Source organism: Ochlerotatus camptorhynchus, unplaced genomic scaffold, assembly GCF_037179485.1.
Source record: "Ochlerotatus camptorhynchus isolate MF236.1 unplaced genomic scaffold, CSIRO-AGI_Acam_v1.1 ptg000130l, whole genome shotgun sequence".
Lineage (NCBI taxonomy): Eukaryota > Metazoa > Arthropoda > Insecta > Diptera > Culicidae > Ochlerotatus > Ochlerotatus camptorhynchus.
In genome coordinates, this window is record NW_027040620.1 from 2,780,378 (window position 1) to 2,839,535 (window position 59,158).

Consider the following 59,158-nt stretch of genomic DNA (forward strand, 5'->3'; position numbering starts at 1 on the left):
CATGTAAGACAAGATGAAAAATGCAGCAAATTTGTGTTGGTTTATGAAGGACGTTTCAACGACACGCGCATCGCGAAGATGAGCTTGTGCTAAACTAGGACGTATAGAAAAGGGCGCTCTGATCACTGATCACCGCCCAATAGATGTATTCTTCGAAAACGTAGAGAGCGCTTTCTCAGAGTTGTCGAGAGGAACTTTCGATCGACAGCGAGAGGAACGAATATGCGGTGTAAAGATCACGATCGGCGACAGTCAGTGTGCGTGTTGATCTGCTAGCGTGAGGTTCGTCGCGTTTCTTATTTCTGTATTGAATCCAGTACTCACGAGTTGCATTAGAATAGTTTTGCCTAAAGAATGCTCACCTGTAGTAAATAGAGTATGGCATCAATATAGCCATGATGTGTTTGTATCTGAGTAACGATAGCTATTAAAAAAGCCCAGTTCACATGCTATGCTTAATTAGCGTATATGGTAATCTTTGTAATTTAATACGGTGTGCGGTTAGCCGACAGATTAATTAACCAGCAGTAGTGGAGAAATTTGCAAATTATTCCAGCAAACATTGTGTTTGTATATTGGTGATAGTCACCAAATAATCATATCAACGACGGTTTCATCGAAAGTGATGTCACCCAGAAGCACTGGAAGCTGAACAAATAAGTCACCGGAACCAGTTTTGAATTAAAAAAAAAAACACCATTGAAGGTCAACAGCTTGCAGAAGAAAATTGATAACAGCCAGGAGACGACTAACAATAATGAAATCCAAAACCACCAGCGAAGTTGCAAAGCTATTGGCGTTGGCGTTCACATTCATCGGAATAAGCTCAACCCGAGCGCAATACCTGCAGTCCCCATGCCCCGACGTATTCACATACCAAGTCGATTCCAACACCAACCAAATATTTGGATATGTCGAAATCAGCAACATTCAAGTCGGCCAAGTTGCGAAACTAAACATCGATCTATCAATCGCGACGCAATTGGCACAGGTGAGCGCTCTATATTGTAATTTTATATCCCATTAGGTTTAGTAAATCGGAAACACAACAACTTAATAAAATCAAATAAGTTGAAAATGCTGCCACAGGGAGCTTTCTCTAAAATTTAATGTTAAGTATACGCTCAAATCTATTGAAATAATAAAACACCAACAACACGGTACAAGCCGACGATTGATACAGAGAAGAAAAAATCCCCGCAGAAGCAGATTAACCACTTTTGACAGAGGGCCTGTTCATAAACTACGTAGACAGTTTTTTGGGATTCTTCATCCCCCCCCCTCCCCCTGCGTAGACAATTGTCCATACAAAAAAATTAAAATTTGTATGGGCCGTGGATAATTGTCAACCCCCGCCCCCCCTAAAACTGTCTACGTAGTTTATGGACAGCCCCAGACTGTATTGTGTAAATACAAAATCAATCTTGCGATTGCGGCGCGTTATATTTCACGACCATAAATGAGGAAAACCATGTTAAAACGTAATTCATCGTAGAGGTTTTCGCGTTCGAATGATTAAAAATTCGTTTAAGCTATGGACGGTTTCCCATGCGACTATGGAATGCGCATCAGCTTATCAAAAACGTAACAGAGCATGTTGGCTCGACAGCAAATGCACACACAAAAAGTGGCAAGCGGCAAAAATGTCGTGACATTTCTGAACTTTTGCTGCCAGCGACGGAAAATTTTCGCACAAAGAACGCGCAACACAGGTTAATGTCATGTAGAATTTTGCTGATTTCTGGGAAATTACTGTGTGTATTTGACGTTTATTACGTAGAATCCAAAAGATAAGAATGAATACTAACCACTGATAAGCATACATGTTAAAATTGTGTGCAAATAATTTGGTTGTTAATTTACGGTTACACGCAAGCGTTATTTTTTTATATTCTTCATCTCTGGCTTTGTTTGAAATGTACCCAATACACGACCATCGGACTTTGATTTTGAAAAAAAATATGTAGGGCAAATGGGGGTAAAATTCCCATGACAGGAAAAATGCATCTCTTGAACTTTAAATGTACTATTGAAAAACAATGTTGGCAGAAAACCATTCAAGAAAAGTTATTCCTTGAAACAGCTGGTTTCTCTACCAAACACTACCAAAATTAATGATTTGTTGTGAGGAACATCCTTCATCATGCAATCACTGGTATGTTTAATAGAAACATAGCAGTTATTTTCAACATTATCATTTGCTACTCTTATGGCGGTAAGCTCCAACTCGGATTAACTTTTAATACCGTCCCAGTTTGGATGATCTGCAAAGTGTTTGATTAGAGTTGTGTTCATTAACTCCGATGTCTATATAAAAGAGGCCTGACATTATTGATCGGGATTTAATCCGAGGATAATACTGTTTGGAGCTTACCATCATAAGTGGTACATAATCTGCCCCACGAATTGTAGTGTTAGCCTTTGAAATTCAACAAAGGAAGAACATAGATTAAATACAAACTACCTTGGTAACCTATACCTAGGTGATGTTTAGCAACACTGCCAATGTAATCAAGATAGGCGCTGCTTGATTCGCTTGGCTCAAAACTAGCCAGTCTGCTCCTGTCTAGCTGAATTTGTGTGAAACTTCTGACGATGATGATGGTCCCAGCTATTACCCCTACAAAGGTTTGAGCTGGACGATTTATCTTTGAGATAATTAAATATGACATTTCAACCAGGCTAGCAAACAAAATCGAACTGGTTTCAGTTACAGATATAAATTCCAGCGATATAAATATGGAAAAGCTCAGGCGTCCACCTCCTAATTCGCCTTTTTGTCCACCTAAAATATTCATAAGTATTACAAGCAATCAAGAGTGAATGAACAATCAACAAAGCATCCTATTACACTAGCAACCCCGCAATCTGATGCTATCATAATTTTCAGCAATGTCAGGAATGCTCACGAACCCCCAACATTTGCCAGAAAACTTACTACTAACTCAAGGTATCAAATTTTAAAAATCCACCATCACCATCGTGGCGAACAGAAATAGTTTTTGCAGTGCTACAATAATTATTGAAAAAGTCGTTATGACAGCTATCGATATAAAATAATCCGTTAGAGATAACTTCGTCAAGATACATAATTTGTCATTAAAAAAATCACTGGATAACTGTTCAAACGATAGTTCCAACGTGTGAAATGCAGTGTCTTTTTAATTGAACGTTTGATATGTCTAGGCATCGAATTGAAAACATTTATTCCTTTATAATATAATGAATGTTGTGAAGCACAAGTCAAGAAATGTGGTGTTCTTATTTCAACCGCGTTTCTAGTATTATACCTATCTATGATAGTCACTACCTCTTTCAATTCGATCACACAAATATCGAGGCAGAAAACCGTTGACTACTTTAAAAATAAACACCATAGTCAAATATACAATTCTTTACTTCACCGACAACCATTGTAAGGCGTCTAGCATCACAGTTGAGGAAATGAATCTATTACATCTCAAAATCAAACGCATTATTTTACTCTGCAAGCGCTGTAATCTCGATATTTGTGTTGCATTGGACAGAAATAAAATGGAAGGGCAAAAGTCTAGATGAGGAGAGATGATTGATTTGTATAGCTGTATTTTACTGGCAATAGTTAAATCGTTTTTCAGTCGACATAGAATTCCATACTGCTTGGCATTTTTCTTGATGACATTGTCAATGTGAGAGTTGAACTTAAGTGTGTCATCAATAATCACGCCAAGATATTTAATCTCCCGAACACGATCAATAGTCTCATCATCAATTACAACAGAGACGTTCTCATTTACTCTATTCCGCGAAACTACCATAAATTTAGTTTTACTTGTATTCAATTTCAACAGCTTATACTTCAACCATATACTTAGAGAACGCAAATCTTCATTCAAGTGTAAAACGGCATCATCTAAATCCTTAGCTGCAATGAATAACACAGTATCATCTGCAAAAAGATTAATGTCGCAAAATCGTAAAACACGTCGCAAGTCATTAATATACATAATAAATAACAGGGGCCCTAATACAGTTCCCTGGGGCACTCCAAGGTTATTCCTCACGGGACTGGAAACAGAATCATTAAAAACAGTCCGTTGAGTTCTGTCAGACAAATAGCTTTCAAACCATTTGTATGCAGTACTCGTAATTCCAAAGCGCTTGATTGATCTCAACAATAAGGGGCTAGAACTTGTTTTAAAAGCGCGTTTAGGATCCAAAAAAACAGCAACAATCGTATCTTTACACTCCAAGTTATTTTTCCACTTCACTAATATCAAATTCAACGCGGTTTCACAAGAATGACCTTCCCGATATCCCGATTGTTCTGGTATCAATAAACTATAACTATTTAAATACTCAAACAGCTGGCCTTTAACAACAAGTTCTAAAATTTTCTCTAATGTGTGCAACATGTTGATGGGACGAAACTCTTCGGCTTTAATCGTTCCAGCCACTTTTTGAATAGGGACCACTAAGGATTTCTTCCAAATTTGTGGCACATGTCCAGTTTGTAATGATTCATTAATAAGGTCCAGCAAGATGTGGCCAATGACATGAAAGCAATCTTGAATAACTCTAGCATTAACATTATCTACTCCAGCCGATTTTCCTAATGAAAAACAAATAACTCTAAGTTCATCTAATGTAATTGGGTGAAAAACTTCAAATCTACAACTACTATTAACTGGCTGTTTTATTTCGCCAGGTTCATCGACCAATCTGTTACATCTGTTACAAACAAGCTAATCGTAAAATCACTTTCTGTCAAAATTTTACCTCTTTCCCCCACTTGTCAGTTCACCTTTTATTGAATATGCACTTGGAAATTGCACTTTTAACTTTAGCAACATCTTTCAATCTTCTATCGGAGGTGTTAGCGATCATGATTTGATCTGCTTCGATTACAGAGGTACCTCATCAACCTCCAGCCTGGACAAGAGAATATCACAAGATAAACACCGATAGTTTTATAGCCGACTTGCAAAGGTACATTCTTGATGCTATTTATTACCACAACTCAGTTGATGGAAAATTACAAACTTTAAACGATATGCTTTATTCTGTCATTGATGATCATGCTCCGTTGAATATGAAAACTACTGTTGATCCTGGTGCTCCATGGATTAATCCATACATCCAAAATATCTTCCAAAAGCGATCTGACGCTCGTGATAAATGGAAAACAGATACATCCAGTGAAGCCTAATGGAATGCTTTTACAAGGTTGCGAAATAGGTCAAACCGCGTAGTGAAACAATCAAAGTTCACTTAGTTCTCTCGTCTCCTTAGGCCTTCTCTTTTTTCCAATAAACTTTGGGAGAATATAAAACGTTTGGGACTTTCAAAACTCAAATTAGAGCAGGTGGTGGTGACGTGTGTAACATCACTGCTGAATCATTGAATCAGTCCTTCATGTCAAATCAAGTGCCTGTTACTTTTGATGAACGATTTATAGCTGGTAGGTCCTCGTCAACTTCTTTTTCATTTAGGAATGTAACGAATGAAGAAGTCCTGACTGAAGTTAATTCCACTCCAGTGATTCTATCGGCTTTGACCAGTTACCACTCAGCGTTTTGAAAAAAAAACTCTTGTTGTCATTCTTTGTACCATCACGAACTTATACAATCACATTAAAACAACTTCAACATTTCCACAGCACGCGTTGTACCTGTTGGCAAAATTGATAACCCAATGAACAACAAGGTCTACACACCGATTAGCATCCTAACTGCTATTTTCAAGATTTTTGAAAGTCTTCTGACTAAACAACTAAACGATTATCTGATTCATAATACGTTACTATGACCTTTGCAGTCTGGATATCCTAAACATTATAGTACTACAACAGCTTTGATTAAAATTGAAAACGATATAAAAATTGCACTTGACAAACGTAATCGAACAGTTCTAGTTCTTTTGGATTTTAGTAAAGCTTTCGATTCTATCAATCATAAATTGTTCTTCTTTCCTTTATTTAACGTCGGTATCTGTTCCGCAATCTAGTGCCAATCACCGACGGACATCGATTGCCATTCATTGACGGCAATCGAAAGTGGACGTCCCGTTTTCGATACTTTTTTTAGATAAATATGTGGATGGAAGATTTATAAAAAAAATATTAAGTGTTTTCACGTGTGAAATGCTTTAAATATATATTTTCATTTTCCGTCATATACATGATGAAACTTCTGTTGATGTGTTTCATGGGAGACGAAACTATCAAAGTCGAGCACTTTCACTCGTCCGCTTCACCAAAGCTTGAAAGAAAGACCGATGAAGCGACGGGAGGAAGAGAGACAAGCGATTGAAAATTTTGTTTGTAGACGCCGACTGAGATTCTAGAATACTGCGAAGCTGTTCGATTTCAACAGAAAAAGAAAGCTAGCAGTCTCTACGTTGCATCGATTTTGTCGGTTGAAGCTGATTTTGTGACGCCCTGATCGAAACAATTATTTTTTTTCGTCATACCACACTTTTGTATTCGTCGAATATTATCCAATCTTAAAACAAAAAAATATATATCAAACGTTCAGGAAAAGTATCAAATACAAAATTATTGAAGCATCGATTAATTTTCGGCAAAATGAAAATTAAGATGTGTTACTGTTTATCAAATCCAACCAGGGTGTTAACTCATTTTGTTAAAGAAAATTCCCTTGAGTTCCAGGTTTTCCCAGGACTTCAACGGAAAATTTCCAGGTTTTTAAAGAAACATTTAATTGCTAAAAATATTCTATTTTGGGTAAAACAATAATGCAATTGCCACAAATGTTTTTACTTATTTTCCATGGATCTGAAAGCTAATGTAGCGTTAATGGTATCGGTAACACTTGAATTTCCTATATCGTCAGTGGAGATTTGACGTCGGAAGTCTCAACAAAGACTCATGAATTTCAGTTTAGCGGAGGCGCGACAATAACTTAGTTTAATATTTGTTTAAATAATGTAAAGATATATACTTCAAATTATAAGCAAAATCAAGAATTTTCTTCATTGCTGTGAGGGAACATCGATGACTTCTACCGATTTTAAACTTATACTATTTTTTTAATCTTGGACCCAATGAAATCATACATGGATAAATTTTCAAGAAGATGGAACAAAAATAAATATTCCAGTCTACGGACATAGAATAAATTCAAAGAACTCCCAGATTAAATTAAGGACATTGTTTTTTTCGTATTGGGTATATTCATCACATAATGGTCGCATACTTTGATCCATTGTGATATATTTCCTGTTTTTATATTGCTTTATCAGTATGTCGTATCACTATTTTGTTAAGCTACCGACATAGACTGACCAAAAGCATTTTCCCCATTTCGAATGAAATATTCTTCTTGACTAGAACCTGCATTCCAAATATCAAAGGGTTCTGCCAGCCCCTTATCCAGAAAAATACGCCTTTTTATTGAAAATTGCTGTATAAGAGCATAGCAGGTGTTCAAATTCTTCCTGTTCTATACCACAGAATTGACACATATCCTCTTGAAGGTTTCCTATTAACTTCAAGCGTTATTTACATGGACAATGTCCTTGTTATCAAACCAGTATAGACACTGAGATCTTTCTTTGATAATTCAAGAATTCTGCTAGTCATTGAAATGTTCGGAATTATGAACCGCTTCGACTGCCTAGTTGGTCTCCACTTTCATTTTTTTCCCATTTCATGATCTCCATTTTAAGGGAAAAAACAGAAATTCCACAGAATGGTTCTGGTCCTATGAATTGTTGAGATGATCCTAGCCTTGATAATGTGTCGGCTTTTTCATTCCCTTCAATTCCACAGTGACCAGGAACCCAAAATAGGTTCACCTGGTTTCAACAGGCCAATTTCTGAAGTGACATTGCACATTCCCATACGAGTTTTGAATTGCATGTTGCTGATTTTAAAGCATTGTCAATGCTACTTGACTATCAGACATAATGCAGATATTCGAAAGTTGCTAATTTCTGCGCAAGTATATTACAGAATTGCTTGTATTTCTGCATGGAACACGGTTGGCCAGTAACCCATAGATATTGAGATATCTATCCCTGGACCGGTTAATCCTGCTTCCACACGATTGTACAATCTTGAACTGTCTGTATGAAAAACAGTTGAACCTGGACGGATGTTTGGTCCCCCACTTGAACTTTGAGAAAATGTTTAGTTGTTGCTATGGAAATTCTTGAGACAATTCTAAAAAAAATCTGTATTTAGTTCGAAGTTGATTCAATCGCAGAAAGCTTTTCTAGCACAGAAGGAAAACAAAATTATGAGACTGAAGACTTTTCAATTTAATATCTCATTCTTAGAATAGTTCTTTTGATTCTGGATTAAGAAAAATCTTCAAGATTAGAAGAGGTTTTTTTTTATTTCCAGGACTTCTGGAACAAACGAAGCATTGCTGATTCAAAACTGACTAAAAGATGAACTAGCCTATGGCTAAAAATCTCTCAAATAAAGGATAAAAAAAAAATATTCAAAACTAATAAAAATGTGCACACTTAGATTATTTGACAGAAGTCAGTATTTTTTACTGGGGTTTTGAATAGCTGAAAAATTCGGTAAAAATTCAAAAGACCGTTATCCGTTATCAATTAAATTGACAAATTTGATTTTCTATCGATAAATAGAGTTCACATAACGAAGGTTGTGTTCCGTTTCTTAAATTTTCACTTAAATTTGACACTCCGAAAATAAATCGAACATCCCTCTGTTGTTGATCGTTTGATTTTCGCGAAGGTGTTTGTCAAAATTGATTACTTGTCTGTCAGAAATAAGTCTGGTGAAAAAGCAGGTATGTTTGAAAATATTCCATCTATCAAATTTAATGAAAATTCCCCAAATAGGGCACAGCCTAAGTCTGTAAAAGTTAGGAACAAGTGATTTTTCTCAGATTTTTTAACTTTTACCGAACAGTTCCGCAATTCAAAAACCCAGTAAAACCTTTGAATTAGTTTATGCGAAATGCCATGTTTTGAAATGTTTAATATTGAGAAATTAAAATAAATCAAGTGTCTGTAACTACAAATATTTTAAAATTTCTGGCACATTAAAAATCTCTAATGGGTTATGCTTGAACAAGTTTTCAAAACTTTTATTTTTGTCAATTTTTGACTTTGCAACATTTGCGATAGCTTAAACGCAGTAACACAAATTATCGACTCCTATAACTAGATTTGTTTAAACTAGCTTACTAGAAAAAATCAAGCCTCTATTTCAATACATGTTCACCTAAAATATTGAAAGGACATATAAGTATCACAAGGACAAACAAAATACATTGGATTATATGTTGTGGTAAATAATGGCCAGCATTTCTGTTAAAAATTAAAGTATGCAAAATTCAGTAAAGAATTAATTTTCGTTTATTTAAATAATGATTATTCGCTTTATGTACAATGTATAACTTCATCTGGATATGTATTTCTAATAAATGTAGTTTTCTAATTAATTTTGTTTGGACTAGAATCTAGAATGAAAAGAACCTTAAAAAACACAATTCAAGCCTAAGAATTTATGACTCCAGAATTCTTATGTTCAAACTAACAAGGAAGATAAAGTTCTTCTTCTTCTTCTTAGCATTTCAAGCTTATTGCATATCGCATATTAGCTTATTGCGTGCTCTCAACTTAGTGTTCTAGATGCACTTCCACAGTTACTAATTGAGAGCTTTCGATGCCTGTACCATTGGTATAATTGTGTGGCAAGTCCAATCATACTTCTATGCCCAGAAAGAAATTCGAGAAATTTTCCAACCCGATAAATTCCTAGACCGGACCGGGAATTGAACCAAGCCACCTCCAGCATGGTCTTGCTTTGTAGCTGCGCCTTTACCGACTGAGCTAAGGGAGACGCCATACATAAAGTTGTTTATATTATAAACTATTTCAAAATTAATGACAGGTTCCCTGGTGTATTTCAATATAATCTATTCTAAAAAAAATGCTTCATAAAGTAATTTTAAAATTCCCGTTTTTTCAGGTAAAATAAAATTTCCTGAAGATTCCAGGTATTCCTGGTTTTTTTTTTATGTAGTAGACACCCTGTAAACGGGAAATATGGATACGCTAATAAACAAATACCATTAACGAACTGTATCCCGGATGGGTAAACTATCCCACAAATGGTTTGGACGATTACCCGAACACGTCGTTAAGCTCTCTTTTATGGTTATTTTTATTAGGCTAGGGCAATCAATTTAGAAGTCATCTAAATATAGAAGAAAAATTTCTTTTGGTTTAAAAATCCGCTCGAAAAAGAAAAGGAGAGTGTGGGTTGTGCTTAGTAGGCCCAAAATTAGATCTAACCCTTATTCACTAAGGTGCCTTTGACTCTCTACACTCAAATTAAGCGTCAGATATACTTTAAATTCAAGTATGATTTTTGACATTATCTGTAGAGTCTGTTAACTGTGTAGCAAACTAATACCCATTTTTTCATATTTAATATCTCTCAACAAAATCTCTACTTGATGATTTCCTTGACCTTGACCGTTATGTGCTCGACAGGGTACCGGGGTGCCCAGTAGACTGCTACAACATTTGAACTTATCGCTCCACAATGCTCAAACGGTTCCAAATTGGGTCCTGATTAGCCTCCCAAAATTTTATCTCATTTAGTAAGAAACTGACTTGGCACAAACTTTTTCATTTTATATGGAAATTACTATGGACAACCAATGTTTTTGTTCATATTTATCGAACAATTCACCATATCAGTCTGCTTTAAAAAAATTATAGCTGCGCTTTTAGAATATTTTCTCAACTGCAATTTTGTTGTAGACCAGTTTTCGATCAACTGTAAGGAACAAAAGTTATTAATGCTTAGCTACTGATGTCTTATGATTATGCTCAATCAACTGTTCGGCACGCAAAATTAGTGTTTCTGCCGCGTAGAATAGAGCACAACAATCATGGCTACTATGTCACACTGCAGAATACAGTGTTGCCTATAAAACAGCTGCTGGATCATGCCATAAGATTATAAATCTCTTAAACAATTAATAAGTATTTAATTTGACGTTTGCCTGAAAACGATCTTACCAAAAAGTTGTACCTGAGAAAATTTCTCATAATAATAACTGTAGAACTTTTTAACAGTGTAATATGGAAAACGGCTAGAAGACTTTGAAGGACAAATTTGGTTTTCCCATAGTAATTTCCATATAAACTTCAAATGGTTTGTGCCAAGTAAGTTTCTTACCAAATAAGCTCAAATTTTGGAAAGGCTACTCAGGACCTGATTTGGAACCGTTTGAGCACTGTGGAGCGAAAATTTCAAAATTTCACGGTGTAGAAAAAAGCAAAAAATAATGTCGAGCACATAAAGGTTTTATAACGCTAGTTTACAACATATTTGAACTTTGTACGTTGATGGTCATTTCCCATGTAAAATCGTGCGCTGAATCCAAAAATGTAGTCCAAAAAGATCTCAGTAGGATAGTTTTCGAAACATAGTTAAAAAATTAAATTTCTTTTTAAAAAAATGTGTTTACTAAAATACAACTATCTCCGACTGTAATGAAGCTATATTATATATTTAAACGCCAAATTATATATGATAAAATTTGCTTTCGATCGTTTAGAACCTTTTTTTAGTGAGATTAATGGTACGACTACTACAAACATTTTTATTTACACTGCTTAAATTAATTTTTTCATAGAAAAATGCAAAATATAAAAAAAAAATAAACAAACTATTACTTAACAACAATAACACTATTATCACTGACAATTGATGTTCAGGAGATTGAAAGAAAATTTTGTCACCTTCAATTTGGCGTTAAAAAAATTGATATAATCTTATTAAATCGGAGATATTTGTATTTTAGTAAACACACTTTTTAAGTGAATTTTCATTTTTAGCTGCATCTCAAAAACTATCCTACTGAGATTTTTTTTTTGACAACGTTTTTGGATTCAGCGCACTATTTATAAGAATCATTGGTCAAAGATTCAAGTTAATTTCTTTTCCTTTTTTTTGTAAACTATTTTAATATATCGAGTTCATTTATATAGAGACGTATACCCCTCTTAAAAAAAAAAAAAAAACTCATCCAAACACGTTTAAAAACCATTATATGCAGTGATTATTTTATCACACAATAATTACATCTTTCCTAAAGTACCGATGTAACAATTCCATTCTCCACACTCATCCCTCTTCCACAGAACAATGTCGGATCCATCACGTTAGTCAAAACCCGCGAAGCGACATTCACTGACATCCTTCATGGTAATCCGGCGCAGTATCGGGTTAACTTCCCGCTTCAAAACGTTCTGCCGACGGTGCTCAATATTGCTCTTAATGGACAAACCATCTGTACGGGCTACCGTGCTCAAGGACGCATCATAACCACCATCAATCTCGAGCATACATTGTACACCGAGCTGAAACCGAATGGAATCCGAAACAACAATGGTTTCCAAAACCAGCCGCCTATCGACACTAATCAGCTGTTCTATCAACAATCCCATCCAGTAGTACGTCCAAAGCCTCAACCACAGCCTAGGCCCACAAACCCACCGCAGATTTCGTATCAGCCCCAAACGCCTCGCCCCAATCGCGAACGTACCACTATATCACCGCCAGTTTCCTCTGCTAGCTTGTAAGTACATATGGAAGGTATACCAGATTGTAATATCTGGTACAGTTCCGCTAATCATTGTTCAATTTTCCAAAACACACATTTGTAACACATCAACTATTCCGTTTCAGCACCTGCGGCAAGCCGTCCAGTTCCTCCTTGAACCGTCTCTCCTTCAATGGTGAACGTGTGGACAAAGGTCAATTCCCGTGGATAGTGCCTCTGTTCGATCGTGATCAGACTCGTGAACCAACCTACATATGCGGCAGTACGGTCATCTCCAAAAGGCATTTGATTACCGCGGCCCACTGCATCTACGAATTTGATGACTTTATCAAAGCGGAACGGCTGCTCGCCATACCGGGAATGTACAACATTGATAACTTTGCAGACGAGAATGCCAAGTTTGCCTACATCGAATCGGTCCATCCACACGGGGATTACGATTATGAAGATGACCTGAACGATGCGGATATAGTAATACTAAATCTGAAGGAGGTGTTGACCTTCTCTGAATATATCATTCCTATTTGCTTGTGGAAGGACGCCAATGATCTGGAGCGAGTTGTCGATCAGGAAGGCGTCGTAGCTGGTTGGGGTGTGACAGAAAATGGATCAACCTCGATTCCGACGTACATTAAAGCGATAATCGTATCCCGGAAATCGTGTCGAGATAATGTTGAAAGGATGCTTCCACAAAATACACGGGTGTTCTGCGGTGATGGTCGAGGCTCAGCCCCTTGCAATGGTGATTCGGGTAGCGGGTTCGTTCTGAAACGCGGCAACCAGTACTACCTGCGAGGTATTGTTTCCAAGGGTCAGCAAGATCGCACAACCCTGATATGTGACGTCAACAAATTTGCAATATACACCGACGTTGCGCCGTTCCGGTTCTGGATCAGAGAAACCATGGGCTTGTGAAGAAAGCAAAAGCGAAACACCAACCATCGAAAAGACTTTTTTTTGTTGAAGTGGCGAGAATCAGCAACTGAACCAAGAAGTCAACAGAAATAGGCATAATCTGTGTTTTGATCGGATTCTGATGCCATTTGCTGTGATTATTACAAACCAATCTGATTAATTATATTTAAATAGAAATAATTACCCTATGGCGTAAATGTCATATGTTTTCCGTATCCTACCCTGCTTTTGAACGAGTAATAAAACCGCTACAGGCAACTACGCTTCCAGTATTGCAGATCACCGATCACATATCAAAATACCATAGAATAGAATTTCTGTACAACAGCCTCCTGTAGGAGGGACGGTCACCCACACCACAGCTTGCAAACACACTGCTTCTACTTCTCCCTGACATTGACGCTTTTTTTTTCGAGCTTATGTATGCCTGCTCTCAACTTAGTGTTGTTTTAAGCAGCTATTAGGGGAAACGCTCCTATAGTTGCGGTACGTTAGAAGCGTTAGGTTCCTATAGTTGTGCATGGAAACTCAATACACAACTATAGGAACCTAACGCTTCTAACGTACCGCAACTATAGGAGCATTTATCCTAATTGAGAGCCAGTCCATGCATGGATTTATATATTTTTGATGCTCAAAGAAATCTTGAAAATTTCCAACTCTAACCATGCCTTAGCTGACATTCTGAGAGTCCAAGCACATCGCTATAGACGGAGAATATCCTGTTCAGGGGTCATGAGGGATGGCGATAAGGAAGAACTTATATGAATGATGAAAAAGCGATGAATAATGAATTCCAAGAATCAACAAATCACTTTCTAGTTTTCCTATCTTTTGATGGGATGCGGTTCATTACACTATGCGCCACGACTTTCTAGGACAGGACAAGTTAACCGTATTTGACGTTTTATGGTCTCTAGAAGTCTAGAATAAATGTTTGGCCTAACAAGATACGTTTTTTAGAAACCGCTCGCTTTATGAGGCTGTATCGCCCTATAGGCATGTGTGTGAGACCGTCAACGAGCTTGCAATATGGGCGTGGGGTGAAACATAAGGAAAGCATTTTCAAATGTTTTAGACAAATATTCCTCTAGTCATTTTCTACAAATGGCCCATGCACAACAGTAATGACCAATATCGTAAATAATATAGTACCTTAAAAACGTGACGTGCATACCACCACATAACATAATATGGAACTTCATGCAAAAAGCTGACTCAAATCTGACCCCTTTTTGGTTTTGCCTCAAAGGTATAACTGGCATAGTTGGACATCGATCTGTCAAAATAAAATTTTCATGATATCGACACTGAGCATTCATAAAGACCAATGTCGAAAACATAAATAATGGCTTCTTTGATAAATGTCTCGTAGGTCAAAGTCAATCCATGTAAGCCACTAATTTCATCGGATATGAGGACTCTTTCTCTACACAATCATGGTGTTGGTTTTCTTGAAGGAGTTTTCATTTTCGAGAAATTCAAACAAAAAGATATTGTTTACGTTTGCAGCATTGGCCCTTACGAAAGTAAGCATTGGCGTTGACGGCGACTCTGCAACTCGTTAATCCTGGTAAAATCCCATAAGCATCTGACAATCTGTGCATGAAATCTATAGCGGACTTTGTTTTATCTCTTCATTCCTCCAACAAACCGCCGTTTATTCACGCAAAGATTGACATAATTGTCGTGACTGAACCGAGGATTTTACCATAGGAGTAAAGAGTTACAGCGTGACCGAAGAGGCGAATTGTCAATAGACACGTTGATGCGCAATGAGATGGTGTTCGTCCGCTGTTCAAATGCTTGGCGGAGTTTGACGTGTGGGCATTCTTTTTTCGACTACACTCAAAAAAATCCACACGTTTGATCGAACTGTTTAAACACTTGATTTTTTAAATGCACAATCACATTTACTTTATTTCACCTTATTTCAATGTGTTATACACGTTAATTTCTAGTGTTTCAAACTTTGAAAAGTTGAAAATCTTTCACTATCTATTCAAGTGTATTGCACATTGAATCACACTACTGTTAAAAACAGATGGATTTAAAGTGTTTTGCATTTCAATACGATGCGAATTGCTTGCTTAGAAAGGTAAACATCGAAAACAAGAGTTGTGACTTTATCCTATCAAACCGTCTCATATATGAGAACAACCGTGGCACAGTGAGATCGAACGAAGACTCCGACAGCAGCACACCCCAACAGTCCATGATCGAATCCCAAATCAGACCCATTAAAAAGATATGTGAAAGCTCTGGCCTCTGAAATTTGTTTATATATTTGTCGATTCATTTTTAGAGTCGGTAAAGTAGAAGTCGATAAAGTAGAACATTGTAGAATATTGAACTATGAAGTGCAAAGCTATTGATATCACCATATGAGGCACATAGAATCCAAGTGTGTCACAATTCAAATCCATAGTGTTCAGGCATGGTTCATAGCATAAGATTCACACATGAAATGGATGTGTTTCACAATAAGCGCAAAATTAAGTGTGAGACACATGATGGTGACGCGTGCAATTTTTTGAGTGTAGCTCGACAAGGGGCTTTTCAAAGGATTTTTTAACTAGTATGTTCAAGTCGGTCAGAAGCCAATCAAGAGCGTTGTTATTCCGTGATATTGCCTATTTACAGATGCATTATTTCTACATCTTATTGGTTTGCATTCGATTCATGACAGAAATTATGTTAATTGAAAGTAATTTATTGCAAACAATTCGAAGATTTGAGGATTACGTTTAATAGGTGTAAAATTATCATTTTGTCTGTCTTATGTTGAAATATTCTTAACTGTGCTTTTAGTGAGTTAACTTATGATTACATCACGAAATATCGAGTTGATGCATATTAACGATTATTTTCGTTAGTAAATAGTGCTTAACTTTGATACAGTTAGCTAGGAGTCCCACCCTGAGACCTTAGGCATAGTGGTCGAAAAAAAGTATGTAATGAATGTGTGTAGCTCCTCTTTTGCCTTTTCAATCAACAAGGATCAACCTTACCATGTTTTTTGTTAAAAAGTAATTGGAGTAGTTCTTTGTGTTGGGATTTTTGAGGAAATTTTCAATTGACGGCAAGCTAAAACATAGAGAAATCTTGGGTATCGATAAGCACTCGATTTCATTTATCGTTCTGCTTTCAAAATTCTTGCTAATGGAACGATGCAAAGTCAACTCAAAACACTGAATATTTTTCAAATGGTACTTCTGACTCTTGTTCCAAATGTTGCTGCTTCTCTCTGGACTTCAAAATGTAAGCACTTAATTCCAAATTTACGCGGTCATGTTTTTCCTCCTAATGAAAGCAATGTTTGATGCAATTGGTTCCAAAAAATAGAAAGTGTCCAAAGAAGGAAATGTTACATACATGTTTCTTCTAAGTTTACCACAGTTTTGCTGTGTGAATCAAGGTGATGAATATGTTAAAGTTAGCTATATCATTTTATAAAAAAGCACATAAATGGTTAAGGAAATCGTAAGACATGAGTTCAGGAGTGCTAGGAACACATAGAATTATAAACCACGGTAGAATCATTCAAAAGATTTGACAAGCCCCTTGATCCCCTTCTCATTTTACAGCTGGTATAATCAATTTGACAGATCGATGTCCTTCTATACCACTTGAAATCACTGAAAAGGGGTCGATTTTTTATGATCGAGTTCCACATATGTTATGTGATACCACGCTCGGTAATGGCGGCTTGACCGGATTTTAAAATGCATCGTCCACTGTAGTTTGTGACACTAACTGGCCCAATCTTTAGATCTTTAGGTCAAAATTAGGGCAATTTCCCCTAGCTTTTATAAACTGACGTTGAAGCGCCAAAATAGCCATAAAACAACTAACATAAAAATCAAAAAGACGCCATGAAATGCCCGAAACATAAAAACACTAAAATAAAGTTTAACAACTCCCAATATAAGGTGGATTTAACACTGAAATGTCAAGGTTATATTATGCAAATAAATATGTTTAGCTCGAATGATACTTGATATTTATCAAGAATGAAAAAAAAAATAGGATGTATAACTAAAATGGAAATCCAATCTCACCTAAATGATGTCATGCATGACGAGAAATAACCTGTTAAATAAATAGATGTATATAATGTTATGTATTTTTGTTGCTTGCTCTGCTTCATCAGCTTCATTTTAATTTGGATGAGTAATGAAATATAATTCAAATATATAAATAATCCAGTTAATATTGATTAAGTTGATCTGTAGTAGTCTGTAGAAGGTTAATTATTTTAATTTTTGTATTTTTTTTATCAATCTACGAAGAGCTGAAATAACATGAATAATTGATATCGATGAATCGAATGTTTCAAGTATGTTCTGGTTTTTTGAATCGATGGATTATTCTTATTTTACTTTAAGTTCAACATTGGTTAGACCATGATGAAATATGCTGTTGAAGTGATTAATAAAATGGTTTAAAATAAAATAAAATAGAACATAATCATCTAAAATGTAGAACAATACAATGAAAAGAATAAAATTCAATATGTGCCTCCCTTAGATCAGCCGGTAAGGGCACAGCTATCAAGCAACAGTCAGTGAAATCAACGCCTAGCTTATTCCACAAACATTAAAGCAATATAACGAAGTAGCTGGAGTCGAAATTTGGTGTTAATTCCCCATGAAGCATCCCATTTGTACTCTCTCACCTTGCATTAATTTACAGTTTTCTTTCGCTTGCAATCTTCTGCTACTCTGCTATAATAGTAGGTAAAAAACCTGAAAGAATTTATGAACTGAACCAATATGCGTCAGGGTACCTCATCTTACTGCATTCGTCTTGCACTATTTATGTACTATTAATGAAATAATAAAGTTGCAATATTTTCTATAAAGCAGAAAAATAAGGAATTTGAAATCATGCAAAATAATATAACACGATGCAATACAATATAATATAATAGAATATGAAATGTATTGTAGAATATATAGTGAACTGAAACATACGTGTAATCTAAGAAAAGCAAACAATATACATATAAAAATGTTTAAATCAACCTTGGTTTTGTGGATGTATTAATTGCTGCACAGGTCCGCAGGTGTCACCTATTTGAGCCAAACTTGGCCAAAACGTTTATTTTGGCATTCTGAACAAACACCTTTTTTGATTTTGCTATTGTACCGGATTGATATATAGAGAGTTCGGGTCCGAAGTGCACACAAGCGTATGAGTTCGTCGTGTTGGCTTGTAGGTAGAACGAACATTGGAATCTGTCGGACGGGCAGTCGAGATACAGACGCGAGTGTGATCGGTTCGCCACGTACGACGGTACAGCTATGAAGTGCCTAGATCCCTCTCGGCTACAACCCTGGATTTTCAAGATTTTTAAAAATATCATCTTTCAGAAGAGATTACACCACAACCAAATAAGCTATTCGCGATCTTAGAACGTCAATTTGAAGGGTTTTTTTTATGTAGATTCTTATAGATGTACCCACATTTTTTTTTGTTACAGTAATTACAGTGAACAGTGGCAGGTATCCAAATTGTCAAAAAATGGCCTTTTTTCACCATGGGTGGGATTTTTTATTTCTTAATATTTTGGGCTCAAATTTTCACCACACTTTGGAAAACTCTTCTGCTTGATGTGGTTCCAAGGGCAAATGATTTGAACAAATTTTTTTTGAGATATGACCAAATGAGTGAGTGGTAGTTTTGAGCTTTTCACACCGATCCACAATAATATTTTTATGTCTGAAACCGGTTACATCGACCACAACTTTTTTTAAATTCTGTACCCACTTGAGCTGGAATGACCCATATATAATAATGAAATTTATACATTGATATTGAAGGGATCATCGAGTTAGGGAGATACAATGATAAATTAAACTATTCTCATTTTGCTTAAAATTCAATCAATTCGACATTAAACTCAGTTTAATCATACCGAATAATTAAAAAACTAATTATCTGTTGCTAAAACATATTCATTCGATATCAAACCCAGTTTAATCATGGTTGATTAAATTGAAGGTTATCTTGTTGGAATGAATTTTAAGCATTATTTGTTCTATTTAATTAAATTTAATACTGAAAAAATAATTTTTATCACATAAATTGGCTGGAGTCAAAGTGAGGATAACAAACTTCGCACTAGAAAACTGATATTACGCATGTGTGCGTGTTATAAACGTCAGAAAGCTCAATAGGAGTAAAGAGCTACTGGGTCTCCGTCAACGCCAATTTCAAGCACCATAAGGCTGTCCATGAGACAGTTGCGATCAGCTGACTTTTTTGTTTACCAAGAACAGTAGAACTGGCAGTTTATTCTCATAAAAATTTCTGCTTTTTTATGTTTATATTCAGCACCATTAACACCAGATCACTCACACACTCTAGATTTCTAGCTGTCAGTTCCACTGAGAAACGCCCAACAAACAATTCAGAGCCACAAATAAACATATGTATTGAATAAATGCTGTATTACAGTGTACAATGCTGAATAAAACGAGTAGTCAAATTATGTGCTGAAAAAAGCTCATTGAGATCGATAGATGCACATTTATTCCACTGTTTGCTCTGATCTGAATAATTTTCTTATTAAAAGCTGTATAAACGTTGACTGTCTTCCCAATTCCACACCAGAAGTTTGATCTAATAACAAACTGAATAAGTCTAATTTGCACATGCATTGACGCTTTAATTCGACTGTTTTCAATTGATTTAATAACATACTTTATTAGACGTTTAATAAATGTTTTCTAGCTCCATTTTTAGCTTTAATTGCATTGCTTGAGAATATTGCTGAATAAAGGTGGATACAGTCAGCATAATAGCTCTTATACCACTATGCGTCCATGTTTGAATCGCATGCCTTGTAAATGCTTTATAAACGATGTATTAGATTCATTATTGCACAACACTGGTTCAGTCTAACAACAAGACGAAATCAGTAGAGTAGTGGTTACCGTTTCCGCTTTCCAAGTAGAAGGTCGTGAGTTCAATCCCAAGTTCAACCCTTTTTTTTATTTGTGTTCTACGTCTAATTAATTTAAATAGTAATCATCGATCATATGACTCACGAAAATGAAAGCATTTATCTAGTTTAAAAATAATCGAGCATCCTTTCCTTGGAATTGGAGAGGTGAAGAGGTAACATTGGTCTCATGTAAAACAACGATGAATGAATTAATCATTCCCACAGGGCCTTGAAGGAGCTAGACTTGCGATCAGGAGTGCTGATAGGTATTCACTTTCAAGCAAGCTTTTATTGATTATTGAGCTGTCCTTATGATGAATTCTAGGATAGCTCAGATGACTAGGCAAGCGGCTGGTGAGCGGAAGGTCCATGGTTCGAATCCCATCTAACGACATGTACAGTCGGAATTCGCAGGTTGGGCTTTTTAATACTTGGGCTGCTTTTTAGTTGGGCCTCCGCTAGTTGGGCGGTGACCCAATTAAAAAGCAACTGGATGTCAAAATCTCTTGTCATATTGAAGTTGACAACCAGACGTCAATTCTTTCTAGGGGTGAGCAAATGCATTTTACATTGCGTATTGTGTTTAATGAACGTTTATTTGAAATTCATACAAAAATAATAAAAATTGCACACATTACAGGTTTCGCTTTTGCCACTCAGCTTCAATCAGCTTAGTTCTCAAGGATTTGAGTCGCGTAACCTCCAAAACATCGTTTTCTACGTACTGAATGACCTTGTCAAGTGATTGCAGTACATTAGCGAAATCCTGCTTTGTTGTCGGTTCCTCATCGACTGTCATTAGCCCAGATCCGCCAATGATAGTGTTGTTTGTTTCCGCTTGGATCCCGATCCATACTTCATTGTAGAATGCTGAAGATGAGAGCATTTATTTACATATTTAACATAACAATAAGTTCAACTTATTACATGCCTGTTTTGAATACGATGTATGTAGTATTACGCAGAGTATCACGCTTCCAATGAACAAGTACCATTAATTCCGCTTTTCGTAAAATTTACACAACCACAACAAACAATGCGTGCACCCCTCAAGAAATTTCACCCTTCTGTCAGTTGGCCCAACTAACGAATCGAATTCGTTAGTTGGGCCGAGGTGATGGCCCAACCAGCAAATTTCGACTGTATATGTATGTAGTTCATTTACTAATATATGTGTGGTACGTGCCACGTCAGAAATAATGAAAATAATCACTACTAAAAGAATAACTAACACCTATCCCTGTGCCCCCCCCCCCCCCCTCTTGTTTTCGGGTTAATTTTCCAGTTTCTTCAATAGACGATTGTTTGTTGGGCGTCTCTTGGATTACCTTATTATCACTGTGTCGCAGATGTAAATACTAGATTCAAACAAACTCACACACTGTTACTAAATGAATTGTAAAATATTAACGAATCCAACTTAAACTAATGCGCGCCTGGTGACAGGAATAAGCACTATCCGACGGTGATCAGCTAGTGAAAGCCCTTGGAAATTTCATTATTTTTTATGGAAATTTGTTAAATTACAGTGCTAGTTCGTGTAAATATGCTATTAAAATGAATGAATCTTGTACAAAACCTAAAAAACTATTGTGATATGTGTCTATCCTAAAATAAAAATTACTAGTTTTCAAATAAAATTGAAAAAACGTGCTAAGGTTATGGACATGGTTATGTTAACCGCCATACCACATCGATTAAGGTTGATATGGAGACGCCCTAATAAAAATGTTATGGTTAATTTGCTTAACGACGTGTTCAAGGTATCATCCAAACCATTTGTAAAATAGTTCAATGATTTGGGTTATCGTTCGTTTATGGTATTTTTTATTAGGGCGTGAAAAACCAAATTAAATAAAAATAGTAAAATGTATTCCAATGCAGGCACCCGATTCTGGTTGTTGGTTTAATACGGTAGGATTGTATTCGGATACGATTTGCAACCATCGATCGAAGCATGCAGGGATTTAGTTGGTTTTATCATGTTTGTTCTACGATTTTTTTTTTCAATGCTATTTCAATAATTTAGCACTTAAATATCTAATTCTACTTACCAGAGAGATTCTATTTATACCAGAGAAGAAAGGGTTTCCGTTCGGCTATATTCCTTCAGCTATAGGAAAGATTCAGGTTCAGCTGTGGGAAAAATGATGTTCCTGCGGATGGAACAATATATTGTTTTGATTGCTTCAACATGTAAAATTGTTCTAACAACCCACCTCAAACAGCAAAACTAATTGATTTAATTCAATCTCCGATGGGATGATCCTGTAGGATTGCATTCTCAGTTTGAATCCTATAAAAATATTGTTATTATTATTTGTTGATGTTTTGCTGGGAGCAACCTATTTTTAATTTTGAAGAAATCTCAATAATTTTGCATTTATAAAAAATTAGGATTTACTTACCATGCTTACCGGCGCTACTTTTCTTTTTTTTTTTTTTTTTGTATATTAATTTATTTGATAAGGCTCAACCGAATTAACTTAACAGAGCCGAGGATTCATGGTCACTATACAATACATCTTAAAGCTATAGTCAAAAGGTACACAATAAACACTTTATCTTCCGCTATCCAAAAAGCCTCCTCCATCAGAACTGGAGCCGCTTCCAGTAGTTTCATTGTATGGCAAATTGTTGTACGCCAACGAGGGTCAGAGCGCGTCCATTGCAGCAATGGACGCAAAACGTGGTCAGCACTCACACACTCATCACGAAACGGTTGCTTTCCAAAGTCGACGACGCATCGACCGAAAGAACTGCTGATGAAGAACAATGAGGAGGACCACACAATGGTTGCTGCCGAGAAAACAGACGATCGCGTAGCACACATTGAGAGTGGCCTGCTTTTGTCGACAGCCGAGTGAACACTGGCGCTACTTTTCTGTTCGTATTTGCTTTCTGTTATTGAATAAAGCAATTACAATAACACGTAAAACATAGTTTTCTTATCACAAACTTGAAAATATATGCAGTTTGACAGATGATCTCAAGTTCATCACCGCTACGATTACAGCGCCGCGGTGGCCGGCATAAACTTGGATTTGTCAATACTGTTCGAAATAATTTGAAAATTAAAACTATCCAAAACCAGCATTCTGGAGCCGAGGGATGCTGACCCGCACCTAAATAAACAACGTTTCCATACTACATGCATATAAAATTCACAACATTAAAATATAACATGCTGAAAAGGTATTGAAAATAATTCAATTTTTTCAAATCTGATACTTAGCTGATTTCCTTTCGATTCCTTCACCAGTCCAAAAACTCCGAGCAGGCAACGATTCCACATTGCTCCAAGATAAATAAGTGGAGAGAGGTCATTCGTTTTCATAAAAAAAACCACTCCTATGGACGATCATGGAGTTGGTGTCATCCCGAACCGACCCGGGAGGATGGTATTGGTGCCGACCTGGGTACTGCGGAGTCCACCGATTTTGTTTTGCAAGCCGATGAAAAATTACTTGAAAATTTTCTCAAGTGTAAAATTGTTTTTGCTATTCCTCAGTTGGATCCCGCCTAAATCGCTGAGCCAGGAGTGCTCGAGCCCCCATGACTCTAATAAAGTTTGATTCATACCTGTTTCACCAACGTATGTTTTATTGAAATTGAAAACCCGACCGAGTCATAAAAACTGTGCTGTTTCATATGCTTTCGTCGCGTGGCTCGTTGGTTTCTACTGTTGAGCTTACAAATAAAAATAGGGGAAATGATGGCTTCGGCATGACAGACTATTTTCGGCAACCCAAATTGAAACACTATTTTCACTGGATTTTCTTACGAAAACACTTCGCTGAATGCATGCAAACGATTTTTTATGCTTTCAGCTTCAATTTGACTATATTTTTACCACTGAGAAAAAGCAATCTAGCAGGGTTTTCTTGAAATGAAACACACGCACTACAAATTGTAGCTGATTTCGAGTTGCCGATAATAGAACAGCAGATTTACATGCAGTTCAAATGGAACGGTTGCCGAAGAAAAACTGGTTGCCGACAATACTCGCTCTCACTAGAGGTGATTGGAGCTTTGTAAAAGCGTTTCAAAACAGTTTTTGACAATTCTTTCGACTGAAATTGTTAGAGCAGCTGGCAGCAAAAGATTGTAAACAAACCAATACTGCATATGTGTGCGTTCTATAGAGAAAAGGGCTATAGAAAGAAGGTCGCTGCTTAGGTTGCCGAGAATACGTAAATTCCCCTATGTTACGAAAGAGAATTTCTAATTTCTAAGAGGCAATGAAACAGAAGAGTAACTACTTTTGTAGCTTCTGAATGTTTGGCTCCCGTTTGACAGCTTACGCTGGCTCCCAGTTGACAAGCACATTGGTTGAGTCCGCAGTACTCAGGTGCCGACTAGCCGTCAACGATGGTCGCGCACAAAAAGAAACATCAACAGGCAAACGACAGCGAAGACGCTATACAAGTTTCCCAGTAAAATTCAACACTTTCCATTGCACCGTTAGTAGCACTTCACTTTCACACTGTTTCCGACCGGATTCGATTCCATTTGATATGGATTTTTCACGTTTAATCGGACCGTCCGCAAACACGCACCGGTTTTCTTCTCCGCCACTCACAAACTGGCAGTTGAAAAACATTTTTAGTAAATTATGATTGATTTATAATCAGATGGATCTCACCAAATTCTGCCTCCGAAAAAGCACCGTTTTGTTCACTCGCGGTAATCGAAAAAATCTTCCGCGTTGTTTTTACAATCGAACACAACATTTTAAATCACATGCAAAGTTTTTCATTAGCACAGAATTTTTGCCTAAGGCTGGGTTTAGACTAGGCAAGTCAAATAATCAACTCAGTTGAATTCAATTGGCTTGAAAAGTTGAGCCTGGTTCAAGTGAGTTGATCAAGTCAGTTGAATGGTATGGTTTACACGTTCAATTCGCGTTCAAGTCAGTTGAATTCAATTGACTTGATCAATTGATTTGCCCTGTCTAAACCCAGCTTAACACCTCATTGGCGTGCATCTTCCGGAAGGCAGAACGCCAGCACCAAGAACCGAAAAAAGGTAGGTACCCGGTAAAACTCTTCTTGCGAGGGAGGTAAAGCACCAAAAACAAGCGAAAGGAAAAACCGAACAGCTATTCGAAACAAATTCTTGTCCCAGAGCTTTCACGTTAATTACAATATCACTAAAAAACGTCTTAAAGCGTGATAGATCTTAATTTACACTTATCCACACGCGAAATCTAATATTTTTTTGACTTGGTACAATTAAAATATATCCAGAACACAGATAAAATCAGCGATATTGTCAGAAAAGTCGTTTTTATTTGCTGAATCGGTAGATAAAAGATGTACCATGCATTTATTGCAAGGGATTTCAAGCTAATATGTTTTGACTGTGAGATATTCGCGATCAATTGCAAAATTTAGCAAAATTGTGCACCCCATTTTATGTTTTTTTCCAGCGTCCTGAAGAAAGCGCTACCTTAAAACGCCAACAAAATACCATAAACATACACAAAACACTGATGACATCTGAAATTATGGAGATTAATCTACATTGAAAAATATTCAAATAGGCTATCACATTTAATAGATATATTTCGCAATTTGGCTTCCCCTAGAGGATTCTCCTATTTTTCCTGGAAATTTTCTCCAGGGAGTTAATTTTATCTGTCTTCTGGAGGAAGTTTCATTCGAAAATGTCTTCTAACTGGATTTTTTTTCTCTTCTTTCGGAAAACTCATCGGAAACTCTTGTAGCAATCGATGGAAGATTCTTTTTTTCCAATAGTTTTTTGAAAACTACTTTTCGGCGTTGACGAATTTTTCCTAAAGTTTCTTGGAAATTTCTCCAGGAAGTTATTCCCCATTTCCCCCGTAAGTTTCTTTGAGACGTCTTTCTAGCTTCCACCGAAATTTTTTTATAACTTCTTCTGGTAGATTATCCTGATTTCACCCGGAAGGTTATATCGTCTTCTCCCAGAAGATTCTTCGCTCTTTCCCTGAAATTCTCTTTCAATTTGCTTCAGAAGGTTCATCCGACGTCTCCCAGAAACCATTCTGCTTTCTCCCGGACGGTTCCTCCGATTTCCTACCGGAAAACTCTTCTGATTTGCTTCCGAACTATCCCAGGATGTTTCTTCCACCCTTTCAAGGAAGTTTCTTCAAATTTCCACCCGATGTCCTTAACGATTTCTTCAGGAAGTATCTTCTGATTTCCTCTGTAGATTTTTTTTCGACTTTTACTTGATGTTTCTTGTGAAATTCTTCTGGCTTTCCAAGAAAATGTCTTCCAAAAATCCATGCAATATTTCAGACCTCTACCGGAAGTGGAATCTAAAAGTACCTAGTAAAATCCCACAGCTTGACAGCTCGCTCCCATGCAAATGCCTAAGGAGGGACGCTATTATGGTGATTTTTGCAAATGTAACCGCACTTGTTTGAAATAGTTCCATTGCCCAAAATTGAAGAAAATTTTGGATGTCGGTTCCATTTGTAATGCAGATTACGAATATGCATTTACCTCAATACCCCTAAAGAACCGAATTGAGGCACGTCGAAAAAGTTCCCGATTTTGGCACGGTTTCGTTTTTGGCAACATACTAGATGAAGCAATTGTGCTGCCAACGATCAGATCTCACTGTAATGTTCAAAACCTGTTTGGCAAAAAAAAAGCAAAAATTAGGTGTTTTGCAGGTGAAGGTCAGCGGTGTGGAATATGTCCTACCCTACACACAACTGGTTTTGTGAAAAGTGTGAATCCCCGAAATTCGAAATATAAACCTAGCTAGTAAGGGGTAGCAGTAGATGCTTTTCGAGAAGATTCCAAAAAAATTCAATCGTCTGCTGAACTTGGTATGGACACGTCATCGGTATAGTTTATGGTGTGTATGGTATAGCATGGTATGTTGTGGATGACAATCCTCTAGGAAATCGTCAATCTAACGGAATCGGAGAATAAAATTGTTAATATCGAGGACAGTGATATGACAATCTATGGCCGTAGATTCGGCCTTCAAATTCCGTGGTGCACCGGACTAGAAATTTCCGGGACTTCGATGGTCAGAAAATAGTATTGTGCTTGCTTGTCCAAAATATAGGAATTCTGTCAAAAGTGTACTGAATAGATGACAGGCGCAAAGCTTTCTTCGTACAAGGAAATTTTCGATGCATGACCGTGAAACTAACAAGTTCTAACTTACCCTTAATCCAATGATCAAGAATAAAGTGTTGTACACGCAATTATGTTCTTACGTGATTTGTTTTTATTGCATAATTTTTTTTAGTGAAACTTGTTTTAAAAAATCAGAAAAAATATATGATGGCATTGAAATGTCTGTATCCTACAGGAGGTCAAAATCGAAAAAAAAATCCTGTAAAAACAGAATTGAGTGTACCCCATCAACCATTTCGATGACAGTAGTAAATGTGTCATTAATGAATATATTCACATGCTTAAAATTGTTGTCCTTGCTAAAATATCAATGTTGTAAGGTAGGGATTGTTTTTTTTTGACCCATTGTCACCCCCACCACGGTTCGTCTGTTTGGCTGTGTCTAGGACCTTCATTATTAACAAAGAATCATTAAAGAATTCCAGCATGCGAGCTCAGTCAAGCTCATCAAATCCATCGATGAAACCTACAAGGACATTGCCAATGGTAGACCGGTACAGTATTGGGTGATTTTCCCGGTAGCAAAATCCTCTTCCGTTAGTGGTTTCTGTAATACATAATCGTCAAACGGTTTGTACCGGTCAACACGCTCAGAGTCTATCCAGAACGACGACAAGCTTGCAACACGCAATGTCTCATTGTCATTCAGCTATCAACCAGGTGTTGTGAATGATTTTCGTTACTCGTCATACCAGGATTCATACAGGTCCGACCAGCTTTCGGCCGTATTATTCAAAACACATGTTCCGGTCACAACGAGTACAACTAAAACTTCAACTCAGAGATCAATAACTCCACCGAGATTCACAGCAAGCCCAAAACCCATAGGCTTTAACGAGTAAGTATAAACTGAATTCGTGAACCACATGAAATTCAACCATTGCATTTTTCCTATTGCAGCATATGCGGAGAACAACTCACCTGCTTTCTCTAAGGGTATTTTACAGCTGTCAAACCCCCTGCATTGTGTTTTAATCCAACATGTCTTCGATTTTGACGTTCTCGTACCATTAATGTGCTTCAGTAATAGCCCCCTGGTTTTCTCAAACAACGGACCCAGCAACACACATGTTCTAAACCAGTTCATATAACCCCAGACAACCAGAGTGCACGTATATTCAAAGTTGTTTTCATGATATACAAACATATATACAAACAAACAATTCGTATAGAATGCAAATAAATGGATAAAACGTACAAAAGTGGAGGCCATATACGTGCATATTTAAATTTAATTTTAAACGAGTTGATTTTGCATCATTTACGATTTAATCTGTACCCAACAAACAATTCAAAGTCACAAATAAGCATACACATTGAATACACTTGTACAATGCTGAATAAAACAGGATGTCGAATTATGTGCTGAAAAAGCTCATTCAGGTCGATAGATGCGCCTTTATTCCGCCGTTTGCTCTGATATGATTAATTTCTTTATTAAAAGCTTTATAAACGTTGACTGTCTTCCTTATTCAGAACCAGAAGTTTGATCTAATAACAAACTGAATAAGTGTAATTTGCACATACATTGTCGCTTTTATTCGACTGTTTTCAATTGATTGAATAAAATGCTTTATTAAACGTCTTATAAATGTTGTCTAGCTCCATCATTAGATTTCATTGCATTGCTTTACAATATTGATGTATAAAGATGAATACACTCAGCAAAATAGCTCTTATACCACCCAACAAACAATTCAAAGTCACAAATAAGCATATATATATTGAATAAATGCTGTATAACAGTGTACAATGCTGAATAAAAAGAGTTGCCGAATTATGTGCTGAAAAAGCTCATTAAGATCGTTAGATGCACATTTATTCCACTGTTTGCTCTGATCTGATTAATTTACTTATTAAAATCTGTAATAGTGTTAAATGTCTTCCCAATTCAACGCCAGAAGTTCGATCTAATAACAAACTGAATAAGTGTAATTTGTACATACATTGACACTTTAATTCGCCTTTTTTCAATTGATTTAATAACATGCTTTATTAGACGTCTAATAAATGTTCTCCAGCTCCTTTATTAGATTTCATGGCATTACTTTACAATATTGCTGAATAAAGGTGAATACAGTCAGCATAATAGCTCTTATACCACTATGCGTCCATGTTGTAATGACATGATTTGTAAATGTTTTATAAACGACGTATTAGATTCATTATTCGGCAACACTGATTCAGTCTTACAACAAGGCGAAATCAGTAGAGTAGTGGTTACCGTTTCCGCTTTCCAATTAGAAGGTCGTGAGTTCAATCCCAAGCTCAATCCTTTTTTTTTATTTGTGTAGAACAAAATTAATTTAAATAGTAATCATCGATCACATGACTCACGATAATGAATGCATTGATCTAGTTTAAAATATAACCGAGCATCCTTTCTTTCGACTTGAAGATGTGAAGAGGCAACATTGATCTCATTTAAAACAACGATGAATGAATTAATCATTCCCACAGGGCCTTGAAGGAGCTAGAGTTGCGATCGGGAGTGATGATAGGTATTTACTTTCATGCAAGCTTTTATAGATTATTGAGTTGCCCATATGATGAATTCTAGGATAGCTCAGATGACGAGGCAAGCGGCTGGTGATCGAAAGGTACATGGTTCGAATCCCCATACAACGACACGTATAAGTATTTAATAAATTTTCTAATATCTGTGTGGTGCGAGCCACGTTAGAAATAATGAAATACAATACCCTTGAAACACACCCTTCCCTGTCCCCTCCGCCCTTCTTATTTTCGGGTTAATTTTCCCACAGTTGAATAATGGTCTAATAAATGTATAATAATGTCTAATTAAACGTTACTTCACATGAGAATCAAGCGTATACAGAGCATCACTGTTTTAAGGAAGCAGTGATGTCTAATAAACGCTGAATAATCAAAAAATTTATCGTATAAGCTCTGTTACAACTCACATAAGTCGAATAAAAGCTTCTCAACATACCTTATACAACACCAGTAGTTCAATGTTGTGGTTGAATAAATTATCCAGATTTGTGTGAACAAAGCCTGAACAGAAGTTATTATTAAAAATAGTACAAGTACTATCAAGCAGCATGCAGTTGAATAAAATGGCCAAGAAGTCGTTTCTTCAATAGACGATTGTTTGTTGGGTAATAATATATTCATTTTAAAAGTCTTACGATGTAATCCGATTTAATTTGTGATACAGTATGACGGAAAAATGATTCATCGCATAAAAGTCGGAAATTTGCATTCTATACGATTTAACTTAAACATAATGCGAGGTATGCCATTCTTATATGCGATTTTGACTCAAACTGTAGCAATTTACGATACTGTCTGTACATTTTTATACGACTTCTGGTTGTCTGGGACCTTTGTATGCCTGATTTTGATTGTATAGTAGTTTACACAACATAATTCTTTGAATTTGTGTTACGTGTGGAAATGAGACAAACCCGACGCGGCTGTCGTTAAAAGGTAAATGACAGGGTGGCAAGTGAATTTCCATTTTGAAATTCCTGGTTTTTTCCTGGTTTTCCTGGTCAATGATTTAAAAATGTCCTGGTTTTAAAACTCATGTATTTAAAAAACAATTTTTAATAATAAAAAAATAAAGTGAATCCTTGTACCATCGTTCTTCGAGCAATGCAAAATTTCACAAACCAAAATAGGTAGGGTAAATGTTGGCTTCGGCACCCATTGACTGTTTTCGGCAACCAAAATTTAAACGTTAATTTCACTATGTTTTCCCATCAACGCACTTCCCTGAATGTGTCCAAACGATTGTTTAGCCTTTCAGCTTCAATCTGATTATATTTGAACGATCGAGCAATCCAGTAATGCTACATTTTTCTTCAAATAAAGCATACGCACTACAAAATGGGGTTGATTTCGAGTTGCCGATAATAGAACAGCTGGTTAACACGCAGTTCTAATGGGAAGGTTGCCGAAGAAAAAGAGGCTGCCGACAATAGTCACACTCACCTGAGAAGTTTGGAGCGTTGTAAAAACGCTTTCAAAACGTTTTGAAAAATTCTGTCGATTGGAATGGATAGAAAAGCAAGCAGCAGATGAATGTAAACAAACATACACATCATATATGTGCGTGACGCTGAGAAAATGCTAGTAGAAGTGCAGACGCTGCTTAGATTGACGAGCATACGTAAATTCCCTTATTAAGGTTCTTGTGAATGTCCGTGAAATCTTTATCTGATTGTTTGCTGTCAAGAAGCTAGTAGGGAGCCGCACTACTTCGTCGTATCATATCGCCTATTTCCGTTCTATGTGCTAAAACTATAATAGCAAAGCGTTTTCACTCATGTTTTTGCAAAACCATCTTTGCTTACAAGATTAATTGCGATTAACACTGAAACATTAGCGATAACCCGTAAAATGAACGATTTTAGGGGTGTATGACGAAGAAAAACGGGGATACGACGGACTAGCGCGGAGCCCTATCTTATGTCTGAAATTTAAAGATCTTCTTCTTCTTATTCGCCTTTCAAGCTTATTGCTTAGTGCATATTAGCTTATTGCGTGCTCTCAACATAGTGTTCTAAAATGCACTTCCACAGTCATTAATTGAGAGCTTTCGATGCCAATACCAATGCATAAATTTGTATATTGTGTGGCAAGCACAATGATAGTCTATGCCCAGGGAAGTCGAGAGAATTTCCAACCCTAAAAATTCCCTCGACCGGACCGGGAATCGAACCCGCCGCCTCCGGCTTGGTAATACCGTGCCTTTATTGACTAGGTTATGAGATCTATAAGCCCCTAAATCTTGAGATTTCTGTTTTTGAAACTGCGATTTTTTGAAACTTTATTATTGAGATTTTTAGCCAACGGGCTAGTTTATCTCAATGTGAAATTGCGAAGTGTGATATGAATGAGGACTCTTTAAAGGCAGCCCTAAGTTTGCACCTTTAGTATTGATAAAACGATCCATAAAATATTGAAAAACGTTCCATTAAAAACATCCAAATGATCCATAAAACATCGGAGAAAATCCCTAAAAAAGTGTGGATGATCCATAAAAAATATCAATATTATCAATATTTTATGTGAAATTTAGCAACACAATTGTAAAAATGTACCACTAATTTTCTAAATAATGAGCATTGGAATTGTACGAATAACCCATAAACATATTGCAATTGATCCATAAAACATTCAGCAATGAACCTTAAACTAAAGAAAGTGATCTATAAAAAATCAAGTTTGCACACTTAAAAATATAGGCATGATCCATAAATTAGACGTATATTATTCATGTTTAGGACACTATTTTTAAAAATTTTGATCCATAAACCTTGAAAAATTGCTCCACTGCTTATCTACTTAAATTTACTGTCCTGCCCGTGTATTTAAGGTAGATGTGCGAAGCGACGGGCAAGCGTCTAGAATTAGCTTCCAAAAGAAGATTCTATAATAATATTCTTAAGACGTTTCCTATGGAAGCTTCATTTAGAAACTTTTTAAGAAGCTTATTCTAGACGCTCGCCCATCGTTCTGCTCTTCTGACAAAAAAAAACACGGGCAGAACAGTAGCTACGCAGTAATGTAGCAATTTTCCAAGGTTTATTGATCAAAATAAAAAAACATATGTATATAGACCGAGATATAGACTATAATTGGAACACACCGAAATAAGCACGTCTACCAACAACTGGAACACCTACCCTAGGTATGATCCATAAAATTAACATTTTTTTTTTCATTTTTTCTTAAGAAAATTATTATAGAAGCTTCTTTTGGAAGCTAATTCTAGACGCTTGACCATCGCTCCGCACATCTACCTAAAAACACGGCAGGACAGTAAATCTAAGTAGTTAAGCAGTAATGGAGCAATTTTTCATGGTTTATGGATCAAAATTTGTAATACAGTGTCCAAAACGTGAATAATATACGTCTAATTTATGGATCATGGCTGTTCGGAATATCGGGGTAACCCTGTACCGTCAAGTCCAGTGACAACCCTGTGGGGGATTCAGAGAGCTACGGTAACGGTCGCTGTCAGAAATGACAGACGTCAGGTTTGGTTCAACGGAACTGTGAGCTCACAGTTCCGTTTAACCAAACCTTAGATAGGTCAGAGTACGAACGAGAAAAAAAGAGGAAAGGAAGATACAATTCCAAACCATTTAAAAAACGTTTTACAGCTAAATTATTTTAATTGCCTAAATTTGTTAATATACCTATCGTTTAATTAAATTGTAGTTATTTGTAGTGAACTAGCTACCAACAATCAATACGAAACTAACGATTTCAAATTGGCTCACTACTTGACTTGCCTATTGGTCCCAAGCAAATCGATTAACGTACCCCATTCTAGTCAAAATTCTAGTACTACACAATGTTTGTTTTGATTCGCTATGAAAGTTTGACAGGTAAAATGAGGGGTTCGTGGATTTTCTCGTGTTTTATATGGGTGCATCGATAAGCTTGGGACCGAAGATAGTACCAGAGCTTAGCCAAAAAGTTGAGCACATTTCTTCGGGACCTTCTGGTCTTAAAGTTACCTCTATGTAGCTACTGAAGTAGGTTAGTTGGAGGTGGAATTCGTGCAAATATTGAATTTAATACCCCTATATTTGCTTAATCTAGATACTACAATTTGATCCTAAAATCTGGTAACCTACAATTTGTTTCTAAACGCTATATACATGATTTACCCTATGTAACTAGTAAGTAGCTCATTCTACATCGTTTGCGTGCTTAACTAAAATAATAATTGAATCCCTAAATGCTAAATCTAGCCAAATCTTTGTTGAAAGAGTGACGGAAGATAACTCTCGGAAAATCTCCCGCTCAGCCTCCTATCGCTTTTCATGGAGGAGTTTCTCTCCCTCCAGCGCTTTCTTACTTGCGCTTTTCTTCTGCAGCAGCTGGTCTAGGGATTCTTCCAGGCTGACCACATTGGTACTTCCTTTTCCAGATTCGGTTGCGGCATCACTCCTCACTCTATTATTTCTGCTAGGTGGTTTATTTGAGACAGACTTCTTGGTTCCTTTTGCCACCTTATAAGCATTAAGATTGGTTTTGATTTTATATTAGTTTAATAAAACCTATTTCAGCTTCAAACTGTCCAAAACGAGACTGCTCTGAGGAAGTTGCTTTCATTAATACGAACATGGCTATATTTTTAAGTGCGCAAACATGATTTTCTATGGATCACTTTCTTTAGTTTAAGGTTCACTGCTGAATGTATTATGGATCAATTGCAATATGTTTATGGGTAATTCGTACAATTTCAATGCTCATTCCTTAGAAATTTAGCGGTACATTTTTACAATTGTGTTGCTAAATTTTACATTAAATATGGATCATATTGATATTTTTTATGGATCATTCACACTTTTTTAAGGATTTTCTCCGAAGTTTTATGGAACATTTGGATGTTTTTTATGGAACGTTTTCCAATATTTTATGGATCATTTATTGGTTTTTATGTTCAAAAGTATGTTTGCCCTCTTTAAAAAAACCTTTGCTTCTAACAAATTTGCGGATTTCCAGTTGGTTTAAATTTTCCACCAATTGTCAACGATTAAGGATCTTATTTTTATAGTTTTTATAAACAACGCTGGTTTGATAACTCTTATTATTAAAAAGACTGACTGCTGAAGTTCATAGAAACTCCCTAAAGTTCATAGAACTTCCCTGAAGCGTTACGGTCTTTACTCAAGGGTTCATTGAAGTTTGTATTGCCTGAATTTCATGGGACTTCCTCGAAGTTCGAAGGACTTTTTTTAAGATCTTAGGACGTCCCTAAAGTTCGGAGGTTGTTACGTTACGGGCCGCGGTTACCAAAAAAAGGTAAATGCTGTTCCAAATTATTAACGTCCTTTATTCGTCCGAAGTGTAGAGGATCGTTTTAAATTCCTGCATAAACAGATTCAGATTTAGGACTAGTTTTAGGTTAAGTTTTCATCCTCGATAGGCACATGTGTTAGTGGTCGTGCGTTAAGGATTCCTTTAACCTCAAGTAGTGCATTCCGAAGTTCTTCGTCAGTTGGACGAGGAGAGGGCGTGATTTCTAACAAGGCTCGCTTAACGGATTGAATCAGTCGTTCCTAGCTTCCACCCATGTGGGGAGCGGCAGGAGGGTTAAAACGCCAGGAAGTGTTCGAAGATACAAATTCTTGGGCCATTTTGTTTTGGTCAATCGCTAGCAATGCTTGTTTCAGCTCACGCTCAGCGCCAATAAAATTTGTTCCCCTGTCACTGTAGAATACAGCTGGCGTTCCACGCCGTGCAATGAAATTGCGAGTGCCATTATATTATTATTATTTAGCTTTATTTAGGAGGCTTTCAGCCTTGGGCTGGTTCGCCTAGTGCCATTATACAAGAATTTGTGGTTAAAGAGCTAGCTAATTCAATATGAACCGCGCGAGTAGTGAGACATGTTAAAAGAACCCCCCATCTTTTCTCGACCCTTCTCCCGATAGCTACTTCTTTTGGCCCGAAGTAGTCAACACCGGTGTGAGTAAACGGACGGACGAATGCTGCTTATCTGCTTCGGGGTAAATCCGCCATCGCTGGAGGGCGTGGTCGAGCATCGCGCAACTTGCAACGTTGGTAGTCTGATCTGATCTTTGCATACACCCTATGTAGTTTACTGATACAGAACCTTTGTCAGAGTTCGTTAATGACTGATTCATGGTTCTGATGATGGTATCTCTCGTGATAGCTTTTGACGATGAGTTGTGTAACCGGGTGGTCACTCGGAAGAATAATCGGGTTGATGGCGTCTGCCGGGAAATATTCGCACGCTCCTGTTCTTCCCTTCATACGCAGTAATCCATGCTCGTCGATGAAAGGGTTCAGCTTGTAGAGAGGACTTCGTTTTGGTAGCACTGCATAGTTCTCTTTTCGTGTCAAGACCGTACGTTCTTCGTGGAACCTGTCTTGCTGTGCTGTGCAATGTTGAAAATGTTCAGCATGGCGGTACTCTTCACTCGTAATGCCTCCACTGTTCCAAGTATACTTAGTTGGACGAGCGTTCTTGAGAAACCGGAATATATATGCCCTCACTTGAACCAAACATCTTCAACTTCGGAAGTTATTCGCTGGGATCACTTCTGCTTCAGTTTCGAAGTGTACGTGAATGGTAGCGGGCAACTCTTCTCCAGGCTCCTCTAATTTGGCGGGTATTTCAGGCCAGTGCTGTTCCTTTTGCCAGAGGAATTCAGGACCATTGAACCATCTGCTGTCACCAGTTAACGGTGGATAACGCTGCCACTTCGTGCCTTCGTCAGCCACATTCCACTTCGTTGGTACCCACCTCCAGTCTGAGACGTTGGTCAAGTCCAGAATTTCGCTGACTCTAGCGACAACGAATTGACTGTATCGACGATGATCAGCACGAATCCAAGAAAGCGCGTTCCTAGAGTCTGAACAAAAAACACTCCGAGACACCCTGATGGATAATCCTTGAACGATAGAATGTGCTAATATGGCACCGATGAGCGCGGCCTGCAGTTCCGTCCTTGGGATTGTGAGGTACTTGAGCAGAGCTACACGAGTTTTTGCGCTGACAAGCGAGCATTCGATTATCCCTTTTTCAGCAAATCGGAGATATGCTACTGCTGCATGCTGTTTTCACTAGCGTCTAGAAAGATATGCAGCTGTATTTACGTTTGACTACCAGCTGACGTTAGACGTCTGTAGCATCGCGGTATCTTCAGGTTCTCAATCTCCGGAAGAAGTTTCAACCATGTCTGCCACTTTTCAAAACACTGTTGATTCACTGTATCATCCCAACCTACGCCAAATCTCCTGCAATAGCACTTTAAGGTAAAACAGGTAGTGTGCTATGAAGCCCAATGGATCGTAGATGGTCATCATGGTGCGTAAAACTTCACGCTTCGTGGGTATACGATTGCCCTCCAGCAGGTCTCTTCCTAATCTTTCCCAGTTTACCTTGTAGGTAAAGCAAACGATAAGTCGAGACTTTGCTCCGCACCAGAAACCCCACGAAGCGCCGAAAGAAAACAGCCGAATTGGACATCCAATTACGGATCTCGAACCCGCCTTGATTATGGACGAACCAGACGGATTTAGCTAGTTCGATAGCCTCCCGCTCTGTCTCCGTACTGCACAGCATGTTATCTACGTACGTACATCGTACGATCGCTCTCGTGGCCGTCGGGTACTGTTCGCTGAAGCGTTCTGCATTTAGATTTTTCACGAACTGCGCACTTGTTGGGGAACAGCATGCTCCGAACGTCATCACATGGACTATGTAGGTACTGAGCTTGTTCTCATCGTCCCGTTGGAAATATCGCTGACTATGTTGGTCCTCTTTCCGTATACCGACTTGCTGGAACATTTCACGTAAGTCTCCCGCCACGGCGAAATGGAATTCACGAAATTGGAGAAGGACGGATACCAACGGCGTTAGTAGATCGGGTCGGGCGAGTAGAGCAGAATTAAGCGATACTCCGTTTGTCCTCGCAGCAGCGTCCCATACCAGCCTCACCTTTCCCGGTTTGTTGGAATTCGTGACTGGGAACACTGGCAAGTACCAGACACGTTCGTGGTCTTCCTCCGGTTCTTCGACAGTCAGCTTACGTACATAGCCTTTCGATGCGTATTCCGCCAATTTGTCCTTTACTACCCGCGAAAGATTTGGGTCCTTTTCCATACGTTTTTCTAGATTGTAGAACCGCTTCAAAGCCATAGACTTGTTGTCTGGCATCCGTACAGGTGCCGGGGGCGATCGACGTCGAGGGGTCTAGCGACAGAGGTTTTTGAAATTCATAGGAATTTCTTAAATATTGAACTTCTCGAAGATCTGAGAACTTCCCTTAATTTAGAAGAGCTTCCCTGAAGTTCAAAAGGCTTTAAATGTCGAAGGGTTTTCCAAAAGTTTGTAGGTCTTCCCTTAATTTCTTGGAAATTCCCTGAAGTTTGGAGAGCTCCCATGAAATTCGTAGGACTGCCTGTAGTTCAATCGACTTCTCAGAAGTTCTAGAAACTTTTTTGAGCTTGGAGAACTATGTTAAGTTCAGAGGACTTCCCAAGAGTATTGAAGACTTCTCTGAAGCTCGGAAAAAATCCATAAGTGTCATAGGATTATCCTTAAGTTTTAAACAATGCCTAAATGTCGTAGAAGTTACATAGTAACTTCTAGTAAATCTGTAGAAAATTCTGTAAAATTCGTAGTTATTCCCCAAAGATTAAAGGACTTCCCTGAAGTTCGTAAGACTTCTCTGAAGGTTCGGAGAGATTTCCTGACCGTCGTAGGTCATCACAGTAGTTCACAGGATTTTCCTGAAACTTGTAAGACTTTCCCGAATTTTGTAGAACTTGCATGAAGTTCGAAGGCCTTATCAAAAGTTTTTAGAAATAGAACTTTTTATTGAACATGTTGAACAGGTACTTCAAAGTAGTTACGCGTCGGCACTGCTTAAGTCTGCTATCATTTAAGCACAAATCATACATGCAATCGATTCGAGAAAAAAATTAAATTGAAAATAAATACAAAATATATGTACGAATGGCATTGTTAGTTTGTGTGGGTGTGTTTTGATTCTCGAGAAATGTGCGTTTAAAGCCATTGTTTACGTTTGGTTGTTCCGCCTATTTCAATTGTTGGTCTAGAATTCTCAGGGTAAATTTTGTTCATCAATGTTTAGTTGTGTGAAAGATTTAGCTTGAACAAAATGGTTAGTTTTGACCTGATTATAAAAAGAAACTTTAACATACATAAAATTTAAAACCTATTTAAATTATACAAACAAGATTATTTTCCTGGTGGACTTATGAAGTTCCTGGTTTTTTTCCCGGTTTTTCCTGGTGAAAATAAATTCCCGAATTTTTCCCGGTTTTCCTGGTTTTCCTGGTTTTCCTGGTTCACTTGCCACCCTGTAAATGCTATGGCGAGATGGACCGTGAGCAGTCTTAACCGGCCAAACTTCAACACAAAGGAAAAAAAAAGGTAAATGCTCCAAACAAATTTGATTGCAAAGATTCCAAACTCAGAAGAAAATGTTGTGTATTTGCTGATTTTTCTATGCGTTGCTTCCACCTTCGCTCAAGCGCAACGCTACTGTACCTGTCGCTTGTATTGTGATGATTTACCACTACGGGGCAAGACGTTAACCCATAGCAGAAGTAGTTTGTATATGATATTTTTGAGTTTCTAAGAATTACATTATTTAGTCTATCAAAACAAAATACCCGCATCAGGCTGACCAATTAATTAAACTTGTAACAAATGTAACTATTAATAGGTTTATTGATTATTGCAATTTCTTATTACAAGGAGAGGATTTTTTTTTTTCGGTAGGCACATTTTCATCAGTTTCTTGATAGTTATTGAAACTTTCTAAATAATGTTTGGAACGTTGTATCTTTATATCGTTTTTTTTTTTTAAGGCGAACCAGCCTCAGTCTGAAAGCCTCCTAAATAAAGACAAATCAATCACTGGCGTGCACAGGGTGGGGCAAGGTGGGGCAATTGCCCCCCCCCCCCTTTTATAAATAAGATTTTTATTTTCACATTTACAAAATTAAAATATAAAAAAACTTGATTTCTTGATAACTTGATTTGAAGGTAAAATAACTTCATTTCATAATATAAGGGCACTGAAAACCTTTCATTGCGTCAATTCCTTTGAGATGGTGCCTGAAAATTGCTGGTGCATGAAGGGACAAACTTCAATGAAATTTTTTGCATACAAAAAATTTCTGGTGTAATTTTTTTTTCATGGTGGTTCATGGAGGGTTAAAAGAAGAGGGTAAATTTAAGGTTGAAAAATTCACCTTCGTGGTGGTAAATCGAAGAAAAAGTGTTTTTTGAATATTTCTGGTGTAAAAATATCATCAAGGTGGTGCATGGAGGGATTAATCAAAATGAATAACTCTGGTGGAAAAATTGAATCACGCTAAACATTTGGAGGTGCACATTTAACTGGAAATTTCTGGTGGAAAGTTCGCAACACTGTGGTGAATGTAGAAGCAAGGTTTATTCATTTTTCTGGTGCATAATTTGCATCGTTCTGATGAATGCAAGCTTCATTGAAAATTTATGGTGGAAAATGTGCACTATTCTGGTGAATGAAGAGGCAAAGCCAGAAAATTGCACCACAAAGGTGCATGGTGAAACAAACTTTACTGACAATTTTTGGTGCACCTTTCTGGTGAATGGAGGACCATGCTTTATTGAAAAATTTGCATCGCTCTGATAAATTAAATGAACAGAAAATTTCTGGTGGAAAGCTTGCACTGGTCTGGTAAATGAAGGTACAAGCTTTATTCAAAATTAAGCTTTATTGAAAATTTCTGGTGAAAATCTGCACCGTTCTGGTGAACGGATGGGCAAGCTTTTCGGAAAATTTTTGGTCTTAAATTTGCATCATTCAACAAATTTTAATAATAATTTCTGGTGTAAAATTTGCACCATTCTGATGATTGGAGGGAAGCTGCTTTACTGAAAATTTGTAATGAAAAATCCTAAAATAAGAGTTAGCTTTATTTGGTGGAAAACCATTCTGATGATAGGAGAAGCCAGATATATTAAAAATGGAAAAAGGAAATCTGAACGAATCAGAAGATTGGAGAAGCAATTTTTATTGAACAATATCTGAGTGTGCCCGGGATTCAATATTAGCTTGAGTTTATGCACCAATTAAAAAAACATGCTATATTTTACGTAGCCCTCCCCCCCCCCCTCTTATCTATATATAGGGCTACCTATGACCTCCACATGCCAGATTTAGTTCCATTTGCTTGATTAGTTCTCGAGTTATGCAGAAATTTCTGTTTCATTTGTATGGGAGCCCACCTTTACAGAGGGGGAGGGGTCTCGAACCATCATAAGAACCTTTCCCTGCCCCAATAACCCCTGCATACAAATTTTCACGCCGATCGGCTCAGTAGTTTCCGAGTCTATAAGGGTCAGACAGACAGAAATTCATTTTTATATACCTACATAGATTAACGGTGGAAAATTTACACCATTCTGGTCAATTGAAATTTTCTGGTCTAAAATTACCTGGGGGCAAGTTTGTATTGAAAATTTCTGGTGTAAGATTTGCAACAATCTGCTGCATAGAGGGGCAAGCTGAATTGAAAATTCCTGATGTAAAAATTGCACAGTTCTGGTGAATGTAGGGGCAAGCTTTATTGAACATATCTGGTAGAAAAACTACAACGTTTTGGTGAATGGACGGACAACTTAAACTTGACTTCCGAGAAGAAATTCAAGGGTATTGAATTCTGAGGATTGTTCCAAAAGAAAAGATTTCTGGAGATGATTCCATTATTATTCTGCGAATATTTTCTATTGAATCCTGCAGATAGTTCCAAGATAATTTCGAAAAGAATACCAAGAAAATCAAATTTTGAGTGAAATTCCAACGGAATTTTAAGCAAAATGTCAAGCGAATTCCGAGGATAATTTCTAGCTCATTCCGGGAAAATTTCTGAGAAAAAATCATGAAGATTTAAGTATCATTCCAGTGGACTTCTGAAATGAATTTCAAAAGAGCTTTAAGGAGAGTTCTAAAAAAAATCCGAGAAGAACCTCTAGGAAATTGAATTCTTAGGGCAGTTCCAAAATATTTCTGGGGAGAATTCAAAGAAAATTCTGCGGATAATTTCTAGTGCATCCTGCAGATAGTTTCAAGATAATTTCGAAAAGAATTCAGAGAAAATCAAATTTTGTTGTCTTACTAAGAATTTGTCTAAGAATCTTCTCTGAAAATTTAAAATCATTTGTTACCGTGGTTAAAAAGTTACAGCTGTTTATGTGCGTTGCAATAAATTCGGGATCTTTAAAACATGTTGAATGTTCTGCATCAGTTCTTGACACCCCGAATGACGGTCCTTTGGGACAGGGTTGACATGCTCAATCCTTCGCATAAGTCGTAATTCCGTTAACAATCCTGTACTCGCTTGTCAAAATAGTTTTTTGCGCTTTTGTTCCAATCGTTACATATTTTTTAATCCTTTTTAATGATCTTGGAATTTAGGTCAAAATTTGAAAATAAAAAATTAGAACTACAATTTGACCAAGTTCAACGTACTCGCAACGGTAATAGTAAAGTGTAACTACAACAGCATATGCTGGGCAAACACAATCGCAGTGATACCCATGTTGGTAGTATGGAAGCGTGGAAAAATTTCAAAACCAGGAAGGGTATCGACGAAGAACTGGACCACCAAAACAGCTATGATTGCTGCTAGTGAGGCAAAGCGGCTACAAATTCGCTATATAATGGAACGTTTCATCGATATTGTGCGCATACTTTGCAAAGGTGGCCGACCTTTCGGAAAGTGTGCCACCCAGTTGGTGGCTAACTACAATCCTGTGCTGGAAAAACACTTGGCGGAAGATGCCACAAGTAACCATATTCAAAATGACATGATTACGTCGTTGCACAATGTAGTATTGCGGAACATTGCGAAAACCTTGCGAGTTGGTGATTATCATCAGGTATATTGATAATGATGGGATTAAATTGCCAATTCCATTGGATGTCTAAAAGCAGTTTGAAAAAGATGAACCACCACCGGAGCAAAAAATAAATAAAATAAGCTAAATTGAACAGTTGGGAAATAGTGGTGGGTGGACAGCACCATCCACCACGCACTTTGGAGTACTCCCCATCCCGATTAAATGCACCATAGATTCCTATGCACGCTAGTGCAAATCAATCAATCAATTATATCGTTATTGAAAGATACGTATGTGTAGATCATAAATGATATAATATATGATAATATATGATTTTTGATTTAAATTTAATGGATGCTCCACTTGCCGGGGATGGCGATCTTGCCCCGTCTACCCCTAGTGGTCTAAATCGTAATATACATTAAATAATTTGCTCTGATATCTGGTATAATCTTCGAGTCACTTGTATTTTTTTTAATATGGGAGCCCACACCACATTTGAAAGGCAACGGCTATCACCTTTGTTCAGTTTGTCTACCGATCAACAAAACAATGAAGTTTCTTCAGCTTCTAGCACTGTGCGTCCAACTCAATTCTCTACCGTGTTCGCTGGCAAACTATCCCATATCGCCATGTCCAGAGATATTTCAATACCGTAAGGACTCAAAGTTACTCTCCGTCTACGGTGCAATCACCGTCGAAGGATATCGCAATGGTTTCAACAACTCTTTGGAAGTGATTCTTTCCATGTCATCAATCGCGGTAGGTATAGATACTCGATTTTACTGCATTAGCTAACCTAAACTATAGAGCAAAACCAAAACTTTCAGCACTCAACTGGTTCCTTGGAGCTACTAAACATCGTTGATCTTCCTCGGAAGCCAGCCAGACTGAGAATATCACTGTCACATCCGTTGCCGAACCTGGTTTCGATCAAGTTGAATCGGAAGATTATATGTAGCGGGCCTCCGGCACAAGGGCATAGAGTGACCACGATCAAATTGAAGCATTATACCAACATACAGACGATAAATGACGATGACCAAAGTGACAGTGACGATTCTGGTAGTGATGAAATAAGCACTAATGCGCCTCCATTGAATAGCGTTAAATTTAACGGTGAAGACCAACATGGGACACTGACGAACAAACAGATTTGTGGACAACCTGCCAGCCCAGCTGTAGCCTTACTGTTTCGAGGGACCAAAACCCGTCGAGGCGAGTGGCCTTGGCTGAGTGCAATATATTTCAAAAACAGCGACTTGGGTTCGCTGCAATTCCGCTGTGGAGCAACTTTAATTTCAGACAAAATTCTATTGACGGCTGCCCATTGTCTGCTGACAGAGAATAGAAATACTCGTCTGCAAGCAGCTGAAATATTGGTATCACTAGGACGTTACAATATCATGGACTGGACGGAGATAGAGGCGAAAACCATCAACCCTCGAGCCCTGGTGGTGCACTCTGGCTTTCGAGGTGATGCTTTCGATTACGATATAGGAGCTATTATACTACCGAACGAAATCAGCTACACTAGCTCAGTCAGACCTATTTGCCTGTGGGATGGTGAAGCTGATGAATCGATCATAGTCGGCCAGCTGGGGACCGTTGTTGGTTGGGGCTTCACCGAGTCAGGGATTATTTCCGACGTTCCCAAAAGTGGCCAAGTGCCGATCGTATCCGAAGTAGATTGCATCCGTTCCGACATCGGATTTCAGTTGACAACCTCGAAGCGCACCTTTTGCGCTGGAGGTCAAGGTACCGGACCATGTCAAGGTGACTCGGGTAGTGGACTGTACGTGCGGCGCGCAGGTCGTTGGCTACTGCGGGGAATTGTATCCTATGCACTCATCGACCCGGACACGGGCAAATGCGATACGCGTAAATATGCTGTCTACACGGATGTAGCCAAGTATCGGGAGTGGTTGGAGGAGCAGGATCTTCAGGTTTCATGAGAAACAGGCGCCACCCCCAGACACGACATATCCCATTAGTCGGGCACACGGTCACCAGACACAGACTGCGAGAAAAATGACAATAAAATCGACTCTGATAATGAAACCATGCGCGCGGTGTCATATTACCTACCAGCCGAGAGGATCTGAAAATAACAAAGAATGAGCCCGTTAGAAGCCTAGTTGGCGCCGGAGAGTGTTTGGTCACGGTTAAATAATAAAAAAAACCCGACAACAGGGTATTTTGGAATGTATAAGCCAGGGGAAAAATTTAAAATCACTTCTAATCAAGATCTTAATTGTTAACCGTAAGAGCCTTTAAACCGTATAAAGATGCGATAGGATTATGAAGCGAGTGGTGAATACTACAACTTCTTAAAATATAAGACTAAAATCTCTCTAATTGAATTCATTCGTATTGATTTTTTAACACCTCTCAGGTCTGTATCTAGAATCATCATCAGATAGGTACAGTTGAATTAGGTAAGTAAGAATACATTTTATGATAATGATGATGATAGTTCCACCACTTTCCCCTCAAAACAGGTTTGGGCTAGACCAGCATTTCTCAATCTTTAAATCACGAGTTGTCCTTAGATCGGTCCAATGAATTCAGACAACTTGGTACGTTTAAAAAGTGTATGTAACAGTTTTACGAACTTTGTTGGGATAATCTAAGTTGAGAGGCATGTGACCTATTGTTTTTTTTTTTTTAGTAAAAACGACTAAAATTGCAATTAATTATGAAGTTGCCGAAATGTTCAATCAAATTCATAGAAAACAATTAAATTTTCTTTTCGAAACCTCATAACGAAATTCTGCTTCCAAATTTCCTTAAATATTTTGCCGTTTCAAACCTATTTGGGAATTCAATGCCATGTTTGAGCTGTTTTGGTGATTTTAGATCTGATTTAGTCACCATTTACCTTCAGGACTGTTTTGGTGTTTTTGGGCGAATTCAAGATTATTGGCGTTTTTAAAGCTGTTTTGGGGCAGAGCAAACCGGTTGGACAGGATTGTTTCCGATTTGAGTGAAACTTTGCTCATATACATAGTTACTTTTTTTTTTATCTAGTTCGTTTATTTGGGAGGCTCAATCGCGTTAGCTTTACGGAGCCGATAATTCATTGTTCACTGTGTGTAACAAAATTCACTTAATTCTATGTCTAGTAGGAGTTGGGCCGATTACTCGCGGCTTACTCGAGGTTAGAAGGGTACATTTTCGAAGGATAGGATCAGGGGAGGAGCTTGGGGTAGGGTTTCGTTGTCTCATCAGAGCGTTGTCGCCAGTATGAACGGTAGTGCTGTTCTAGCTTCGTCCGGAGTTCGACCGGCTATGGTGGGTGACCAGTGGGCGACGATGAGACTCATCGAGACGGGGGGACAAGACAAACAAAAACTAATAAAGAGAGACAAAAGACAAAAGGAATTAAATTCTTATACTAGACATTTGAAGAAAAACATAAACGGACTGCATATAGCAGAGATCACGGGTTGCCAACACGTCTCTGATAGGAACATAGGGTTGTCTTCCTTGGGCCTCGAGGGTATTCAAAAGTCGCTCTCTGGCGGCGTCATTATCCGTACATTGCCAAACTGCGTGTTCGATGTCATCGTAACCGTTTCCACACCGACAGATGTTGCTGTCCACGAGGTTTATTCTATTGAGATGAGCATCTAGCGAGTAGTGGTTGGACATAAGTCTACTCATCACGCGAATGAAGTCACGACTTAAGCCCAAGCCTTTAAACCACGCTCTCGAAGAAACATTAGGAATAATTGAATGTAACCACCGTCCAAGATTTCCAGTGTCCCAATCGGTTTGCCAACTCGAAAAGGTACTCTGACGCACTAAATGGTAAAATTCATCGTGTGAAATTTGCCTGTCATACAATTCGCCTTCCTGCGCGCCCACCTTTGCGAGAGAGTCCGCCTTCTCATTGCCTGGGATTGAGCAATGTGAGGGGACCCATACAAAGGTAATCATATATGATCTTTCGACCAGCACACACATCTGCTCCCTTACCTTTGAAAGGAAATAAGATGAGTGCCTACTTGGTTTCATCGACCGAATAGCCTCAATGGAACTGAGACTATCCGAGAAGATGAAGTAATGGTCTGCGGGCATGTTGGAAATCATCCCCAATGCGAAGTTGATTGCTGCCAGCTCAGCAACAAAAACGGAACAAGGTTCCTGAAGTTTGCGGAAGGCGCTAGAGTTTTCATTGAAGACACCGAAGCCAGTGGATCCATTGAGACGGGACCCGTCTGTAAAATATCTTTTCATGCAATTGACTTGTTGGTACTTTTCAGTAAAAATACGTGGGATAATAATAGGTCGAAGTTGATCGGGAATCCCATGAGTTGCTTGTTTCATGGTCAGATCATATTCAATTGAGGAACTGCGATTGGTGAAGTGAACACGGTCTGGAGTATAACAAGGAAGACACATATCTGATGATATGTAGTGGTGGTAGATTCTCATAAATCGAGATTGTGTGTTCAGCCCAAGAATTTCTTCAAAATTAGCAATTATAAGTGTGTTCGTCACTCCGCATTTGATTAGTATTCTGAGAGAGAGCTCCCAGAAACGGTTCTGGAGGGGTGTTACTCCTGCCAGAACCTCGAGACTCATGTTATGCGTTGAGTGCATACAGCCTAGAGCAATACGCAGACAACGATATTGAATTCGTTCCAATTTTATTAGGTGACTTTTTCTTGCCGAGAGAAAGCAGAAAGAGCCGTACTCTAGAACAGAGAGAATAGTTGTTTTATAAAGCGTTATGAGGTCTCCCGGATGAGCACCCCACCATGTGCCGCAAATTGAACGGAGAAAGTTGATCCTCTGCTGACATTTTTGCTTCAAATACGTAATATGGGCATTCCAAGTGCACTTTGAATCAAACCAGACCCCAAGGTACTTGAAAGACAATGATTGAGTAATGTTTCTGCCCAAAAGATTAAGATGCATTTGGGCTGGGTACCGCTTTCGAGTAAACACTACCAGTTCAGTTTTCTGCGGCGAGAATTCGATCCCTAGATTCATAGCCCAAGAAGACAAGTTATCTAAGGAATTTTGCAATGGTCCTTGCAAGTCCACGGCATGTGGACCTCTTACGGAAACCACACCGTCATCTGCAAGTTGTCTTAGCGTGCATTGTTCTGCCAAACAGTTGTCGATATCTTTGACATAAAAGTTATAAAGAAGAGGGCTGAGACATGAGCCTTGGGGCAGGCCCATGTAACTAATTCTGGAAGTTGTCAGTTTTCCAAGAGAAAAGTTCATTTGCTTTTCTGACAACAAATTGTACAAGAAATTATTTAAAATTCCAGAAAGTCCACATCTGTGCAGATTGTCTGACAGAATTTCAATGGAAACTGAATCAAAAGCCCCCTTAATGTCCAAGAATACTGAAGCCAATTGCTCCTTGTGTGCAAAGGCCAGTTGAATATCTGTGGAAAGCAGCGCTAGACAATCGTTTGTTCCTTTGCTCTTGCGGAACCCAAATTGTGTATTTGATAGCAAGTTATTTGATTCGACCCAGTGATCGAGTCTCCGAAGGATCATTTTCTCCAACAATTTCCTAATGCACGAAAGCATAGCAATCGGACGGTATGAGTTATGGTCAGACGCTGATTTGCCAGGTTTTTTAATGGCTATTACTTTGACCTGTCTCCATTCAGGCGGTACAATGTTGTTTTCTAGCAAGGAATTGAATAAATCTAGCAAGCGTCTTTTAGCGATATCTGGGAGATTTTTCAGAAGATTGAATTTAATCATATCGCTTCCCGGTGAGGAGTTGTTCGATGAAAGAAGAGCCATAGAGAAATCCAGCATTGAGAATGGTCTATCCAGAGAGCCGCCGCTAGGAGACGCTTCTCGAAGAATATTTTGTGCTGGAACTGAGTCCGGACAGACCTTTTTAGCGAAATCGAATATCCATCGGTTGGAGTATTCTTCACTCTCATTGAAAGATGAGCGGTTACGCATGTTGCGAGCCACCCTCCACAAGGTGTTCATTGAGGTTTCTCGTGAGAGTCCCTCGACGAAATTGCGCCAATAACCGCGTTTTTTTGCTTTGATTAATTGTTTCAGCTTTGTCTCAAGCTTTGAATATTCCTCGAAGTAAGTGGAGGTTTTGTGTCTACGAAAAGCTTTGAAAGCATCAGATTTTTCTACATACAATTTTGTGCATTCTTCGTCCCAACCAGGTGTGGCTGGTCTCCTTTTAAAGGGTGCACTCGGAACTTTTCTTTTTTGTGCTTCCAGTGAGCTTTTGTAAATCAAATCGGCTAGGAATCGATATTCTTCCAATGGTGGAAGCGCATCTATTGATTCGACACCGATTGTCACCGCCGTTGCATATTTCTGCCAGTCGATGTTCCTTGTAAGATCAAATGGAACCCGAGATGGTTCTGCAGAGTGAGGGCCACACTTTATTGAAATGATGATTGGCAAATGATCGCTACCATGGGGATCATTGATAACCTTCCACTGACAATCCAATGATAGCGATCTTGAACACAAAGATAGGTCGAGTCGGCTTTCTCGAGCCGGAGGTTTTGCTATACGTGTCGCTTCACCAGTGTTCAAAATAGTCAAATTGAAATCGTCACATAAATCGTAAAAAATAGCCGCTCTATTGTCGTCATATAGATCGCCCCACCCAGTACCATGGGAGTTCATATCACCCAGAATTAATACTGGGGATGGAAGAATCGAAACTAGATTCCAGAGTTGACTACGGCTAATGGAGGTTCTTGGTGGAACGTATACTGAAGCTATGCAAAGATCTTTGTTCTTCACATTTATTTGGCAAGCAACGATTTCAACGCCGGATAGAGCAGGAAGGGAAATTTTGTAGAAAGGGTAGCACTTTTTGATCCCTAAAAGTACTCCTCCATAAGAATCGTCTCTATCCAGGCGTATAATGTTAAAATCGTGGAAGTTGAGTTCTTTATCGGAAGAAAGCCATGTTTCACAGAGAGCAAATATATCACAATCAGAATTGTGAAGTAAAAATTTGAACGAGTCTAGTTTAGGCACTAGACTACGGCAGTTCCACTGTAGCACAGTGATCATATCTTCAACCTCGTTCGACGAATTATCCATCGAAAGATATGATTGATGCAAGGAGGGGCCATGAAACAGTCAATTGCTTAAGATATGATTCTAACGTTGGAAGCAAGGCAGAAACTAAGCTTCTTAGAGGGTCTTGTATGTTGAACATGTTTAATATGAATTCCACAATGTCCGAAAAAGCTAGCAAACCTCGTTCGGACTTGGATTTCTTTTGAGAAGTTTGAGGAGCAGCTTTTTTATTTTTTTTATCTTTGTTGGGCAATGGCGGAAAATTCTTGCTGCATCCAGGGATTGGATCAACAGGAGCCTTCGGTTTTGTTTTTTCATCCCCATTACCCTGGGAATTTGGCAATCGTCTGGAGGTGACTTTAGTTTTCTTACGGCGCACTTTCGGGGAGGGGCATTTTCTTTTTGAGGAACCGTCTATTTTTGAAGGTGCGTGTACCACCGTAGAATCACCTTCATCGGATGAGTCAGAGTCCGATTCTTCAACTGACAAAACCGAAAATTGGTTTGCATCTTGGACGGCTGATGCAGCCTTCAACATTTGAGCATATGTCTGCTTGGAGCGTCCAGAGATTGAACGCTGCACTTTATCGGAGTGCTGTTTGTACATCGGGCACTCCTGCAAGGGGTGAGGATTCTCGCCACAGTAAGCGCATTTTACTGATTCTTTGTGGCAAGAATCCTCTTTGTGGTTTTCACCACATTTGCCACAACGAGTTTTGTTGCCGCAATGGCTGGCCGAGTGTCCCAGCCTTTTACAGTTGGTACAATTATATACCCTCTGTACAAACAACCGCACCGGAAAAAAAGCACCATCAATTTTAACAAAGTTTGGGAGAACTGAACCTGCGAAAGTCACCCGGAACGAGTCTGAATGTTTATAAACTTTTTTACCGTCTAGCAAAGATGCTGAATGCAGTTGCCTTACATCCAGTATCTTCACTAGCGCGGTAGCGAATGTCGAGTTTTTAAAAGTTCCCGAGGCATGTTTCAAGTCCTCGACAGTCAGACTCGCGTCGGAGACCACGCCTTCTATCTCCACATCTCGAGAAGGGATGTAGATGTTGTACTCAACACTAAACAACTCGTGATCAGCAATTTTATTTGCCACATCATAAGTCGGTGCTTCTACACGCAGTTTGTTGAATCTTTCTTTGTGTACCAAGATTCCCGGATACTTACGCAGCAAATCTCTCGTTATGTCGAGAGTTTTCAAAGGTTTATTTTTGGGCCGAAAAAAGACAACCCATGGTCCTTTCGAAGACGGTTCATAGTATCTGGTTCGCGTAACGTAGGCATCGGAAGATGCCATAAGTGTTGCGCAAAGGCGGTGCGCAACCACTTAAGAAGGAAAAAAAATAAAACCTTCAATAATTAATTAATTTTAATTACTAGTAATTAAATTTTTTGCCCGACGTACGAACAAATCAAAAAGAAAAAAAAAAAAAAAAAAAAAAAAAAAAAAAATCGAAACAAAAAAAAAACTTATATCTACTTGCAAAAAGTTGTCTCACTATGACCCATACTCCCCTACCAGAGGTGAGAGACAGAGTCACGCGCCACGAGGCAAAATTAAACTACAATAGGGAGGCAATGGACTTGCAAAATGTATTGTCTAATACTTATGCCGGTTGTAAACAACCTATCAGCCGTTGCAGCTAGATGGTCCGTTTGCTGCTGCTGGTGGTGATGATTGGTGTTGGTGGGTCGGCACGATGATGAAAAAATGGCTTGACGACCGGATGGATTACCGGGGTGGATTAAAGCTGGATGGCAACTCCAAGGGGCTCGGCCCATGGAATTCCACTTCCTCTGTTGGACACTGGTCACTTGGGGCACCCAATGGGGGGGTGAAAAAACCGCTCGGGCGGAAAAAACACCGAAAAAAATTAGATGCCGCGCGACTGAGACCGGGACGTTGTTAACCGACTGAGTGTTCAACTAGGAATGATACATAGTTACTACCCAGGGTTGCAGTTTTAATTTAAATATCAAGAACAACATGTGAAAAGGGCATACAAAGTTTTTTTTTTCGAGAGTTGACCAACTGCAGTCTTAATAGGCTAGCATCTCGGTTGGGCTCTCCATGCGATACACAATACTAACAGACGACTCGAGCTATGGTGCTCACTAGGTCACTGCAGCTTTTAGGCTCGTATTGTGATCAACTGTGTATTAGATTACGACCATATATATGTGATAAATCATGTAAATGTAAATGGAATACAGTAATGTCCCGATTTTGTCAGCCCCCTTTTTTGAAAATGTTTTCCAATGTTCTACAAAACCCATGCCCTTTTACAGTAATCTTCTTGAACCTTTTGCACCAAAGTATACTTTAAATATCCCTCTTAACGAATGACGAATGAGAAAAATTTAGATTTATGATTATGTGAAATTATTGAAAGAAAAAAGTCTGAAACGCGGAGGGGCTGACAAAATCGGGTAATTACTGTATTTAAAATAAATACATTCATACCTTTTTATGGTTGTTTGATTATTAATTTCTATTATTACCTGCTTAGAGTTGGCTCCTTTAAAATACTGTGTACAATTTACCTCATTATTCCTCAGTTCTATCGATTTGCGTTCCTGCGTGGTTTTTGTGATAGAACCACGCTCAGCATATTATCCTGTAGTACGACTCGGGCATGCACCATGCAAGTAACTCATCTCTCGTCAAAATGATGAGATATGGGGTGATGGTGAAGGGATATAGAAAACGAATAAAAGAACAGAGAGAAAGGTATTAGTATTGGTTACATTAACAACCCCCCCCCCCCCCCCACACACACACACAACGAAAAAGAAACATAGATACACAGACAAACAGAAATAACACATTTAATATTTCTCTCCACAAAACATAGTCACTAAAACACTACCGCCATCTGTTGAGTATCATGTGATGGATAGTACGCTGAACAGATGGCGCTAGTGTGCAGACGTCAAACGCAAGGGAACCGACCGTGCGCGCCACAGGTGGCGATACCACCAACCAAAAACACTCAAACTGACCGTCAAATGCGTATTCGATGAACAACCTTCGAGTGTTATGTCTGTTTGTCTGTGATAGATGGGTTATTAGGAAAGTACAACTACATTATAACTATTAGTGCAATGGATGAACGTTAGTTTCGGGGTCATGTTAGTGTTAGAGTTTTGTTAGTATTGACCCGTATTCAGCCCTGTCGGCCCCTCGAACACTAGTCGCAGGCAGTTGTTGTTAGGACATGCGACACTGTCACTGCTACTATGTTAGAGGTATGACCCGTCAAGTTTCGAAGTGCAAAAAAAACTGTTAGAACTTTCTTATACATTAACTTTACACTCAAAGCAAACTATTTACCTAAGCATTACAAAAACGAATTTAAAATTACTATTTTATTTTATGCTAATATTAAAATTATGATAAAACTACAATTTACGGCTCCGTGAAATTAACTCGCATGAACCTTTCAAATCAATGAACTGTAGAACTACAATTTTAACAAATTGCAAAAAAAAAATCATAGCGACACTTGACAAATCATCATAAAGCCTCTCATCCTTGGACAGGGAAAAGGGCATACAAAGTTTTTTGTAAACAAACCTTCTTCTACCCTTTTCTCGCCACCCATATCAACCGCCACCATCAACATCACCGGGTAGGGGAAACTTTCCCCTTCCCGATGATGTTGAGGGTTTGCTTGGGAAACCCTCCGTTGGCGAGAAAATGGTCTGCAAAAGTTTGTTTACAAAAAGCTTTTATGCTCTTTTCAAATGTGGCTCTTGTTGTGATTATTTTTTTCAATAGAATTTTTTAACGCAGCTTCATATCAAGACCATGCTGGAGGTGGCTAGGTTCGACTTCCGGTCCGGTTTAAGAATTTTTCGGATTGTAATTACTTGAAATTACATTAAGCACGGACAAATAATGTCAAATTACTTCAGTACAGAGGTTAACGCTGATGTTAACGCCATTTGTGTGGTATTTTACAACTACTAATCACCCCTATTTTGATAATACTGGATAAACTCAACAATTTCATTCTCGAAAAGTTTAGAAAAATAGTTAAGCCGGTTGGTCCATCGTATAAGAAGCAATGTTACGAACCAAATTTAAAATCCGTTTGTCTCTGCTTGCTGATTTGTGTTATGAGACGTGCCATGAGCGGCAGTAAAGGGCCTCCAAACTTAATATCCGCCTTATATAAAGTTCAAAAAAGGTTATTATTTTACATTTTATTTCACTCAGTATTTTGTATCAATGACAGATGCTTATTACGTCTACAATGTGCAGTCTTCATCAGTGTCATTCAGTGTCACCTATTGAAATTTAACCTCCTTAAGTACTCATCCTTTAGGTACACCCAACCGAGAAATGTAAGATTCTATAAGAGATTTGCATGAAAAGTATGCAGAATTTGCAATGTTTCGCGACATAAACAGATTCTTTAATGTAGTCACCGGAAGGTTTTTTTTTTAATAATTTTGCAATTTTTATGTTAGCTTATTTTTTGAACGAAGTTTGTTTCCCCAAATGCATTGGTCTAGGTCATCTCGTGAAGGATTCTGGAAAAAAATGCTTGTACCATTACAAGAACTGCCATTACATTTGTTGTATGAAACATATGCAAAGATTGTAATAAATCTAGCTTAACATTGGATGTAAGAGAAATTTGTTTTGCGTGTAAATATGTCAATATGAGACATAAAAATGATAATTACTATAAAGCAACAAAATGGCTTTGGGTTCAATGCTGCCATTTACTACCAAAGATCGTTGAACACATGAAATAAATGCACCGATGAACTTTGGAAATGGAAACCATAAATCCAGAAGCGGCAGACTCATCTGTCACTGTGAACTAACTGTGACTGAACTATGAACCAAACGGAATGTTATTATTACTGATGGCTTCTAAATTTAAAAGTCTAACACTGCTTCTTGACGCCAAACTCGGCCTACGGATTCTAAACTCAGCCTAACGCATTGAAACGTCAATGAATAAGGGGGGGGGGGAGTGGCTGTCAAATATGGACATTCGTCGCCTACCTCGCATAACTGGTTCCAAATGTAAACAAGCCATAAGAAACCTACAGGGTTTGTTTACGTTTGGAACCAATTTCATACAACAATTGATTTGATTGATTTGACGTCTATATTTTAACTTCCTTAAAAATTTAATCTAAAATCTTTACAGGATTTTAATAGAATATTCTCAAACATTTCCTTTTGAATCTTTTCCCAGCGTTTATTTCAGAATTCTTCTAAAATAAGATTGACTAAGAGTCCCTAAAAAAATATGTACAACAGTCTAACAATTCTCTGCAGATCCATAAAAAAAACATGAAATTCATCCTTAAATTTTCTTCGAATTTAAAAACTTTTTCTAGAAATTCGCTGAAGATTCCTGCTACAATTCTATTCAAAATTCGTTGTAATTCTCGTTTGAATTCCCGAACAATTCACTTCAGAATTGTCTTGATATTTTGTATAGAATTATCTTCGACTCTCCTCAAGTTTCTTCTGCAATTTTGGTTAAAAGTTTTCTGGAAATTCGATTCGTGATGCCCTTGGAATTATCCTCGGAATTTTCGTTAAATAATCATCAGAATTTCTTACGCTCAAAATTCGATTTACTTTGTGTTTTTCATGGTTCCTGGGATCTTCTTCACAATTGATTTGGAATTTTCCACAGAGCTATTTAAAAAAATACTCTGAACTCACACAAGTGACATGGAATTTACGTCTAAAATCATTAAAAGTTCTATCCAAAACTCCCTTTGATTTTCCCAAAAAAAAACCTTGGTGTTTTCTCTAAGAAAACCCTGTTGTTATCTATTCTTAATTTTTCTCAAAATTCATTCGAAAAAAATCTAGTCTAGTCCAAGAATCTTGAGAATTTTTAAAGGTCGAAAATCCTATTTTATACAAAAAAAAGATTACCTAAATGGGGGTTATTCCAAGAGTCGAAGTGACTTTCGTCACTAGTGCAGTGAGATAAGTCACATCATGGTCACGTAGCTCTCTATGAAAATCAAATGAAGAGCAACGGATAATTTCAAATAATATTGGTAGATAAGAGATACATAATTCATATTGCCGGAGAGATGGTTCCAGTGTTCTGAATCTTACTGATTTGTTCTAAGTTCTCAACATCAGTTAGAGTAACTTTAACATAAAGTTATGTTAACTGCCATAATACCTAACATACAAAATGTTAGTTTGATCGTAGCATTACCACGAATTTTGTAGATTTCAATTGCAATATTGTATTTAAATTAAATACTGCATTTCCAGATTTCAATTCCAATATAAAGGTTTAAAGTAAAAGCAGCTTAATCATTCTGAACAGGCAATCATTCTTCAAAATATGTTGCTATTAGTAATGGAAATTCCAGTCCAATAAAAAACTGGAAGAATCCTATTTAAACTGGAATGTTGGCATCACTGTTCTGTGCACGATAAAAAGAAAACCGTGATAATTTTTCCTAAAAATACCGCAATTTTTGCGACATCATTTAATGTTTCCACGATGCTCACAACTGACAGTTCAAATCCGCGAAAATAGTCAAATCCGCTCCTGTTGTAACAGCCCTACCAGTATAAAAGTTTAAAGTGTAAGCATCTGAGTCATTCTGTACTGGTAATCATACTTCAAAATATGTTGCAACTAATGATGGAAAACTGGATAAAACTGGATGAATGCTAAAAATAACTGGAAGATTTCAAACTTTAACTGTTTGTGAACTGGAGCGTCAAAAAAAACTTGAAGAATCCAGTTTACACTGGAATCCCAGACAACCAGAAGTCGTATAACAATGTGCAGACAGTATCGTAAATTGCTACAGTTTAAGTCAAAATCGCATATAAGAATGGCATGCATCGCATTATGTTTAAGTTAAATCGTATAGCATGCAAATTTCCGACCTATATGCGATGACTCATTTTTCCGTCGTACTGTATCACGAATCAAATCGGATTACACCGTAAGACTTTTCAAAGTGAATTTGTTATTACAGATTAAATCGTATATGATGTTAAATCAACTCGTTTAAACTTAAATTAAAATTTGCCCGTATATGGCCTCCACTTTTGTACGTAAAAGCCATTTCTTTGCATTATATACGATTTGTTTGTTTTTATATATGTTTGTATATCACGAAAACAACTTTGAATATACGTGCATTCTGGTTGTCTGGGATGTTGGTATCACCTCGGGCATCACTGCTCTGTACATCATAAAACACGTTAAATAGATAATCGTGATAAACAATTATTTTGAATTTTTTGTGATAGCACATCAGTCCCTTCGCAATTTTTGTGACATCATTTAATGTTTCAGCGATTTTTACGACTGAAAGTTCAAATCCGCTACAAATCAGCCCTGTATTTCTAATTGCTGCATTATTCAAACGAAGTTGCATCCTCAGAACGTTCTGTCTTGAATGCTTTTATCACAAACCCCAAAAACTACAAGGGACAGCCCAATGGGGTTATACGCAATGATGACGTAGGACTACGTGGTATGATATAATAAATATTTGTGTTAACTGCAGCAGGAGCTTGTGTTTTGTGTAGGAATAGGAATTTTAGCGGGGTTCTCTCTGTTTATACTCCAGGACTATGCTATGGATATGGACGGGATATGACTATGATTGCCCTGAAAAGAACCTTTTGATATGAATTTTAGTTGGGACATGTTCAGAAAATTAACTCTTTTGGAAAATGTTGGTGGCCCTGAAAAGGGCCGATGGTAGTACAGGCTTAAAGCCTTTGGAAGATGACGTGTAGGCAGCTGCGTGTTCAGTGACGATATCACGGATCACATTTTCTCGGCACACCTTCAGCACACCTCGGGTTTCCGCGTACATCAGACCGGAGATGAGCTTGACACCACCACGTCGAGCCAGACAACGAATGGCAGGCCCTGGATGTTATCACGCATAATCTTTCGATGACACTTGGCGACTCCTTTACCAAATCCTTGCCACCCTTGCCACGACCAGTCATGCCTCCTGGTTGTTTGCCGTTGAACGGGTGAATCGCAACTAATGCGAAGGCGCAGTTAGCTACCTGTTATATAGACAACCATCAAGCTCATCTCCGGTCTGATGTACGAGGAAACCCGAGGTGTGCTGAAGGTGTGCTGAAGGTGTGCCGAGAAAATGTGATCCGTGATGCCGTCACTGAACACGCCAAGCGCAGACAGTCTCGGCCATGGATGTCGTCTACGCATCATTATCACCAACAACCAAGTAACAAAACGGCTTTTTTCAGGGCCACCAAGTTCATTTAAGAAAAGAGTTAGAGTAGAATTTTTAAAGAACTACAAAAATATTTTTCACCATTATCAAGGCTATTTTTTCTCATTGATGGCGCTGTTCCATTGATAGCAAGTTAGAAATTTGAAAAAGTGAATGGAACGATTGGATGCATATTATGGTCAAAATAAGTTAAAAGAAATCATTCATTATCGTTCAGCTTTTTCCTAGAATTTTTTGTTAAATCGTACTTTCTTGCAGAATATGTTAAAAGGGAGGGAATTTTTATGTATTTTTTATGCAGAATATGCTAAATGGGAGGGACTTCAAATGTTAATCCTCCCTCCCCCACCAAATGTTACAGAGTGTCATTAAAATACATGGAATGTTGAGATCGTGAGAATGGATTTTCTATTTTAAATTTGAATGTTTTGGCTCTCTGGGGATTGGTAGTAAAGCGGTTAAAAAATGTATGGGAAAAAAACCCCTTTTTATTTAATTCTAGCTTATTTAACAAAAATTTCCAGGAAAAAACTGAACGCCAAAGTCCATAAACGATTTCTTTAGGTTGTCGTCAACTATTTTTGGAAAGCTATGTGAAATTCACATGGATTTCATGCATAACATATGTGATATATTTTTTGAGTGTATCCCCTGTTTCCAAGTTTGATTACAAGATTACAACTCTGGAGAGCATTTTGTGTGGTCGTTGGGAGCGTGTGGTTCTGAATATGGCGATAAGTGTGCAAAATATTACGCAATTCCATCCTCGCTATTCGCACGCGCCCGAGGATCGGAGGCGGTGTATAATGAGTCACGCCAAGAGAAAAACAGTTGAACTCGCATCACGGTCTTCGAAAGATTCCCTTTCTTCTCACTTGGCAACAGAGGACTTCTACATCAACTTCAAATG

General features: G+C 37.9%; 2 protein-coding genes across 2 annotated transcripts; both read left to right on the top strand.

The window, feature by feature from the left end:
* Positions 1–241: 241 nt before the first annotated feature.
* On the top strand, positions 242–13,903 carry LOC135700215 (serine protease gd-like). The gene is made up of 3 exons (XM_065220659.1): positions 242–991; positions 12,142–12,578; positions 12,689–13,903. Exons 1-3 carry the CDS (start codon positions 758–760, stop codon positions 13,476–13,478), a joined length of 1,461 nt encoding a protein of 486 aa, XP_065076731.1. The 5' UTR covers positions 242–757; the 3' UTR covers positions 13,479–13,903.
* A 29,573-nt stretch (positions 13,904–43,476) lies between these two features.
* On the top strand, positions 43,477–45,264 carry LOC135700167 (serine protease gd-like). The gene is made up of 2 exons (XM_065220586.1): positions 43,477–43,713; positions 43,782–45,264. The coding sequence occupies exons 1-2, from the start codon at positions 43,504–43,506 to the stop codon at positions 44,904–44,906; spliced, it is 1,335 nt and encodes a 444-aa protein (XP_065076658.1). The 5' UTR covers positions 43,477–43,503; the 3' UTR covers positions 44,907–45,264.
* The last annotated feature ends 13,894 nt before the right edge of the window (positions 45,265–59,158 follow it).

What these genes read in the sequence shown, in the direction of transcription:
- LOC135700215 (XM_065220659.1), top strand. Translation starts at nt 758, where the DNA reads ATGAAATCCAAAACCACCAGCGAAGTTGCAAAGCTATTGGCGTTGGCG. An exon ending in TCGCGACGCAATTGGCACAG is followed by an intron (nt 992 to 12,141) that starts GTGAGCGCTCTA and finishes CCTCTTCCACAG; the next exon opens with AACAATGTCGGATCCATCAC. An exon ending in CCAGTTTCCTCTGCTAGCTT is followed by an intron (nt 12,579 to 12,688) that starts GTAAGTACATAT and finishes ATTCCGTTTCAG; the next exon opens with CACCTGCGGCAAGCCGTCCA.
- LOC135700167 (XM_065220586.1), top strand. Translation starts at nt 43,504, where the DNA reads ATGAAGTTTCTTCAGCTTCTAGCACTGTGCGTCCAACTCAATTCTCTA. An exon ending in TTTCCATGTCATCAATCGCG is followed by an intron (nt 43,714 to 43,781) that starts GTAGGTATAGAT and finishes CAAAACTTTCAG; the next exon opens with CACTCAACTGGTTCCTTGGA.